Consider the following 72,089-nt stretch of genomic DNA (forward strand, 5'->3'; position numbering starts at 1 on the left):
AGAGTCTGAAAGGATTGGTTTAAATGTTTTTTTAAGAAGGCTTTGAGAAGGATTATTTAAATGTTTGGTAGAATTAACCAAATTAACTTTAATTTAATTAACTTTTATTTTAATAATGCTTTTGGAAAAATGGATATGTGTATTCCTTAACCCAGATCTTTCAGCAAAAAAAATTAAGTTTAGTCCATGGGCTGATAATTCTACACTCAAACATTAAATAACAGTTTTATGTGAATTTAGATCATTGATCAAAATTTAAACAAAAAAAATCTCCAAGTCTTTATAAGGATGTAATTCTGTGATAGAAAGTGACCAATAGCTTTTACAAAGGACAGAAATTTGGAAAGATGACATATGAGAGCAATAAAAGAAATGCCATTGTTTAAATATGGTTATGTTTGAAGTAGCACAATTATGTTATAAAGGGCGACACAAGTAATCTATTACAAAGAGTTTTGCTGCTTAAGTTGTTTATTTTTGAAGCCTAAAATATTGCATTTATGGCTCTGCTTGGTGTACTGTACTAATACAATATCTCTTATTTGCTAATGTTTATATATTATAAATACTCTAGATAAAGAAGTAAAGTTAAAATACCTATATTTTTCTATCTACACATTTCAAAATATATTTCCACAAACCTGTAAATAAAATTAAATTTGATTTATATATAGACAGGTCAGTAACTCAGAAACTCTCTCCAGAGTGGCAAATTATCTTGAAATAATTCCTTTGGCACATTTCCATTTCATAGGCAATGAGATCAGCTGCAATATAGCATATCTTCTATACTACCAGTAACCCAGAACTTTCAAATTTTTAAATAAAGCTCCCCTGTATGTTCAAAATACATGTTATAACTATGGTACTGAAACAACCAGCAACGCATTTGAGACAGAAATCTTTCAACACTGTCAAGAATGTTTTGGAAAAAAATTCTAGTTCTACGTATGATCATTTAAAAAAACTATAATTCATGCACAGTGAATAACTTTAGTAATAGAATGTATAGACTTATTTATAAGAAACAAACCTTATGAAAAAGCGTGCTTGGGAGTCAATGGTAGTTCTTCTCTTTTATAAATAAAGCATATAGGATGGGGTCAAGAGTGGGGCTGTTGTAGGCATTTATTTTTGTTCCATGATCCCACATGGTTCATCTACACAGATGTGTTAATCCAGTCTCTGTTTCTGCACTGGGAATCATTCACTCGAGTTTTGCCTCTCTCTTGCTAGTAGTAGAGGGGTTTCTTTCAAAATTCCTGCTAATCAATCACACAATTTCTGAATTAGTAAGGAGTGTTTGTACAAGTTAGAAACTGCAAAATAGCCTAATAAATACCCCAGAATCTAGCCTTAGACCTACCACATAATAGGTGCTCAATAAGATTCATATGGTTCATGTAAGGCGAGATCTGTTGGACTTTCTGTTGACTTGTAAAATGGTCAATGTGAAGGCACAGCTTTTGTGACTGCATGTACTTTGCTGCTCAAATATTAATGGAATGAATGTGGAATGATAAAATAATAGTTCACTGTATGTAAATATATATTTTTAAATGGGCTCCTTTGAAATGTATTCCCAATTGAAAAAAACTGAATGTTTAAGACTGTGCTTCACCATGTACATCTTCAGTTGTTTCATCTGTGATAAAAACTAAAATAATCATATTGGAATGAGGTTCTTAGCCTATTATTTACAATCCAATCACAAATGAAATGTTTAGAATGTACAGGTAAATTGAAGGGATAAGATGTATGACAAACTCAGGCTCCGGTGTTGATGCCTGAAAAGATTAATGGCATAATGAATAAATATTTTGCTCTTACGCAGAATATGTTTTTAGTTGGTAATAACTCTTCATCTTTCTCACAAATATGTAATTTTATCAATGAAATTAATTCTCTAGAATATTTGTTTAATGTATTCTCTAATGCAAGTTTCATTATTTAATGTGGACACATTTTTTTTTTCCTCCCCAAAGACCCAGTACATAGTTGTGTATTCTAGTTATAAATCCTTCTTTCTTCCATGTGAGCTGCTGCCACAGCATGGCTACTGACAGACCAGTGGTGTGGGTCCACGACTGGGAACCAAACCCAGGCCACCAAAGCTGTGAGACTGCCGAACTTTAACCACTAAGCCATCAGGGCTGGCCCTGCAGGCACTTCTTAAATTTAAAAAATTACATGTGTAAGAACAAGCAGCGACATACCCAAATAGAAACCTCTAAAGGATTCATGTTATCTGTTTTATTTCCTTCAGAACATCAAAATCTTGAAGTAATACTTACAATTGACCATGTAATTCAGAATCTATAAACATGTAAAACTCCTATTTAAGTAGGCCCTTAATAACAATAAAATGAATATATGAGAACCCACATTTTGTAATGAGTTCATCTTACATGAACTGTACTCACAGAAAATAAGCCAAAAGTATTTGATTCTTGTGCCACATCTCTAGCAAGTTCTTACCAAGTAGCTAATAGATGAATGTATTAGTTTTCTCAGGCAGCCTTGACAAAATACCACAGACAGGGTGGCTTAAACGACAGAATTTAATTTTTTCACAGTTCTGGAGGCTAGAAGCCCAAGATCAACGTGTTGGCAGGTTTAGTTTCATTTCAGGCCTCTCTCCTTGGCTTGCAGATAGCCATCTTCTTTCCCACTGTGTCTTCACATGGTCTTTTCTCTTGTTCACCTTAAACAAATAGATAGCCAGTTATTTCTCCAGCAAAAATGAGTTTATTCTGGATCAGCAAAGAATTGCAATTCTGGGTCCACAACCATGGCAGGCCATGTGCAAGTCTTCTGCAGCAAAGGGAGGAAAAACTCTTTTATAGAGAAGAGAAGGAAGTTGGGAGGGCTGTAGTAAACAAAGAGTCCATTGGAGGATACTAGGAGTTCAACTGTAGTGCTTTTTCATTGGCTAAGTTGCGACAGTCACTCATTAGCTGAGCTTCTTGCTGGGCAAGAAGAGGAAGTCTTTCTTCTTCCTCTTGGGCTCTACCATTGACCTAGGGCATGTGAGCCCCTGATTTGGGCCTCTCTACTCCAATGTAATGAGGTTTCTGTTTATTAATTTGACATTTTCCCCTTTGGATCTTTCTCTGAAAGCATCGCTGATCAAGAGTCAGGTTTTCCTAGTTTCAGCAGCCTTTGGCCCTCGATGCCAGGAAGGACCTTTCCTTGGTGTTGTGTCCCACATTGTACGGAATGTACACAGATTGGAAATTTATTGTGTCCACATTTGAGTAACAAGAAGGGGTAGAAGAGAGAACTCTCAGGCATTTTTCTTTTATAAAGTCCGTATGTTACCAAGATCATAGGCATTGAAGATCATTTGAAGCATTATGTCATCATCAAAGCTTTAGCAGACAAAATTCCAACAGCTCTGGTCTGCATATGTTGGAAAAGCTGTCTCATCAGATGTTGTCTGCTTTAATTCTGGGATATCTTTGTTTTCAGGTCACCAGGTGATAAGCAGGTCCAGTCAGGGTTTGGTGCTTTCTTTAGGTGTGCTACGTGAATCCTAGAGTCTATTCCCTGGAGTTTTGCAGCACAAGGGGCATTTCCAGTGAGGCTGCAAAGAATCCTTCTAGAGATGTCTTTTCCAGTAGATGAAATCTCTAGGTTGCAAGGTGCGGTGCTTAAGGTGCTTAAGGTCTTTGTCTTCCTAGAGTGTACTGTGAAAAGTTTGTTCTATCAAAACTTGGTTATTTCTTTTTTTTTTTTTTTTTTTAATTTTTTGTTTATTGCAGTAACATTGGTTTATAACATTGTAAAAATTTCAGGTGTACATCATTGTACTTCTATTTCTGCATAGAGTACATCATGTTCACCACCAAAATACTAATTACAACCCATCACCACACACATGTACCCAATTATCCCTTTCACCCTCCTCCCTCCCCCCTTCCCCTCTGGTAACCACCAATCCAATCTCTGTCCCTATGTGTTTGTTTATTGTTGTTATTATCTACTACTTAATGAAGGAAATCATACGGTATTTGACCTTCTCCCTCTGACTTATTTCACTTCGCATCATGCCCTCAATGTCCATCCATGTTGTCACAAATGGCTGGATTTCATCGTTTCTTATGGCTGAGTAGTATTCCATTGTGTATATATACCACAGCTTTTTTATCCATTCGTCCCTTGATGGGCACTTAGGTTGCTTCCAAGTCTTGGCTATCGTGAATAAGGCTGCAATGAACACAGGGTGCATGTACCTTTGCAAATTGGTGTTTTCAAGTTCTTTGGATAAATACCCAACTGTGGAATAGCTGGATCATATGGTAGTTCTATCGTTGATTTTTTGAGGAATCTCCATACTGTTTTCCATAGTGGCTGCACCAGTTTGCACTCCCACCAGCAGTGTATGAGAGTTCCCTTCTCTCCACAACCTCTCCAACACATGTTGTTTCCTGTCTTGTTAATTATAGCCATTCTGACGGGCGTGAGGTGATATCTCATTGTAGTTTTGATTTGCATTTCCCTGATAGTTAGTGATTTTGAACATCTTTTCATGTGTCTGTTGGCCATCTGTATATCTTCTTTGGAGAAATGTCTGTTCAGGTCTTTTGCCCATTTTTTAATTGGGTTGGTAGATTTTGTTGTTGAGATGCATGAGTTCTTTATATATTTTGGAGATTAAGCCCTTATCAGATGTATGGTTTGCAAATATCTTCTCCCAATTGTTAGGTTGTCTTTTCGTTTTGTTGATGGTTTCCTTTGCTGTGCAGAAGCTTTTAGTTTGATGTAGTCCCATTTGTTTATTTTTTCTATTGTTTCTCTTGCCCGGTCAGATGTGGTGTTTGAAAAGATGTTGCTAAGACTGATGTCGAAGAGCGTACTGCCTATGTTTTCTTCTAGAACTTTCACAGTTTCAGGTCTTACATTCAAGTCTTTAATCCATTTGGAGTTAATTTTTGTGTATGGTGTAAGGTAAGAGTCTACTTTCATTTTTTTGCATATGGCTATCCAGTTTTCCCAACACCATTTGTTGAAGAGACTTTCTTTTCCCCATTGTATGTTCTTGGCTCCTTTGTCAAAGATTAGCTGTCCATAGATGTGTGGGTTTATTTCTGGGCTTTCGATTCTATTCCATTGATCTGTGTGTCTGTTTTTGTGCCAGTACCATGCTGTTTTGGTTACTATAGCTTTGTAGTATATTTTGAAATCAGGGAGTGTGATACCTCCAGCTTTGTTCTTTTTTCTCAGGATTCCTTTAGCTATTCGGGGTCTTTTGTTGTTCCATATAAATTTTAGGATTCTTTGTTCTATTTCTGTGAAAAATGTTGTTGGAACTTTGATAGGGATTGCATTGAATCTATAGAAGGCTTTAGGAAGTATGGACATCTTAACTATGTTAATTGTTCCAATCCAAGAGCACGGAATATCTTTCCATTTCTTTGTGTCTTCTTCAATTTCTTTCAGAAATGTTTTATAGTTTTCGGTGTACAGATCTTTCACCTCTTTGGTTAAGTTTATTCCTAGGTATTTTATTCTTTTTGTTGCAATTGTAAATGGGATGGTATTCTTAATTTCTCTTTCTGCTACTTCGTTGTTAGTGTACAGAAATGCAACTGATTTTTATATGTTGATTTTGTATCCTGCAACTTTACCATATTCGTTTATTACTTCTAAAAGTTTTCTGGTGGATTCTTTAGGGTTTTCTATATATAAAATCATGTCATCTGCAAATAGTGACAGTTTCACTTCTTCCTTTCCAATTTGGATCCCTTTTATTTCTTTCTCTTGCCTGATTGCTCTGGCTAGGACTTCCAATACTATGTTAAATAGGAGTGGTGACAGTGGGCATCCTTGTCTGGTTCCTGTTCTTAGAGGGATAGCTTTCAGTTTTTCACCATTGAGGATGATATTAGCTGTGGGTTTCTCATATATGGTCTTTATTATGTTGAGGTACTTTCCTTCTATACCCATTTTATTCAGAGTTTTTATCATAAATGGATGCTGGATCTTGTCAAATGCTTTCTCTGCATCTATTGAGATGATCATGTGATTTTTGTTCTTCATTTTATTAATGTGGTGTATTACGTTGATTGATTTGCGAATGTTAAACCATCCCTGCATACCTGGAATAAATCCCACTTGATCATGGTGTATAATCTTTTTAACGTATTGTTGTATGCGATTTGCTAGTATTTTGTTGAGGATTTTTGCATCGATGTTCATCAGTGATATTGGCCTGTAATTTTCTTTTTTTGTGTTGTCCTTGTCTGGTTTTGGTATCAGGGTAATGTCAGCTTCGTAGAATGAGTTAGGGAGCTTCCCCCCCTCAATTTTTTGGAAGAGTTTGAGAAGGATAGGTATTAAGTCTTCTTTGAATGTTTGGTAGAATTCACCAGGGAAGCCGTCTGGTCCTGGACTTTTATTTTTGGGGAGGTTTTTGATTACTGTTTCGATCTCCTTACTGGTGATTGGTCTATTCAAATTCTCTACTTCTTCTTGATCCAGTTTTGGAAGGTTGTATGATTCTAAGAATTTATCCATTTCTTCCAGATTGTCGAATTGGTTGGCATATAGTTTTTCATAATATTCTCTTATAATCTTTTGTATTTCTGAGGTGTCTGTTGTAACCTCTCCTCTTTCATTTCTGATTTTACTTATTTGTGCCTTCTCTCTTTTTTTCTTGGTGAGTCTAGCTAAAGGTTTGTCTATTTTGTTGATCTTTTCAAAGAACCAGCTCTTGGTTTTATTAATTTTTTCTATTGTTTTTTTGGTCTCTATTTCATTTATTTCTGCTCTGGTTTTTATTATTTCCCTTCTTCTACTGATTTTGGGCTTTGTTTGTTCTTCTTTTTCCAGTTCCTTTAGGTGCATTGTTAGATTGTTTATTTGAGATTTTTCTTGTTTGTTGAGATAGGCCTGTATTGCTATAAACTTCCCTCTTAGAACCGCTTTTGCTGTATCCCATAAATTCTGGCATGTCGTATTTTCATTTTCATTTGTCTCCAGGTATTTTTTGATTTCTTCTTTGATTTCTTCATTAACCCAGTCGTTGTTCAGTAGCATTTTGTTTAATCTCCATGTATTTGTGGCTTTTCTGATTTTCTTCCTATAGTTGATTTCTAGTTTCATACCTTTGTGGTCAGAAAAGATGCTTGGTATTATTTCAATCTTCTTAAATTTATGGAGACTTGTTTTGTGGCCTAATATGTGATCAATCCTGGAGAACGTTCCATGTGCATTTGAAAAGAACGTGTATTCTTCGGTTTTTGGATGGAATGCTCTGTATATATCTACTAGGTCCATCTGTTCTAGTGTGTCGTTTAAGGCCAATGTTTCCTTATTGTTCTTCTGTTTGGATGATCTATCCGTTGGTGTAAGTGGAGTGTTAAAGTCCCCTACTATTATTGTGTTACTGTCTATTTCTGTTTTTATGTCTGTTAATAATTGCTTTATATATTTAGGTGCACCTACATTGGGTGCGTAGATATTTACAAGTGTTATATCCTCTTGTTGGATTGTTCCCTTGATCATTATGTAATGCCCTTCTTTGTCTCGTTTTACAGTTTTTGTTTTAAAGTCTATTTTGTCTGATATGAGTACTGCTACCCCAGCTTTCTTTTCATTGCCATTTGCGTGGAGTATCTTTTTCCATCCCTTCACTTTCAGTTTGTGAGTGTCTTTAGGTCTGAAGTGTGTCTCTTGTATGCAGCATATATATGGGTCTTGTTTTTATCCAGTCAGCCACCCTATGCCTTTTAATTGGAGCATTTAGTCCATTGACGTTTAAAGTAGCTATTGATAAGTATGTACTTACTGCTATTTTTAACTTTTTTTTTTCCTCAGTGTTTTAGTAGTCCTTCTCTGTTCCTTACTTCTTCTATACAGAATTGATGGTCACTTTAGTTTGACCTCTGTCTGAAAGCTGTACTCTTTAACTACCCTCCTCCCTCCTTTTATGTTTTTGGTATCATATCCAACCTCTTTTTGTGCATTTGTATCCATTACGTTCTAATCGTGGAAATAGATAATTTTTCCTATTTGTGGTCTTCTCTTTTCCCCTTAAATCAGTCCCTTTAACATTTCTTGTAACACTGGTTTCTTGGTGACAAACTCCTTTAATTTTTGCTTATCTGGGAAAATTTTGATCTCTCCTTCCATTTTGAACGATAACCTTGCTGGGTAGAGTATTCTTGGCTGTAACTTTTTCTCTTTTAGCACTTTAAATATATCATGCCATTCTCTTCTAGCCTGTAAGGTTTCTGCTGAGAAGTCAGCTGATAGCCTTATGGGGTTTCCTTTGTATGTAACTTGACATTCTCTTGTGGCTTTTAGGATTCTCTCTTTATCTTTAATTCTGGACATTTTGATTATGATGTGTCTTGGTGTGGGCCTCTTTGGGTTTATCTTGTTTGGGGCTCTCTGTGCCTCCTGTACCTGGATGTCTGTTTCCTTCCTTAGGTTAGGAAGTTTTCATCAATTATTTGTTGAAATAGATCCTCTGCCCCCTTCTCTCGCTCTTCTCCTTCCGGGACACCTATAACACGGATGTTAGTGCGCTTGATGTTGTCCCAGAGGTCCCTTAGACTGTCCTCACTCTTTTAATTCTTTTCTCTTTTACCTGTTCGCCTTGGGTAATTTCTTCTAGTCTTTCTTCCAGCTCACAGATCCGTTCTTCTGTATCCTCTACTCTGCTTTTGAGTCCCTCTAATGAGTTTTTCATTTCCAGTATTGTATTCTTCATTTCTGATTGGTTCTTTTTATATCTTCCATTTCTTTGTTGCCATTCTCACTGAGTCCATCTATTCTTCTCCCCAGATCAGTGAGCATCCTTAACACTCTTAGTTTGAACTCTCTGTAGGGTAGGTTGCTCATTTCTGTTTCACTAAGTTCCTTTTCTGGGGTTTTGTCCTGTTCCCTTACTTGGAATGTATTCTTTTGCCTCTTCATTTTGCCTCTTTCCCTGTGCTTGTGTCTACGTATTAGGTAGGTCAGCCTCGTCTCCTGCTCTTGGATAGGTGACCTTATGTAAGTGATGGCTTAGGAGGCTTCCAGTGTGCTTCCCTCAGTTCTCAATGGTCCAGGGGTGACCCCTATGGGGGCTACGTGNNTCCTTNTGCTGTGGCCTGTTTGCTCTCCTGTAGGCACCCAGGGAGGCTGAGTTATGCTCCTGGCCAGCTGTTGTAATGCTCAGCTGCTTGTAGTTGTTGTGGGCCCTTCAGTCTCTTTATCAGCTGTGGGGAGCCCCAGCACAGTTGGCTGCAAGTTCTAATACCACATTTGTGTTGCAGTATTTCTTTTAAGTGAGTAGGCCCCCACCGTGGCAGGTTGTTAGGCTCAGGGCCTTACAATTGCTGTAAGCCTCTAGCCTATTAGGTCTCTTGTCAGCTCTCTGAGGATTGCAGCTGGGTGGGGATGGCCTCAGGCACAGGAGCACCCAATTGTTTCAGGTTTTGGAAGGTGGAGCAAACCTCCTATGTGGGTCTTTGAGAAGTACAAGTCTTCTGTGGCTGAGAAGCCCTGCTGCCCACAGGTCCACACACACAGTCAACACAGTCCTGCCCCGTGTGTGTGCCCTGACCTCCCCAAGTGGACCCAGTCTCTCCACAGCGGGAGCCCCACACACTCTGCCACCGCCCCACACTCTCCACCCGCTCCTTGTGCACACCCTGCCCCGCTCAAGTCAGCTCAGTTGCCAGGCTGCAGAGAATCCAGTCACCAATCTATGCAGGCCCACACGTTGCCTGAGGGCTTGTTGTTGGGTGGGGCTAGTCTCTAGCGTGGGCTGCCTGCCCTGGCTGAGCTGGATTAAATCGGTGCTCTAGCGGGTGGAGCAGACCCTGGGCTAGCAGGTCTCAGGGAGAACTCCAATGGCGTCTGTGTCAGCAGGCTCACACCAGGCCACAACAATGGCCGCCGCCAATGTCCCAGTCCCTGGAGAGGTCTCACCCCTCACCGAGATGCACTCAGGGCCTATTAGGTGAGTCTCTTGTCACCGAAGCACTGTGCACCTTTCTTTCTGGTGATTTTAGGATGCTTTCTGGAACGGGTGAGTTTGTGCACGGGCCCTTTAAGAGCCAGTTTTAGTTTCTTTGTGAACCGGGTTTTCTGGGGGTGCTCCCCAATGCTTTAGTAGCAGGCAAAGTCAGATATTATGCTGCTGATCTCAATTGTGCTGGGTCCACAAAATGCCCACAGCGGGGGTGCTCCCCGGCTCAGGGCCCCGCGCCTCCAGGGAGGGTGCATACTTGTGAGCTGCTCCCGGCGGCCGTGAAGCTGGCGGCTTGTGAAGGTGGCGTTTTTCCTCTCCAGAAGGGAGTCTCTGCCTCTTCTACTCCAGTTAGGATTGTCCGTTGTTGCAGGAGTTCCTCTTATCCAGTTTTCAGTTCTGTCTCAGGGGTAATTTTTCCACGAATAGTTGTAAATTGGCTGTGTCCACGGGAGGAGGTGAGTTCAGAGTCTGCCTACGCCGCCATCTTGACTCCGCCCCTCAACAGTTTCATTTCAGGTCATTTCTTGAACAGTTTCCAGTCTCCTCACAACAGGCAGGGCCCTGAGTGGAGTTGGAGCTGGAGGCAAAGACAGAAGGATTTTGAAGAATGGTCATCCCAGATAGTGCATTATATGTTATCACCATGTTCAAATAATTCTAGACAAACTTATAGACAATATCATATTATAAAATGGCTGTCCCTTGTGGCTCGTTTGCCTAAACCTATTCATAAATGCTTTATGTGATCACCAGACAAGTATTTCCTGAAGGAGTGGAAATTGGGTTCAGTTGAGAGTAAGTACCACTTCCATATTTTGGCTGGATCCGAGACACCTGCAGAGATGCATAGACTAGAACAGATTCTATCTTCTTCAGGCAACATGCCTACACCTAATACATATGTGCCTTTCCCATTAATATTATAAATTCAATTCTTAGATTAGGATAAAGATCAAGCATAAGCTGAAAATATTCATTCCTGGTCCTACTCTGGAATTGTGTATACTGGACCCTGCCTTCATTTCTTCCCAAATAAATGTTTGAGAGCTTTCATTTTTGTAATGCAAAGAGAAATTGAGAAGAAGCTCTAAGCCAAGAATAACCTTTATTTCCTCCATGAAAGGGATGTGGCCTAAATTTAGAATATGTGCCACAAGATAATAATCTTGATGAGGAATGATGCCTCACATTTTTTTGAGAAGTCAAATGCGATTGCATGGTTTGAAGTCATGAACTTATTTATAAGAACATATTAAATATTTGATGATTACTGAGGTAATCTCTGAATGTTATAGCTCTGTGTCCCACCCCCATGCCCATGGTAGTTTTTAATAAATTAGACAAAATGAAAGTATGTAATGGAATGACTACACGAAAATAGATTTGGATAGATACACTGATTTGGATTGTCCTGGGCAACATACTCAGGAACCAGTGATGTTTAGTATTTCTGTGAGGAAGGGGAGTTATGAAAAACTTGTCACTGCTTTAACCTATTCTAAGCAGATCTTTCTTTTGGAAAGTATATCTCAAGCTATTTACAGGCCCTTGCTATGTTTTAGCATTTATCACACAAATCTATTTGGAGACATAAATTATCAAGATCTGTTTGTTTATTTAAAATACATAAACGTGCTGGGAAGGACTGGAAGAACATGGGCAAAGAACATGGTGGAATAGTACTGGGTCAAGCAGGGCTGACACTACTATTTGATGTGATACTCTAGGTATATAACATTTTCACACAAGGTAAGACCTAGAACTGAAAAAAAATCAGCTTAATTAATTGATGTTACCATGGCAATTACAGAGAATTACAAAATTTCTTGGGGTTGGTGGTTTCCACAGGATATTTGCAAAGGAATATTCTCTATTGGAGAAACTATTAAAACACCTTCCTTGAAGACATTAAATTTTTACTGGGTCACTCTAAGAAAAATGTAGAAATAACAGAGTGTTACAGGAACTCATGCTGGCCTGAGACTCACAACCTTTGGGGAAATATTAGAAAGCAGACCTAGGAGAATGAGTAGTACCCCTGACTGGCCTTCTTCCTCTCTAATGAACTCTTTCGTACCCATACAGTTTTAATGGCCTAGAGGTTGTACTAACTATATCATGACGAGGAGTCTATAACAGAGGCCAATAGTTGTTACCAGCCGGTATCTATCAATAGTGAGTCTAAAACATACCCTAATCTCAAATTAGAATTCCCAGGAACTGTTGACATGATGTAGGGAAAGATGTTTAGAGGAAAGGTGTTTAAAGATCTTTTGGAGACAAGTCTAAGAGTAATCCAATGACAAAGGTGTTATAAATCAATTTAACGCCTCTCTGCTATTAGACAAGTGTTTCAGGTTTAATATAGAGTAGGTCTCAGCAATAATGATATTGATTCTTTTCTTTTTAAATGGACCCATTTACATGCCATTCAAATGAGTTCTTATAAGGCTAACAGAATAATTTGTTACCAGAAAGGGGAGAAGTAAAATATGATGCTTAGAGAGGTATAGCTAAAACATTGACCGTTTCTCCTCACCTCAGGATAGCAGTAAAGTCAATTATCTCAGTTGAAATTGGGGGGCGAAAAGTGGATAGAGGCATAAAGCACAGATTTTTAGATGGGGAGAGAATTATAGGGAAAAAAAATTAAAAAAACAGAGTATTCTGAGCGAAAGATTTGGGACATTCTCCAAAGACAATTAAATTTTTCCAAATGACAAAGCAAACAGAACTCACTTATGGGATATTATATTAATTAGTAACCTGAAGAAGTTCATCTCACTAATGGAGTGCTATTTTAATTTGTAACTGCAAAAACAGAGGAAATGATGTTTTCCAACAAATAGTGATGCCTGGTTTTGAGAGCATAGCATAATCAATTTAATCTTATTAGAAAAGAAATGGCTCTAAAACTAATCTGGATCCAATTTCTCTGGTCGCAGATGGCATAAGAAGTCAAACTTAAATTTGAGACTCTTTTCTGCAGTATTGGTTTACCTATATGCTATTTAGAAGTTCTTGGAATTAGCGTATGTGGACAACTTGTCCTTAGAATCCTATAGTCAGAATACAGGAAATATTGTGGTATAATTCAATCCTTTCCCCTTATACTCAGGCTTAACTAACCAGGAACAAAGTGTAACAGCAGTTGCTCATTTGCTTGGGGAGAACAGAGAATGCACGTCACATATTTACACACCTCTAATGCCATCAGAAATAATCTCTCTGACATTTCAACTTGTTCTTTGGAATTTGAAAAGGAAAGAAAAGAAAAAGAAGGAAAAGAAATGAAAAACATAATCTTATCTGTCCATTGATCTCTTGCAGATGAATGTGTCCAGGATGTGAGGTGAGGCACTGAGGAAACTGTGGGGGAAAATTCTAGGAATTCAACCAGTGGAGGGTGCTGAATTGAGCAAGTTCTAGAGCCTTTAGCTAGGAGAATGCTATGTGGCACCTTACTATTTAGAAGTTAGAAATTTTGCTAAATGTTTTAAAGTAATTTTAGGGACCTGATTGCATAATAGAAAGCACTATCCATGGATGTGCTAGTTATTACTTAACATTTTCATCATCTTTATTCAAAGATTTATCAGGAACTTTCTCATGTAGCTATTGATGCATTATTTTTTCAGTATTTAATGAATTTCCCTATGTAAAAGAAATTGCAGAGAAAGGAAACTATATGTGTGTGTTTGTGTGTGTGAATAGTTATAAATATATACATATATACTAAATTCTATCTATCTAGCTCTAAAAACCATAGTACTCTAACTTTTTATAAAAGGATGTACTTGTGGATCCTCTATACATAACTTTTTTTCAAGAGCATGTTATTGTATGCATGCTTTACTATTTAATGTGATAATTGAAAATATACAACAGAGCAAAGTACTTTCTTTACACAATGACACCACAGAACAATGTTTCAAAGTACTAAGGAAATGGTAACTTTGTATGAGTAAATAGTTTAAAGTAGAAGTCTCAGTGTTTTATACTTAACGTGATTGTGGCAGAATTTTTGTTTTCAAATCTCCCCTTACAAAATTATCCTGTTTCATATTAAAGCTTTTGATAACTGGCACAGCAAAGCAGGTAAAATCTGGCAAATTCAAAGCCTCTGAACTATATTACTAATAGTTAGATCCTAAAATAAAGGAAATGGCAGAGAAAATAACAAATTAAGAATAATCCAAGTATCCACTATCTTTAAATACAATGTGAACTACTGTCTTCAAGAATTACTGTTCTGGCAGAAAAGAACACACATTGGTGTGTGCTGCCCTAGAACTGTGCCTACCCTGTGAGCCTGCTCATAATTGTGTAAGAATCAGATCCTGATTTTCTGAGTCTAGAAATACATGTTCAACAAAGCTGACTATACAGAGACACTGCCTTATGTAAGCAAATTTGAAAATTCTTTTTTTTTCTTGTAAATTGAGATGACTTTTTTTTGAAATATTTGATTACCAATTCATGGTTAATTTTCTCCAGAAAACAGGGTGATGCTTTAGGATAGCTACCAATATCTAAAAGTGTGCTACAAAGTAGTGACAAAATAAGCCTGCAGGACCCATAGCAACTGACTATTCTATAACCGAGTTATATTTTTTTATGAAATAGGGGGAAAAAAAGCAATTTTAACTTCTTAAATCATTTTAGGAAGACAAGTTGATTTAAAGAGATTGTATGCTGCTTTCCTTAAATTACTAAAATACACCAGGGGCACTGACACTAAAGATCATATTGGCAGTAGTAATAAGCAATATTTGATAATGAACACATTCTATGTTATATCTGCTTTTAGACTAGATGCTATTAAGTGGGATGTCTCTGTTTTGTTTAGTTTTCTTTAATATTTTTCAACAATGTTTTATCATTTTCTTCATAAAATTCATCCAAATCTTGGGGCGGCCCTGTGGCGTAAGCAATTAAGCGCACATGCTCCTCTGCTGGCAGCCCAGGTTCGGATCCGATACACCGCTTGTTGGGCCTTGCTGTGGCGGCGTCCCATATAAAGTGGAGGAAGATGGGGATATGTGTTAGCCCAGGGCCAGTCTTCCTCAGTAAAAAGAGGAGGATTGGCATGGATGTTAGCTCAGGGCTGATCCTCCTCATCAAAAAAAAAAAAAAAAATTCATCCAAATCTTTCATTATATTTAAGCCTAGAGAATTTTTTAACTCTATTTTATTTTTTATTTATTTTTTTTAAATTTTTTGTTTATTGCAGTAACATTGGTTTATAATAGTGTATAAATTTCAGGTGTACATCATTATACTTCTATTTCTGCATAGATTACATCATGTTCACCACCCAAATACTAATTACAACCCATCACCACACACATGTGCCGAATTACCCCTTTCGCCCTCCTCGCTCCCCCCTTCCCCTCTGGTAACCACCAATCCTATCTCTGTCTCTATGTGTTTGTTTATTGTTGTTATTATCTACTACTTAATGAAGGAAACCATACGGTATTTGACCTTCTCCCTCTGACTTATTTCACTTTGCATAATATTTATATACTATTGGCAGATGTTGTATAAACATGGAATTGTTTTATATATAATTTTTTTAAAAAAATCAAACAACCTTGCTATACTTATTAATTAGATCCTTTGGGATTTTCCATGTTGACAAGCATCACCTGCATATAAAACTTTTTGTGTCTCACTTTCTAATTTATATGTCTTTGACTTCACTATTTCGCCTTACTCAGCTGCCTTGGCTGGAAGGAGTATAGGAGCCTATGTCTTGTACTTGACTTTAAGGGATTGTTTTCAAATTTTACCCATTAATAATATTTGCTGTATATTTTTTTGTAGATACAACTTATAAGTTTAAAGAACTTACCTTCTATTTCCATTATGCTGAGATTTTTTAAAAATCTTAATGAATAAAGTTATTTCATCAAATGCTTTTTCTAATTGAAATTATTAAATGTCATTTTTCTAATTAATCATTTAATATGTTGAATTATATTAATTGATTTTCTAATATAAAATCAAATTTTCATTTTCTGAATAAATATGATTTTCTGAAAATAAAACAGCACCATTTACAATAGTCCAAAAAATGAAATAGTTAAGTATAAATTTAACAAAATATGTGCAGACTCTATATGCTGAAAACACTGTTGAAAGAAATCAAAAGGTTCATGAATTGGAAGACTCAGTACAGTTCAGATGTTAATTCTCCCCTAATTGATCTACAAATTGAAAACAAATCCAGTCAAAATACAAGGAGTAATCTTTGTTGATATCAACAAGCTGATTCTAAAATTTATATGGAGAGGTAAAAGAATCAAAGTACCAAAGAGTTTTGAAAAAGAAAAACAAAATTGAAAGAATCAGACTAACAAATTTTGAGACTTGCTATGAAGATACATTAATCAAGACAATGTGGTATTAGTGAAAGGATGGACACAGAAATCAATGGAACATAATCGAGAGTCCAGGAATATGGTCCACAAATATGGTCAATTGATTTCTAAAAGTTGTAAGTACAATGCAGGAAAAAAGCAGTCTTTTCTACAAACAATGCTAGAACAATTAGATATACACATGTAAAAAAAAAAAAAAGAAAAGAATCTTGACCTATATCTTACACTGTTATATCAAAATTAATTCAAAATGGATCAATGGGATAAATATGAAATGTAAAACTATAAAACTCTTAGAAGATAACCTAAGAGAGAATCTTCATGACCTTGGGTTAGGCAAAGAGTTTTTGATATGATATCAAATCCATGATTCATAAAAGAAAAAAAAATAGTAAGTTGGAATTGATCAAAATTAAACACTGTTACTCTGTGAATGAAAAGACAAGCCACAGACTGGGCAAAGATAGTTTCAATTTGAATGTCAAAATAAAGATCTTGTTTCTAGATATATAAAGAACTATCTAAACTCATTGATAAGAAAATACAAAACACATTTAAGAATGGGCAAAATATTTGCATTTCACCAAAGAATATATACACATGAAATGATACTAAACAAACAATAATGTTAATCAACCAATAACATTCCCCTTCTTTCTTCCTTCCTCCCTTTCTCATTCTCTTTTCTCTTTCTTCATTTCTTCTTTCTTTATAACTGTGTAATTTTCATTTCTGCCTTCATCATTCTTGAGAGAAAAATAATTTAATACATTTTGAATTAATTGAAATCCTTTCAATAGAAATATCTGTGCAAGGAATGAATTTTTAATAGTGATACTTATGCAAATAAAAGAACTACAACTCTTTCAAAACCAAGGCCATGTTTATCTAAAAACTGACAAGAGACTAACATATGTTACTGATTTTTCCTTCTCCTTCGAGGCTTTGCTCTAAATATTCCTTGTCTCTCATTTCATCTCATATTACGACGAGTGATCTAATTTATCTTGGCCTAACTTTCATCTCTCCTCCACAAGCTCCTTTTACTTGATGTGCTCTGTCCCAAATGTACTAGAAGTTGTTCTTTCTTTATGTAAAAATAAAAAATACAAAACAAGGTAAATTCCATTCTGATTCTTCTTATACTATAATATTATCTCACTCCTTATCCCTAATTTTCTCACAGAAATTTTTATCATTTTAATCACCGTATAATCACCCCTTTTTATTTTTTTTGTGAGGAAGATCGGCCCTGAGCTAACAGCTGCCAATCCTCGTCTTTTTCCTGAGGAAGACTGGCCCTGGGCTAACATCCGTGCCCATCTTCCTCCACTTTATATGGGAGGCCACCACAGTGTGGCTTGACAAAGTGGTGCGTCGGTGCGCGCCCAGGATCCGAACCAGCAAACCCCGGGCCGCTGCAGCGGAGCGCACGCACTTAACCGCTTGCGCCACCGGGCTGGCCCTGTAATCACCCTTTTAATCCTCAATTCTCTTGCTTTCTACCTCCTCCCTCCCCTACTTCCACCCTCCAATAGAGGCAGTTTTACAATCACACAGACCTGGTTTTTTCATACAGGCTTCTCTTCCTTCCTGGCTGTTTGGCCTTCAAAAAGATACTTAAATGTTTAAGCCTTGATTTTCTTATCTATAAATGATCATAATAACACTTTCTTAAAATTGAATTTATTGAGCTAAGGCATATACATATTTAGTTACACAGTACAAGTTTGACAAGGATTAAGAGGTCAATCCAAGTTACTATTTTAATAATGATATATATTAATGTTATTATACACACTTTTATGTAACATTCAGTTAGATAAAATTCAAAGTGATTCTGAATACACAAGTCTCTTTGCACCTGTTTCTCTTAATTCTCCAGGGCTGCCACTAGACTCTACCCTCAGGCAAAAATATCTTTTCCTTCTAAGTTCATTTCATTTACTTATACCCCTTGGATTTGTTAGTGTGGCCTACTAATGTTTAGATTTCTCCTCTTCATTTATCAAGGCCTTTTCTACAAGAAATTCTTTTTTTTTGTTTTGTTTTAATTTTTATTTTTTTTCCCCCAAAGCCCCAGTAGATAGTTGTACATCATAGTTGCACATCCTTCTAGTTGCTGTATGTGGGACACGGCCTCAGCGTGGCCGGAGAAATGGCACGTCGGTGTGCGCCGGGGATCTGAACCCGGGCCACCAGCAGCGGAGCGCGCGCTCTTAACCGCTAAGCCACGGGGCCAGCCCTACAAGACATTCTTTCTCTTCTCCAAACTGTTTCCAGAATTCCTGACATCTGCAGAATGCACAACGCTAAGCCAGCCTCAACCCTAGATTCCTTTTTAAAACAGTGTGGCAAATGATCAACCCCAATTAACCTCAGCAACTCATCAGCAAGGGCTTAACACTGTACTTGAGCATTAAGTTACATTATCCCACACTATAACCGCGTTCGCCATTAGCCAACTCTCTGATCAAAGTTTTTATCCTTCTCTTCACCAAGTCTGACCATGTCTGGATCTCTCTTTTTTCTCTTGTTTTTATGTCCTCCACTACTCCTTTCTCTACATGCGTTAATCCCCTTGCCTCATGACTCTAACCATTTTTGTAGCAGCACGCTCAATTTACTCATCTTTTTTTCCATTTATTTCCTCTATATGTATCTTATTCCCAATCCATAAACCTTATTATATCAAGTCCTTTCCAGTTTAAAAAAAAAAAAATCTTGTTTGAATTTCTTTAAAGCAGCATTTCTTAAATGTTTCTCAAACATTTTAACAATTCTCAACCAACTTTAACATGGATTTTTGGCTTTGCTTGACTTGTTTACTTTTAAACAACACTTTTAATATTTTCAGATTGAGTTTTGAACACAGTTTGAAAACGTATCCCCAGCCAGCTTTCATTTTTTATTCATTACAGAAGTCAATTAAGCTTTACACTACACTTCTCCCCCTTTCAAACATTCTTTGACCAGATAACCTTGCCTCCTACTTTGGAGAAGTAATTGAGGCTATCTGTCATGAATTCCCTTAAGTACTTGCTTTCTCCACCAATAAATTTCCTCCTTTCTCTTTCCCTTCAGTGTAAGTGGAATTGATGTCTCTTTTCTAATCCACACTTAGCTGTTTCCCTTCTGCTTATGGCTTCATCCTCTCCTGTGATTTCTGAGTGAGCCTAGCTCCATCAGCTCTCTCTCTTTAGTGGAATCTTCTTTTCTCCTGAATCTTTGTCATAAGTATGTAATAATACGTAAGGATCTCTATCACAAAGACTAAACAAACTAACAAAATCATCAAACTCTCCATTGAGAGTTAAATTCTAGACAATGACATATCTCTCTTCTAACTTTATAAGTAAAGTTTCTAGAAACAATGTTTTATGTTCACCAACCTTGTTTACTCACCCTTTGCATATTCATCTGTCTGGCTTCTACATTTATTTCATTCTGAAACTGCTCTTACATAGACCAATAGGCCAGAGGGTCCTGAAAACATATACTATGAGCTGGTAATGCTGAGAGAAATCTGAGATTTTTTACATTTTTAAGAGAGGCTTGAGGACTATCAGAATCAGAAGCACTATATAAGATCACTTTCTATTTCACAGGTAAGACTCTGGCAAAATTCAGACTCTCTAGTGTGTGTCAATCTGTCAATTTCATGTACCTAATGGCCATTCTATACTGTTTTTTGTTTTGTTTTGTTTTTTTACATTTCGCTACATGGTTGAAAACTTGCTTGCTTTATCTTATTTTGGTGAAAGACAGGTAGAGACCGAACTAAAATGTAGAATCAGTTAAAATACTTACCGAAGTTATAGAATGGCCATAATTTCCTGATGTAAAGTTTTAAGAGTTTTATAATAAATACTTGTAATACAAGGAGATATGGTGATTCTAGGAAAGCCATGCTGATATCACTCCAAAGAGCATTAAATTGATACAGTTTAGATTTTGATCATGGCGTATAGATGTATGTTTGTATCTAAGTCATTTTTCATGTAAATTTGAAAAAATATTTTGAGGCTAATTATGAGTATGTAGAAATAGGACATTCATAAATTTTTAAAGGCAGAATAATTTGGTGCTACATTTATTAAAGAAAATTTGTCAATAAATATCAAACATCTTACATGTGGCTTTAGTTTTAATAGAACAATACTATTTTTGAAAAATATTTAATTGTTTATAGTAGTGAACATTGAAAACAATCTAAACATCAGTAGGTATGCTAAGTAAATGACTGCAGAAATTAATTTAATAAATGGGTGGATTCTACGTACAGCCATGTCTTAGAAGAAAATTGATCAAACTATCTATTATATTTCACAGATGGAGATACATAAATGATGCTAGAGGCCATAACAAATTTCCAGTCCAGATAGGATTCAAACATTGTGATTGGCCCTGTAACTTTAAAGTCATTGGCTCAAAAATTTCAGCAATTAGGGCTGAGATCTGTGTCTATTGCTCCCAGAGTTACCCAAGGAATGAAGATAACCAAATGGGGGCCTTTCCAAGATCTTAAAACTGCTCTGTATATGTACTCTCTTTTCGTATATATATATAAAACTTCTATCTTTAGTTTAAACAAAAGGAACGCTGTTGAATCCTATGTCCTGAACTCTTGACTTTTACCCACTCATACTTTACTCAAGTTCGGAATAAATCACTGGCTATTTTGTACCTTCATCTCTGGTAGCAAAGTTTATAACCACAGAGTGCACATGAAATTGCATTTACGTGGTTAATAAATGTCTTACTGTACTTGAATCATGATGAAAGCCAATATTTTAGTTTTTCACTTGAATAATTAATGATAGAACATTTTGATTAGAGAAATATTTACTGAATTTTTATCTAACTTTCTTACTTTTAAACCTTAATTCATAATGAATTACATTTCAGTACACACATCCATTTAAAGTAATTCAGACATTTGAACTATTTATTCTTATAATCTGGGCATATTTTCTGTTCCTTATGTAAGGGTTTGATGTATTCATTACTACTGTTGACACATTATATACATTCTCATAAGTTTTATCTTTTAGATATAATTTAAGCAATATATAATTGTCATATTAGAATAGTATCTCTATTTCCAGGCTTCATGTAAGATCATCCAATTCCATGATACCAGAATTAAATGAAACTCCTTGGAGATAGGTATTAGTTTTAGGAGAAATAAAAGGACATTATCATGTGCAGAATTCATTACTCAAGCAACATTTTATAGTCTTCAAAATACGCATGGCTTGTTTGGAAAAAATTGCAGTGGGAATGCATTGTATTTTGTTTTCCTGTAGACAGTTTTCACAATTTCCCATAAACTTCCTCCATTACCTAATAGAGCCAGAATACCATTTTAAACAGGACAGATCCAAAAATACATTTCTTTTAGTTTTTCAACTAAAATGAAATAAATTGCATTTATTTTTAGTTCTCTTCAGAAATTTCCATCTATTTTGTCTTTATATTAGGCCTACAGAAGTAGCTTCTTTTTACATACTTGCTTCTTTTTGCATTTACATCCTATAACATTCATTGCTTTAATTTTGTCATGATGAAAACAAAGGAAAGAAAGCCTACATTTAAATGAGTAATTCACCTAAAATAAGCAGAGTCTCTTAAGCTCTATTAATTTGTGATCGGTATAAACACAATTTCTTGCATATTTATTTCCAATGCATTGCATAATTTAACTCAATGAAGCTACTTCTGGTGTTTATCTTTACAATATAAATATCTGCCTAATACAGAATTGGAAAGGTATGCTTTAGATAGATTCAGAGTAAAGAAAATTCGATTAAGGCTATATCTTCCTCTCTATACACCTTATACTATAATTTGGTCAATTTAGTCAATTTCATAAAAATAGACTCTGTCATATTTTGAAAATATGTCCCTATATGCAGTTGTTTTGTACTTAACTGTTTTAACTCGTTAACTGTGTTGATACTTAACTTGATGTAGCAGTAGTTAACTGTAAATGCTGGGGACAGCATTCAAAATCATTCTCAAATTTGAACCAATATTTTGATGCTGATATTTATGATCTGGGTAGAGTAAAGAAGTATCAGAAATGTAACGGAAGTGTATATAATTTTGATGTTTCCAAAACTTTGCTGTGGCTATGGTTCTGATAGATACATTGCATCTATTGTGTTCATCCTTTGTCATGGAGTTCCTTGGGTAAGCACCTACAAAATACCATGTTATTACAGATTTAGCCAATCTAATTTTGTTTTAAGAAGTCAGGCGTACAGATTAAAATTGAGTGCATTGAATTAAAGTCAGAGAAGGTTGGATAACATGTTTTACGTCACATTTTCTTTGGGATGAGTGTTATAAGAAGGAAAATTTAGTTCCATAGAATTACACACTTTTAAATGTTAAAGAAACATTAACTTATTCAAGTTAAATAGATTTTTTAAAATTTAGACTCTATAGACCTGAATGGTACAATCAATATTAAGTTTATTTTGTCATTTTAATAAATTCTTTACTATAATAGTAACAGTGTATCTACGACATTGGCAGAAATTTGAATTCTGGGCATATGAAGAAATTATCAATCTTTAAGCAGGAAAATAGATCTAAGAGTTAGGAGAAACCAATATTTTTTTAGCTACAATACTCAGCCTACTCAAGATTCCAACGACCAAGCATTAAAAGAAAGTGAGCAATACAATGCTGTCTAGTCTGCCAAACAATTTGAGATGCTCGTTACTTTTACATTTGACCCTCCAGTTTAAACTCCAGGATGACACTCAATTTTGAAAGATCAAGCAAATGGATTCATGGAACAGAGCAAGTACACATTTAAATACTCTGCTAATTTAGAATTGAAAGAAAATAAATTGAAATGATCCAACACCTTACAATAACATTCAGTGTCTTCAATGGGAAGACTTGCAAACTGTTCTGTGTTAACAACTTGTCTTGTTTCTAAAATTAATTGCCTTCAGCTGTATTAACAATAGAGCATGATCAAGTAGCACAAAAGCTTTGGACAGATCAATAATAAAGTCATACTAATTTATCGTTTGTTCACCACCAGCACCACAAGATTAATAAGTTTGTAAAGGGGTATTGAACGAAGACTTTAGCCTAAAATTGCTGCTAAAACATCACCCAAATACAAAGCACAACCCAGCTCCTCAGAGTTACTAAACCAGTTGGGCAAAACTAACACAGAAATCAGCGGTAGGGGGAGGGGGCAGTGGAAAATACTGACACATTTCTTACGAATCTGCTATAAAATGCTATAATCCGTAAGAGGTAGAACTATCTTTTACGTATGCAAGAATCAAGAGAGAAAAAATAGAGAAATGAATGCCTTGATGGCCAAAAGGTTTTGTTGCATAAAGAGCCATACTGGTTGAACTTCATTTTTGTCTCTTATGTAGTCTGTGCTAATAAGGACCAGCACTATATAAAAAGTTGTATGATGCAAATACTACATTAGGAAAACAATTCAATTAAATATGTATTAAGCCCTACTCTACCAAGCTCTTGATATACACAGACAAATATATACATAAGTTCATGAAAAGCTGTGTAAATAAAACACTTCTGATAAATTATGGCTTAGGCCATGTGATTGAGCCCTCACTAGTGGTGTACAAAAGGAAATGATGGTTCCCCTCCTAGGCTTGGCCTCTAATGCGTCTCTGAACTCTTTCAAGCTCTCTCTCTTTCTTTATCTGAATGCAAACGATTAAGTGAAGGATTCCAAGATCCTAAACATGGCAGAGCTATGAGATGGAAGGGGCCCGGGTCCATGATTAACAGCTTAGAACAGTGGCTATTGCTTGCCTGCATTGTAATATGACATGAAAGAGGCATAACCTTTTACTATGTTAAGCCATGAGGATTTGTGGGATATTTGTAAGAGAAGTTAGATTATCCTGATTAGTACGACTGCACTACGTGGAAATTCTTATTTATGACAACTGCTATAGTGTTGGATAACCAATTTTTTTCCTAATAATTCCTGTTTTTATTTATCACAAATTAATGGATGAGTATCTTAAAAGGTTTTTTCAAGGTCTCTTGGAAATATTCTCCTCTATTTATCTTGTTTCTAAATCTTCAAATCAAGGAATGGGATTTTGATGTGTTGATATGACATTTGTTAAATTAAAATAAAAGAGATCTATGTGTATTATTAATAAATTGACCATATAATTCATTGTCCAAACTAGGGTACTTTTGAAAGTAAAAGATTTCACTGAAAATAATTGAAATTACATAATTTTTGAAATATTTTGGCTAACAAGTTAGTTTATTAAATTGATATTTGTAAAGTCCTCTCAAAATAAATTTGTTAAAAATTTTTAAATAATATTATTTACAGAAACTACCAAGTAATGTGTATGTTACAGCAAAATTTAAAAAATAACTGATTGTGAGGCCGGCCTGGTGGCATAGCAGTTAAGTGTGTGTGCTCTGCTCCGGCGGCCTCGGGTTTGGATCCAGGGCACGCACCGATGCACAGCTTGTCAAGCCATGCTGTGACAGCGTCCCATATAAAGTGGAGGAGGATGGGCACAGATGTTAGCCCAGGGCCAGTCTTCCTCAGCAAAAAGAGGAGGATTGGCGACAGATGTTAGCTCAGGGCTAATCTTCCTCATAAAAAAAATAACTGATTGATCAATCAGTTCATTAATTTTTTAATTAAAAAATACTATTGTCTAAACAAAAAATAAGCAAATCAGAATACTTATTCTTGTTACACATTTACATACTATTTTAATCACTTTGCCAGCCATATGTGTCTGTAATACCAAGTAATTTGTACATTTCTGATGAATATATCTTTTCAATATTCAAAGGATTATTATCTAAAATATTTTTTTCATAAATTTGATTGTGATCATCATCACAGTTGAATTGTATGCTTAATTAATTAGAAATATTTGACACAGTCAATGGACTCTTAACCTTAGACCAGAATACTTTTAGTTTGAAAAAAGCCCAGAAAAAATCCTGGAAAAAAAAAAATTGTATCAATTCTTTTTTGTTTTTCTATTTCAATGTGAAAATATTACAGCCCAAATGTGCAGCTACTGTTTTTGTCTGTAAATTCAATAGTGTCTTTCTTTGATAAATATTTATATGAGAAAAAAGCCTTCTTATTAGCTCTTTCTTATTTCAAGCTTTGTTTTAAATAACTGCAATACATGAAAAGCTTAAAAGGATTAGATTTGAGTTCTCCATTCACTGATATTTTGATTAAAATTTCTAACTGATTTCAAATAAATTTCAACTAAAATGTAAAGTGTTGTTTTAAAAATGTCTAATACCATGCTGGGTTCTTTAGAGTGATTTATAAAATTGTCTTTCCAATGGTCAGATGTTTCTAAAATTCAACTAATAATGGGCATTAGAAGAAAAAGACATAATATCATGCAGAAATTATTTTTGTTTTGTTCAAGAGTTACGTAACTAAAATTTTGTAATTTACTTACATTCAGTACGTGTGACTATGTGTGCGTGTATACATATGTGTGTATATATATATATTTGTGTGTATATATATCTTTGTAAATTTTGATAACTATAGTTTCTATTTCGGTTGTTGGAACATGGCAATTTATTCTAATGTAATTGTAAATTATGTCCATTTCTTGAAACCAGTTTCAAGTATACTTTTTTCTCCATATATTTTTAAATTTAAGAACTTTTTTTATCATAATACCATGCTCCACCAAAATTGATTTTTAATATTGACTTTATAGTAGCATTCAGAGTGATGTTCATTGTTTAACATTTGACAGAATGAAATTCTAGTGGCTTCACTCTGATTTTATAGATCAGATGAAAAAAATGTAACGTATATTATGATGAAAATAATAACGTTTTCAATATTGAGGTATATGGAGATGCCATTCTGATTTAATCCTGTTTTGGCCTAAAATTTGTTTTTCCCAGAGCAGCCTGACTTATGGCCCACCAAACATACACTGTACATCTGCTTCAAACATTTTCAAAAAGCAAAGAATGCACTCTTTAAAGGTAGGCATGAATATCTCCTTTTCTCTGACTCTGATACCAGATACCTTTACTTCTTTGAGGATTTTCTTTCCAGAAAACCAAAGTCAAGTTGACTTGCTGTGTAGGTGCTAAACTGCAGCAAAATGTCTCCTTGTGATTTGGAGAAAAATAAATTGTATTCCTATTATGCTTGATGTATGTTCTTTGTTCTGAAATGAGATATCACCATGTTCTAAACCATGCTTCTCCGGAGTGCTTTCTTCCCTGGTGGAGATTACACTTACTGGCTAGTCCTCAGCTTGGCTCAGATAAACATCATGTTATCTTTCTAATCTATAGATTGGTTATTGATTATTTGCAGTGACAATTAGGTGTTAACTAACTTCTTATTTGAAGTATCTGATGGCATTGATATAAAACTGGAATAATTTCATTATCTATGGAGGTCTTCTGAAACTTAGTGAGCACGTTAACTATTTTTCGTAGTGCATAAGAAAAATTGAAGATGAAAATAGAACAAAATAATTAAGAAAGCAATCTTTGACTGAGTGAAAATTTTAGCGATATATAAACACACTTCCCGCAGATTAACTTGCTAAATCCTTATCTTTTGGCACCTACTTCTTCACACATCTACTAACTCTTATTCAGTAGGTTTGATCTCTTACATTTCTTGTGCTCAATCATATCACTACATTGGACAGGAAATGTGGACCAACATTCTCTGTAATTACATCATCAACATCAACTTTTTTGAACAACAGAAATTCAGAACCTAATTTTCCATTAAATATATACTTTTTTTGACTTTGTTGCTATGAATGTTTTCTTACAATACAAAACAGCTACAACAAAAGCATGACTAAACAATGAATATAGAGTTGTAGCTTTGAACCATAAATGATAAAAATAATCACTATGACAAAAACATCCATACCAATGTGTCCTACTGCAGGGCTACTCAGTTTCTATATAATACATATATTTCAAATATAACTAACATACGATTTCCAGCATTTCCCATTACCCCTGGTGGCTTTTGATATCTTCTAAACTTTAGCAAAGGCTATGGCACAACTAGATATTTATCAAGTGGTCGGCAAGGACAGCCACGTGGAACAGTGTACTTCATTTTATTAGTTAGAAAGCCATCTTTAGGGGCCGGTCTGGTGGTATAGTGGTTAAGTTCACGTGTTCCACTGCGGCAGCCCAGGTTTCGCCTGTTTGGATCCTGGGTGCAGACCTACTCACCACTCATCAAGCCATGCTGAGGCAGCATCCTATATAGAAGAGCTAAAACTTTACAACTATGATATAGAACTATGTACTGGGGCCGTGGGGAGAAAAAAAGAAAAAAGAGGAGGATTGGCGATGGATGTTAGTGCAGGGCCAATCTTCCTCAAAACAAAAACACAAGCAAAATACAATACTTAGAAAAAAAAAGAAAGCTATCTTTACAGATGTCAGTTCCCTTGGTTCTGGGAAAGATCAGGAAATGAGAACTGGGTTTTTAGTTGTCTTTCAGATTTAAATATATGTTAGAACTCAGTTCACACCACCCATGAGTCTCTCACATACTACTCTAGGGACAATGGCAGAAGACAAAAGTATAAAGTGGGATATCCCAGTCCATCCTAGGTTAATGCAATTATTGATGATGATTTTTAAAAACAACCAAATCAGAAACAAACACTAAATAAACCAGATGGGTCTCGAAGACAATAAGTGTAATCTGGGTATCTCCCAGGGAAATCGACATTTGGTTACTCAGAATATTGAAACTTCATCATAGAATCAAATTTGAAATTGTCACCCAGTTAGAGTTCTGTTGTTTACACCTATTATTTGGGGCAAGTTCCATTATTATCTTTGTAAGCTTAAAGCTGATATGAAGATTGAAGTCCTAGAAAGGAGAAAAGCTCAGAGTCTGATAGCTACAAACATTAAGCATAAATATCCGGATGGATTGCCAATGACCATAAAAAGTCAATCTCATTTTTAATCCAGTTACATTTATGCATGTTGAGCCTATGTAATAAATTTAATTTGGAACTACAAAGATATACTATTCTTATCATACAACAACGGAAACATTAAAAAATTCTGAATATATTTTAAAAAGTGAAAACATATTGGATTACAGAGTACTTGATTATTCAATTGCTTGCTTAGTGAGGGAGGTATGAAAATGAAAAACTGTAAACAGTAACTCAAAGGTCCCTTTGCCATTAACATCTGTTACATTCATGGTTATTAATATTATAACCATTTTCCACAGCAGGAATGGTTTCAACTTCCATTTTATATTACAACAAATAATTTGGGAAATGATTAATGAGATTTTTAATTATAGATTGAGTTTATCTTAAAACAATCTGTGCCACTACAGCTGGAAAGGATCAAGTTTTAGTTACACCCAGGAAAACCTCCACAGTGAAGCAAAACACGTCCATTCTAGGTGCCCAGACCTTCTCCATGCCTGGTTCACCTTCACACTTGGCTTGTAGTTCCGTTTTTTAGCACACGGTGCGAATGAGGCCACGGTCATGGTTTCACTCCCCACATGTGCCAGTTAGCTTCACTCTGTCCCAGGACTACAGATTGTTTTCCTAAACTTGGGCTGCCAACTCAAAGATTTCTCCACTCATTCACCAGGGAGATCTGGCAAAAAAGCATGGAAGATTCATCATAAAATTAAAACTACTGCTGATTGCTTGGGGATGAGGGTAGGAAGGCTCACTTGGGAAAATCAGTGTCATCGTATTCTTCAAATTGTCACGTTAATTCACAGGCTTCTTCTGATTTGATTACTTTTAGTTTTACTTTAAAAAATAATTACTTAGGGGAGATAGCACAGAAAAAGGAACACTAGATTAGAATTTTGAAACCTAGATTTTATTTTGATCACTTTTCTGAAGTAGGTGCATGACCTTCAACTGTTATCTGGTTAACCTACGCTCATTATCCTTATCTGGAAAGTTTGAGTATTGACTCAGATAATGCCCACCAGGTGAGCTCTAATGGTTTATAATTCCATGATTGAAGACGTCAGGCACTGGAAGCTTTACTGGGCATGAGGCTAGAGGCAGGGAAGGGGATCTGAAGCATCTTAAAAACTCAAACTGTGTCTCAGGCGGATAGTTGGTTGTTGTCAGGATCTCTTGTTGAGCAAAAATGTGCTCCTGTTGACTTACAGGTGCTTCTGTTTTGTAGCACTGGTTTTACAGTTTTGTTGCTTGCTGGAAGAGTGCAACGTCAGCTATCAGGCCAAAGGGAAAAATACATGATATTGGTCATGATGAATTTGCTCACTATCTTTCTTCTGTTTATCTCTGCAGACTTCTGCCCTAGATTTGTAATAAATATATTCTTCCCTGTCAAGTCCTGGAATTATTTTTCACCATAAGCACAGAGCTCTTTTCAGCTATGCATCACCAAATAACTGTCAGCAGACAAGTGCCATGTGACAAGATATGTCCCTCCTTAAAGTAATGTATTTATTTCTATCCAAAGACATCTTGTTGAGGGGAGAGGTTGACAAGAAGTCTCTTTGCTTCATATAAAAAAAAAAAACAAGAAATGTTCTTGTTTACTAATTTAAAGAGGAATAAAACTATATTAAACATAAGTATCTATCATAAGGACTTATTCTCTGTTTTAGTAAATATAGGCTGAATAAGAATTATAACTAAAGCAACTTTTGTTGAGGAATATACTTTATTATACCTAATAAGAAATAATAGCCATTTTTACTTTATGCATAGTAACAATGATTGGTGGAGGAGGATAGATGGGGAATGTTTTTATTTATGAATGAATGAATTTCCATGGCTTGGTGTTTGTGGGACTTAACTTTGAGTGTTGTTCCATGCATACTTAACAGGGTATGTACATAATACAAATACTTCATTTGCTTTCATTCACTTACACACACACACACAAACACACACACGGCATTAGTGGTCATTTATTCCATCTTTTTATTCCATTCCATTTATTCTTGCTCCTGGTTATACACGAGAGAAGGAACAACAAGCAGCTTCATCCCTCAGATTCTGAAACTTCTGTTATTCTCTATATTTCAACCTGGTTCTGTGTGTGGAAGGGAAATAATCAGTGTTATAGTCTGTTGTCAGAATTTTACAAGGATCGAGCATATTCATTTTGTATAAATTTGTGGAGAAAGTGGTACCATAATTAAAGGGGAAACCCCCTTCTTGATGAAGGAGAGTGTTCATATCCAATTGGGGAAACATGTAGACCAGGCTACCCTAGTATATTTCCTGCCATTGAAATTCACTGTATATGACGTAGTGATAGGGAAATAATTTTATATTTATAGGAAACAGAAAAATGCATTAATTAATTTTATTCAAGGGTACTTTTTCTTTTACATTTTTATTTTGATATGGGGACTAGAGATCATTAAGTATCTGTTTATATCCTTTATGTAAAATTTAACTGAGTAGGAGAAGAGCTAAAACGTTTTGTAGTAGTATATACTGATGGTTAATTAAAAATATCACTACACTCGGATTTTAGAAGGAAATAGGTTTTGGAGAAAGTGTAAATTCTAAGTCTTCAGGACAATGGCTAAAAAGGAATGTTAAGATTTCCCCTCCCCCACTGTAACTCCTCCCCAGTTCTCTCTTCCTGGTGTCACATATTCAATAAGAGAATATATGAGAAATAAATCAGAATAAAAAGTTTAATATTAAAACACTGAAAGCACTCTATTTAAGATTAGGAGACAGACAAGAAGGCCAAAAACCACCTTTTATTATCATTGTTCTGGAACCAAGGGAAAATGCTATTAGAGCTAAGAAGATGTAAATATGAAAAAAGGCAGAGTGGAGTTTATTATTCTTAGCTGATCTGATTATGTGCATAGAAAATCTAAAACAATCAAATTTTTTTGAGTCAATAATCAAATTAAGTAAGGTGGCGGGTTAAATTAAGAATCAAGAGCTTTTAATATGCACACTTTTATAAGATAAATAATATTTTGGAAGAAAATATCCTATTTCAATAGCAAATAAAAACACTGTAAAGATAGCAGTTCTTCCTTAATCTATCTGTTCAAATCAATAACAGATAAATCACTGAGGCTATGTCTTTTGGAAATTGGCAAAATATGCTAACTTTCCTGTGGAAAATGAATTACTTTACCTTGAAAATCTGAAAAATAAGAGCGATAAAAGAATTAGAATCTTAAGTAACAAAATATATTTTGAAGCAATAATATACAAAATAAATTTTAAATACTTTATGGACTTTTATTCTTGTATTTCTTTTTTAAATAACAACCTAGTTGACAATAAGACGTGTTTAGTTTGTAAGACATTTTTATGTTTTGGGTATTAAACGTCTGAATATTAAACAAAAAATATTATTTTAAAATCTTCATGTTACCGGTATATCAAAATTATGGCATGAGGGGCATAAAGTTGCTTAAGATCATATTTAGGGACTATTTACATGCTTTTACTTTAGCCTGTAACCAATCATGAAATTAAGAACCATGTTTAAATAGACGACAAAAGACAATTCTAAAATTATGTCATTATGCTATATTTTGGAAATTGAGCTCATATTTCATTGCAAAGTTAGTAGAGATTTAATTTACTTGCCAAATTTTTTTTTTTTTTTTTGGTGAGGAAGATCAGCCCTGTGCTAACATCTGCCAATCCTCCTTTTTTTTTGCTGAGGAAGACTGGCCCTGGGCTAACATCCATGCCCATCTTCCTCCACTTTATATGGGACGCCACCACAGCATGGCTTGCCAAGCGGTGTGTCCGTGCGCGCCCTGGATCCGAACTGGCCAACCCCAGGCCGCTGCAGTGGAGCACGCACACTTAACCCATTGCGCCACCAGGCCGGCTCCGTCAAATTTCTTAAAGAAACCAGATGTTTGCTAACTGTTTCGGGTTGTGTTTTCTTCTGTAAAATAGTAATCGTGCAGAAGAATTGAGAGAACGTTTGAAAAGGCCTCTGTGCTGACATGAGTCACTCCTCTCCTTCCACCTGCCTTCTTAGTCATCAGAAGGCAGGTGGCATCAAAGGCAGAAGATAAATAAATACCAAGGACTGACCATCCTCACTAAGGCCCAACAGTTCACTTTGTCCTTGATCTTTGGAGAAATAACTCAAGTTTGATCTTAAACATCAGTGTAAACAATCATATGTGCTTCAAAACAAGTGTGCTAGAAGTAATGTATTTTAAAATTAATTCTGTTAACCTGCAGTTTGATGGGCTTAAAACCAAAATTAGAGAAATGGAAGAAAGGGTAAAACTAATGGAAAAACACAGTAGGGAGTGTAAGTAGAGTGTGAAAACTACTGTGGAACAGATTGCTGTTATAATTACAGACTACATTTCTCTCTCCTTTAAATACAAGTCCCTGGAAATTGCTCTGAGTGGAAGATGGGGAGGCACAGCTGTTTCAGTGTACAGCTGGTGGAAGTCACAAAGACCATAGTTAGACATAAACTGGTTAAAAAATAAACTAGCTAACTAAGTAAGAGTAACACCTGGCTTGAACCTTAGATGCAAATATATATTGTTCTTAAGAAAAAAAATATAATAAGCCCACCTGAGAGTTTTGATGAAGAATAAGAAAATGCCCACCGTTTTGTACACAAATTATATCACATACATATAATGATTTCTCCAAGTCTTCATTATATAAAGAAGTGAAAAGCCTAAATCTAAAAGACTGAGATATTGGAAGATTGTAAGATTAATAGGGTTAATTGTAGCTTTCATATCAAATTGCGTCCTTTGTTTTATATAAATCTTGAGGAGAAGTAATCAAATATTTGATGATTAATCAAGATACTCCTCCCTGTACAGTCAAAAGAATATTGAATGGATGTCCAGGAAGGACATTTCACACATCCAGTTACTGAGCTCATCAGACCTCTGTCTGTTCTCTGGAGAACTGCACAGCCTCAACCCCTCTTTTATTTTGTCTTGCTACAAAAAAAATAAATAAATAAAGCTAGACAGATAAAAAATAAAGAATACGTACTTTTTGGCTTAGAGTTGACCCAAATCTCAGAAATAGCACATCGCACATTTTGTTCTCTCATCTTTTAATGTTATCAAATATTGACATATATATCAGAATTTTCTTTTTATTTCCCACAACATAACATAGAACAGTTGCTACCAGTACATTAGTTGCACAATTGTACAAGCAGACCTATTCTCTAGATTTTCATAGAGAGCCTGTTATGATATTTGTCAAAGCAAATTATCTCGTGAGTGAAAGGATTGTTGGAGAGGAGACAAGTGACTCTCTGAACTGGCCTAGAAGTTTCCGCAGGCTGTATGTGTTTGTCGTTCTCCAGATCATATTCAAATGCAACCCAGGAAGCCTGATGGAACTTGCCTCTACAACAGTTTTCACTTTGCTAGTCTTTACTTCATTCCGCCAGAGAAGAAAGGGATGTAAAGAGGGGCAAACTCTCTGACGGGAATCCAAATACTCACGCAGCACGTCTCTTGCGTGTACCGCTACCTGTTTCATGGACTATTTGTACTTGAACATCATGAGGAAAGCAGCCAAACCTGTTCTTGTATTTTAGGGAAATTTTTAGCCACATTTTATACTATTTTTTACTGGATTTGGTCTAATCAGCAGTTGTGGATAAATTTATTGTAGACAAATAAGAGATGTAGTAATCCTAATCTCATCTCCCCTTTACTTGCATATAAAACAAATATTTTCCATATCTAAATTTCATGTTTTAACATTCATTTATAAATGTGTCTTGACTACCTCTCCCTTACAATAAAATGACTCCACTTTTATTTTGAAGAATATGGGGTACAAAAGAAAGAATGAAGCCAAGTTTATGACAGAAAAGATGTGGAATATAATGTGAAAATTATATTAGGTCAACAAACAAGGTGACTCAATTTTTGAAAATAAAAAGCTTTACTTAAGCTTCTTAGGAACTTTCACTCATCTGTCAGAATAAAATTTTAGCTCAATTCCTTAGTTGAACTTCTCTGAAATGAGATGATGTGATATTATACTCTCATAATCTCCCAAGCATTTCATATTTATTGATCACATTCTAGTAGCTATATTTCCCATTAGAAAGATTCCCACATGAAGGCAGAGAAAATGTCTACCTCTCTTGCTCTGAACAGGACCTGGCACATACTAAATATTGATTATTTACTAATTTATTAATTATTCATTCATTCACTCAACTCCACAGATACTTATTGAGCATCTGCCCTTGTGAAACTTACATTCTATAAGAAGGAGTCAGATGATAAAAACATGTAAGTAAATCATCCATTATGTTAGAAGGAGAGTAATGTTATGGGAAAATGGAAAAATAAAACAAAGTAAGAAGGATTAGGGGTAGAGAAAGATAGGCCTCATAAAAAGAATGTGATTAGAACACATCTGAAGGAGGTGAGCTAGATCTCCACTCGAATTTCTAATGGAAAACTGCTCCAGGCACAGAAAGGCAGGAAAGCATCCAGTATATTCAAGGAACAGAAATTACCTTTATTAAAATATTATCAAGAATCCAGTTGTGTTTTTAATTTATCTCCCCCTTCTAAAGACTCTTTGTATATTTTGGGGATGGCTCTGCAGATTGATTACCCATGAATTATTTTCACAGTTATGATGACGGGAATCCAAATACTGTCTTTTGACACCACAGATCTGTTTTCCAACAGAGACATTCATTTCTTCCATCTGAAACAACCATGGAGAAAATAGAGTTGCAGTGTAATAGAGCTTAAAATCAACTTTATTAAATTGAATTTCTCCAGAATTGAGAAGACATCTCACTTTTTCTATAGCCTTCAGGTAAACACTTCCAAAAAGGTATTTTAATAACCATTTAGGCACACAAGGACAGCTGTTCAGGTGGTCTCAGAGAGGATGAAAAATGGCATATGTCATTTACCACGGCAGATACTACATTACCTTGGCCTACAGAAACTTTATTTGCCTAGAAGGTATTTATTTTCCCACTTGAGCTGTTGGAAAAACAATGGCTTAAACTTCCTATGACAGAAAATATATCAGTGAAAACTCAGCATTACTTTCATCTTTTATTATATACTCTGTTACTAGTGGCCTTAACTTACGTTGACACAACAGCAATGAAAACTCAGTATCACTTTCGTCTTTTACTATCTCTTCCGTTACTATATTTCTGTGCTTATTAATAGTATATGCCAAGGATTTGATCATTTTCTTAGTATGCATTTCTTTAACATTTCACACAATAGAGTCAATCAAAAGAACACAGAGCTCACATAGATTTAAATGAAGTATTTTCTTTCTAAGTCTGCTTAATTTGTATATTACATGCTACCTTTCTAAGTACTTTCTTTTTGGAGACGTTTCAACATAATCAACCCATAGATCTTTGTTCATGTCCTAAAAAATATTTAATTAATTGAAAGTATTATTTCACTAACTACATCTAACATTGAATATCTATACACTTTTACCTTGGGAAATTTTTGGTAATTTATGCCAAAATAGAAAAAAGAATGAATACAACAATATAATTATTTTTATTAATTATGAAAATCTTTTTCACTGTTAATTCTTATATATAATTCTCTGTGTAAAGAAAATTTTTATTTTACGTAAAAATGTTAACTCATATAGTGACTTCTTGAGTTAAGAATGAGGACAAAACACCTCACAACGTTAGGATGACTACAAGTGTTGATGAGGATGTGGGGGAACTGGCACACTTGTGCACAGTTGGTGGGAATGTAAAATGGTACAGCCATTTACCATTCCATTCCGCTATTTGTGGAAAATAGTTTTCCTCAAAAAATTAAAAGTAAATAAATTTCCTCAAAAAATGAAAAATAAGATTACCATATGATCCAAAAACTCTACCTCTAGGTATGTACCTAGAATAATTGAAGGTAAGGTCTTAAAGAGATATTTGTCTACTCATGTTCATAACAGCATTATTCATAATACTTTAAATGTAGAAGAACCCAACTGTCCCTTGGTAGATGAATGGAAAAGCAAAATGTATGTATACAAAATATATATACATTCAATGGAATATTATTCAGCTTTAAAAAGGAAGGAAATTCTGACAAATGCAACAAATTGGATGAACTTTAAGGATATTATGTTAAGTGAATTAAGCCAGTCACAAAAAGATAAATACTGCATGATTTCACTTATATGAGGTACAAAGAGTAGTCAAAATCATAGAGACACAAAGTAGAATGGTGGTTGCCAGGGGCTGGGGGAAAGGGAGAATGGTGTTATTGTTTAATAGGTACAGAGTTTTAGTTTTACAAGATGAAAAGACTTCTGGAGATGGATGATGGTGATGATAGCACAACATTATGAATATATTTAATACCGCTAAACTCTACACTTAAAAATGGTTCAGATGGTAAATTTTATGTTATGTGTATTTTACCATAATAAAAACAGTTAGAAAAAAATGAATCAGTACAAAAGATTTAATACAATTCTAAGATATAAATTTTGATTGAATTGTAAATGCATTGAGCAATGTTTAGTATATCCATGTTGGGAACTGATAAGAAGAAGATATCATCTCTGCTCTCAAAAATCTTATCATCACTTGGATGAGTTAGGATCCATACATAACAAGAAAAATTAGAATATTTATAGTATGAATATGTGTGTGTGTGTGTGTGTGTGTGTGTCTACTTTGACCAAATTCATTGTGGAATTGTAAGTTATGATTAAATTTGATAAGCAATCTGATAACGAGAAAAATATTGTAGTCATAAGCACCAGGACAATTTCAAATATAATGCTGAATTTTTCATTTTTAAGAGTTAAAAAAGAGGTATTATAAAAAATGTACATTCTAAAATTGTGTCTAATAAACCAAAGTCCACTTAGGAGGAAAAAGCAGGTATGGCCAAGGTCTCATAGAGGATTTAAACATGTTCAGGATTATGGATTTTTTTCTTGTGATGACTTTCGTTTAATGAGCATGTTGGAAGAGGTCATTGAGAGGACATGACTGCAGGTTGACCTGTAAGCCAGACCTGGGCAATCAGAGGCTCCTCACTCCCTCCCAGTCTTTGGGACTGGGACTCCCACACTGGGAGTTATTGTAAAGGCACAGGCTTGAGAGGGCAATGTGTTTTTGAGAATCTGTAGACAGTATACATGACTGAAGCCAGTTGAGGTCTCTATAAACTTAAGATTCTGGTGAGCGGGTGTGGATATCTACTCGTCTTGCGGCCGCCCAAAGATAAGCCTCCTACGTAAGTTTTCTTGCTTATTAAACCTGCCACTTACCAGTCTGGAGTGGCCTGCCTCTTTCTCTGGTTTCTCTCTGCCCTCTGTGCTAGGGGCCAGTTTCAGATTTCACCCAGGGAACTCCCAGGCTTGTGAACCAACAAAGCATGAGCAAAATCCCTGTCTATATGGCTTGTATGTGTGATTTTTAACCAGGCGACCTGCAACAGTAGAACTATTTAAGCTGTTTTAAAATAGGTTATCATATTTGCCCATTTATTTTATAAAACCTAAGAACTGACAAGTTGTATAATTTAACGGTACAAATCCTGTTTGATTTCTTTCTTCAGCGTGTGACTGCTTTGTGTTTCTATCCTCTTATTGTGGCTACATTTCAAGAATTAGGGTAACTTTGTGCAGATCTGATCCAAACCTTATGCACAGATCCATGTATTCCACAATACTCATACATAAACTTCAAAATTTCCAGAGTTAATCAGGTGATATTTGTAGAACTAATGCTATCAAAAAAGTCCATATAAATATTTATTACACGAAATATATTTAATTCTTTTTTTTCCAAAATGGATGCATAAACAAACTGAATCATGAATAATAATCCAGGTGAGCTGCTTTAAGTTGAATATAGACTAAATGAACACAGAGGAGTAATTTTCCATAATCTAGATTCCTCAAGTGAGTGTAATTGCTTAACTTTATCTTGGAAAAAATATATTTATGTGTTCATATAATTCATATAATTAAAAAATCAATCAATTTTTGTTAATGTGCTTAAAAATATTTTATTAAGTAAAAAGTATTATTTTACTAATATATCTAACATATAAGTTTTTAATTTGGGAAATTTGTAGTAATTTGTGGCAACAGAGGAAAAAGTAGAATAAATATAAACTTACACTTCATTTGGCACATCTTTTTCTTCATCTCAACTTCTAACGTCTGGAATAAGTCAATAAATTCCTGCAGTTGCCATATCAGTTAGAATTGCATTAGGCTGTATGAACCAGTAACTTGACTTTATCAAATAGGGATTTATTTCTGTTGCATAAGTAGTATGAAGGAAGGCTATTAAGACAAGATATGGCAGCTCCATTATGTCCTCAGTGACCCCAATTCCTTTTAGTCTTCCATTCCATCTTCCTTAGCCGGTAGCATTCATCCTAACTCTTGCAAAATGGCTTCTGCATCTCCAGCCATCATACCTGTGTCACAAAGTCAAGGACAGAGGAAAGATAAAAGGCAGAAGTCAAAAAGGTGCAAGTGTATTCTATAGGTCTGCCAACTCTAACAAGCCAACAGCAAGAGATAAAGCAAATTTTATTATGTGAAAAAAATATATATGGTAACTATTTTTAGTTTATTTTCTGTAAGCATAAAGGATTGGAATTAGGAGTCAGATGAATCATGGACAGCAATCTGGAAAGTTAGATATCTTTTAATTATAAGTATGAACAGGGCTAAAACATAAAAGATAAAATAGTGGATATCTAGGATCAGAAACAAGGCAAAGAATTACAAGCAAAGATTAAACCAAGAAGAACTGATACCAGAGGTTAAAGTGCATAGGAATATAGACTTCGGTAAATCAAATACATCACGATGGTGGCTGGTTACAGTGATTGCAACTAAAGACAGCATGAAATAGGAAGGCATTCTTTACCTTCTATATACCTTTTAATCTCCTTTTTTGGTTAGAAACTGGAGACTAATTATGAGCGATTCACAGCTGTTAGAGGAAGTGATAGCAATTCGTTGCCAATAAAAGGATTGCTGAAAAAATTTATTTTCATCTTGGCTGGAATAATGTGGGCGTTTTATAATTATAGTAGCTATACCAGATACTACATAGCATTCCAGAGTGCTTTTCAAGAAAGTATAGACTTGCTAACAGAGTTCTATGATGAAGAGATTTCACTTGTGTAAATACAGTAGGGGGGTATTGTGCTGGTCCCACAAGTCTATCGAGCCTCCCACTATTTCAACCCAACCGTACCAAAGCTCTTATGGATTAGTGTAGACCAGGATGTTTGACTGTATGAAAATTAATTGTCAACAAAAAATATCCCAAGGTTCTAAACACATGAAACTGAATTTTGAAATGACTATATATATATATATATATATATATATATATATATATATGTATTTCTTATCTTTAAAAGGAGTAATTAAACTCTTGTTTAAATTAAATAGGTTACAGGGGCCGGCCCCATGGCGTAGCGGTTAAGTGCTGCTGGTGGCCCGGGGTTCAGATCCCGGGCGTGCACTGATGCACCTGCTTGGCGAGCCATGCTGTGGCGGCATCCTATATGAAGTGGAGGAAGATGGGCACAGATGTTAGCCCAGGGCCAGCCTTCTTCAGCGAAAAAAAAGAGAAGGATTGGCATGGATGTTAGCTCAGAGCTGATCTTCCTCACACACACACACAAACATTAAATAGGTTACAGAAAGTGCTAGCAAAGTATCTGTTCCATAGTAAGCACTTGATAAAAAATAGCTCACCTGAAAAAAATGGATCATTTTTCTTAAGCAACAAAATGTAATTAAACACAGAACTGTCTCTTAAGAGTTTCCTTAGAAGGTGCCATTTTTATACATCATTGATTTTCAAAATTTGGAGCCCCCAAAGTCTTTTGTAAAAATAATTTTATGGAGACCTCTAACATAGAAAGTGTAAAAGAACTGCTCTAATTAAAACAGAAGTCTCAGGAATCCTGCTCCCTCTGCCTCCCCATCCAACAACCCCTTTGAGACTCCTGAGGCAACTCCAAGTTGCCCTAGGAGTCCTCAAACGCATTAAATCTAGTAGAACATGCCATGCAGATAATTATACTTCCAGTTTGAAATAACGTTTCAAATTTGGAATGTTCTCATCTACCTATATTGTCGATTGTCCAATCATAATGAATTATGAACAATAGCCACTTCTTGTTCTTTTTAAATAAGTATTTTAATGAAGTCGCCCATTGTAATGCATTTCGGAAGACTTAAGCTGGTGAGAACCAAGCTATTGCATTAGGCTGTTGGTTTATACTCCTCTGTCTTCTAACTTACTATTATGTGCCACTCCCGGTACATTCTTCCTTTTGTACAGTTATCTCCATTCTCCTCAGATATGAGAGATTGAAATGTAATTCTTCAATTATTTTAATTTGGATTCTTGTTAAGCAATTTAAATCTAGAGCAAGTGACACACAAATAAAATTGGATTATTTGGAATCTATGAGAGTGGCAATGTCAGGTACCAAGTGCCAAAGTAGCAGTAGTAACCTCTTTAGATCATAATTCCTCTGGGATCTGACTTTAGCTCTTATATATTTTCCAATCTTGGCTTAATGTTTTTCCCATTGATTTTATAAGCCACATAATAAATTTGAATAGATTCCATTTTTGAAACAATAGCGAGTCAGAATTCCTTCACCTTTATGTGTGTATATACACTTATACAAATAAAATCACATAACTATAACCATTATTCAATTATTATAAAGAATACTTAGTGTGATACTATTCTCTCCATCTATTTTGTTTCACTGATTTTATCAGATGCTCAATACCTGATTTTGATTAATAATGCTAACTTAACTTTAATTGTAGATTACAAAAGTTTCTAATGTTGGTGGATGACATAAATTTCGATTTTGGTAATTCAATAATTGTGTTAAATATTGATGCTTCTAATATATACCTTTAGTTTCTATCTCACACTATTAAATGTACAAATGCTCCAAATTCTCAGCCTAAGCCAGCAAACATTTCGAAATAGTTTTGAAGAGTAATGCTTTTGAAGTACATTCCCATTAACCTTAAAATTGAAACTTGTTTATTTTAAAAATGTAGGCTTTATTTTTTAAGCATTTTTAGTTTCACAGCAAAATTGAGTGGAAAGCACACAGAGTTGCCATATACATCCTGCCGCCACACATTCACCAGGGTGGTGCATTTGCTACCATTGGTACAGGAGCATTGACACATCATTATCCCCCAAAGTCCACAGTTTACGTTAGGATTCACTCTTGGTGTTGCATGTTTCATGGTTTTTGACAAATGTATTATGACGTGTATTCTTTGTTATAGGATCATACAGGATAGTTTCACTGCCCTAAAAATACCCTATGCTCTACCTATTCATTCCTCCCTCCACACAAACTCCTGGTAACCACTAATATTTTTACTCTCTCCATAGTTTTGCCTTTCCCAGAATGTCATATTGTTGGAATTATACAGTATGTAGGCTTTTCTGATTGCCTTCTTTCACTTATAAGCATTTAAATTTCTTCCGTACCTTTTTATGGCTTGATAGCTCATATCTTTTTACTACTGAATAATATTCCACTGTATGAATTTATCACAATTGATTTATCCATTCACCTACTGAAGGACATCTTAGTTGCTTCAAAGTTTTCGAATCATGAATAAAACTGCTATATCCACACATGCAGGTTTTAGTGTGGACATAAGTTTTCAGCTCATCTGGTTAATAGCAAGGGCTGCAATTGCTGGATCCTGTGGTAGGAATTGTTTAGTTTTGTAAGCAACTGCGGAGCTGTCTTTCAAAGTGACTGTACTATTTAGCATTCTTACCAAACAACGAATGAGACGCTGCTGTTCCACATCTTCACCAGGATTCCATGCTGTCGGCATTCTGGATTTTAGCCATTCTAATACTGTTGTCTATTTTGAATTATGTTGTTTTTCAAATGTCTTGCTATTATTTTCCTATTATTTTGGTTAGTTCATCACCAAAAAAATCCTATAAATAATATGTGATCATAAAAATTTATGACAAAAAGCCCATTTTTCATATCATAAAGTTATGGTGATTTGCCCAAGAAATTTCACAGTGATTATTTCCTCTAGATGGTCTCAATCTCCTTATTGCTTTTTTCCACGAAGAGAGCAATAATTGTATTTTTCCTCCTTTACATTATGTTCCATTAGATAATCGTCTCTATTGAAAACACTCTCCCAATCTTTCCTGGGAGAATCAGACTCTATTTTTTTCTGAACAACTTAACAATTTGTTTTCTGATATATATCTGTTTCCTCACTGTGGAGGCACTGTTGGTCACTTTCTTGTCGTTCTCTCTTCTTCTTCACCGACAGATTCCTGATTTTGGTTGGATGTCGAAGCAACCAGCCCCACGGAAGGATCTAGGCAAGCCACAGCAGTCTGTTGCCATTTTGCCTCTGACTGAAACTCTGGAACTTATGCCACTCAGTTCTACTCAATCAGAGAGGTAAGATGAAGTCCTTGATGCTTTATGGAAAAATATTTTGTTTCTTGACAAAAATAGACAGAGGTGGAGAGAAATCTGTTTGGTGGTCTTCTTTCTTAAAGGTTCTGTGAAGATATGATCACTGGAGCCACGGCAGCTGTCTTGCTACCGTGAAGAAAGAAGTAACATGCTAAGCATACAAATGGAAAGAAGAAAAGAGCTCGGTTTCTTTATGATATTTTTGACCTATGGAACCACCCACAGTACTGTCTATCTCCAGACTTTTGGCATTGTGAGATAATTATCTTAGTATCAAAGGTACTATGATCCGGTATTCTGTTACTTACAGCTAAATAGATCCTAACTGATACTGTCCCATAAATGGAAGACTCAGTGTGACTGGCTATGCCCACATCCTTGAAACATTACCAATGTTATTTATACCACAAAAAGATATCATATGGCTTTATTTCAGTCCAATTTAGGGCTAAAATTCTCAGGTGCAGAGTATTAGTTAACTACACATTTTGCCTCCTTTTAAAATTCGTATTTGTAATATAAGCAATTTAAAGAAATTTTTGTTTATGTGTGTCTTTACCATATTTCAAGCCACTTCGAAATGAAAAAAACAAGATATTCATTGTATCGAATATGTCATGTATGTAATATCGTACCCCCAAATCTAGAAAATGTGAACACAAAAGTTCATAACAGCTCCAGGTAAAATTTCTGGTATTTATTGACTTTTCTTCTTTCTTTTCCATCTTACAAGAGTCATTTTATGTTGGTCTTCAAGTAGAGCCAAATGGGTTACACAGTTTTAGATTTGAAATCAGCAGCAGATGGATTAAGCCACTCTCTTGACTAAAACTCTCATTTTCTTCCATTAGCACTTGGAGGAAGTTTTCCAAAATATTTCCAAACACGGACCCCAGGGCTTTCCAAACACAGGACCTGGAGAGCTTCACTTCTCATTGTATATTTACTTTCATGGCAAATATGACCAACTCAGAGAGGCCTTTCCTGTTCACTGTACTGAAGGTTCCACTTTCCAGCAGCTCAACACAAGATGGGTTTTATTGATTATTTCATGTTGCTTTTCTTATCCTGAATACATATATATATATTTTTTTTTTTGGTGAGGAAGATTGTTGCTGAGCTGACATCTGTTCCAGTCTTCCTCTATTTTGTATGTGGGATGCCGCCACAGCATGGCTTGATGAGTGACGTGTAGGTCCAAGCCCAGGATCCAAACCCATGAACCCTGGGCCACCAAAGCAGAGCACACAAACTTAACCACTACATCACTGGGCTGGCCCCCTGAATACATATTTTAATCTATTTTTCTACTTCATTATTGTCAAATCTTTTCCCCCACAACAATACACAGTATGACCCATGAGAATATCTTTTAAATTTCACTCTCATTCATCACAATGCCCAGCAAACAAATTATTTGGAAAAAAATATATTTCTGAATAAATAGACAAATAAATGACTAAGGATTCACAATAATGATAAATAAATGAAAATGATTTTTAACTCCCTTTCCTTTCTCACTTTCAATAACTTAAGCTTCAGCTGACTCACCAAGTTGGTTCACTTTTTCAATTCGCTCAATATCACCCCTTCTCTAAATTTCTTTGTATTTCTTCTTGCTATTCTACTAAGACATTTAGCTATGACTTGAGTATCTTTTTCTACCCATGGCCTGGATGCTGAAGCTTTTGTCTTCCAAAAGGCCTATTTCATTATTTTCATGAACAAATACAATCCCCTCCTTAGAAGTGCTCCAGTATCAGTTGTTACATTAATGTTTTTCTGCCACACCAGATTAGATAACCAATGTCCTTCTGGTAACATTTACCCAGAGATGAAGAGCTTTTATTTTCACTCATCCTATTGAATTATGATTTAGTTATTTTTATAATATTCTAAAAATTTTTTAAAAGTTTAGATATTCTGGTTATTTATTATATTTCTTATATTCCTAATAAATATTTTATAATATGATTGGCTTTTTTCATGGAAAATCTATTAATTCCTCTTCAATAGCCATTAAATTAACAAACAAATTCAGTTTACCAGTTTCTATTTTTCAGAAAGTTTGTAAGCATTATTAAGCACAACTAAGTTCAGGAAATATGCCAAATGCAAAAATAACATTATAAAATTTGGAGTCATTCTTTATCATGTAGAAAAAAGTACAGACAGCATTTTTTCCTATTCACATATTTTCTTGTCTATATAAATTTATTATATACATGGATATACACAATCATAATATTATACATGCATTTAACATAATTCTGTTACTCTTTTTCCCTAATATTATGTTCCAAATATTCAAACTGATTTGGAAACTTATCTAAACTGACTGTACGATTAATTTCCCTGTACTGGTATTAGAATAATTTATATTCAAATATCATTTCTGTGAAATATTAAATGTGATTTTAGAAAAGTTACACATTTCTTTGAGCTACAAAGTCACCATTTATAAAACAGATAAAATGTCTAAATTTAGGGACATTATAAGATGAAGTCAGATAAAATATATGTTATATATACATATATGTGTTATATATAATGTGTTTATATGTAATTATGTATGTATGTAATATATATATCAGTACATCGTAGCTATCATTTTCAAAAGTCCGTTATATTGCTTGTCACACAGTAGCTACCCCATATATATTACTGACAGAATCTTATTCCTTACTATTATGAACTTTAACTTATTAAACTATTTACAAATTTTGGGACACATCGTTTTCTGATTATAATCTATAACAAATGTTTTAGAAACTAGTCCTATTAATACATACGTGTAATATTAAAATAGATTAACATATAAATTTAGGTTGAGATAGAAACCTTTGTCTTAGTTATACTCCAATATCAGCCCTATTTATATTAAGGCACATTTACATAATCTTCTCATTTCATAGACAGAGAATAGCTTTTGAATGGATGTACTTGAAAGCATTTCTTGGAGCCACTTACAATTTCTTGAGAATATAAGATATATGTTGTATATTAATAGAAAATTAATATTGTAAAGAGATATGCTTCTTCCAGATAGGTGCTTATCATCTTTCTTCCTGCCCCTGTCTCCCCATCCTACTCTACACTGGTGGTTTGGAAATATACAGGGCTTTCTCGAAAGTCCCAGTGATTGAGGTTGGGGTGAGCATTTAGTTTTGAGCAGGGAGAACTGGTAAACATCATGAGGTGCACATGACATTCTATACAAAAGGAGTTATCCTTTTTTCTAAGCTGTCAAAACCAACCCCATTTGAAACACTGGGAGGCGGATATATAATATCTATATGGGATTAAATTTAAGATTTCTTAATTTGGAATGTCAAATGATACCAAAACTTTATAAAACAATAAAATCGGAATCCTCTCCCTTTAGTTAAAAGAAAACTTCTTTAAAAATATATTAAATTCATTGTCTTGGGTTTTCTTACTATGTAATCTTGTCTATGTAACCACATATCATTCTCAAGACATGATAAATTTATTTAACCTTTCCAATATTTTTTACCTCTTTTTATTTCTTATATGTTTTTACTTTAGCCAGAAATTCCAAATAAAAATGCTTAATAAAAAAGTTTATAGTGGTCATTGTTTTTTTGTTACTTCTGGTAATAGTTGAAAGAATTGTAAATTCTTTCTAATACTTTCTGTTATTTTAATAAGATTTTTAATTTATCATTTTTGATTAATACTTTATTTTGCAGTTGCTTGAAAATTATCAGCAATGATTCTGACATCTTCTTTCATAGTTTTTAAATTCTTTTGCCTATAATAATCAAATAGTGTACCTCCAATGTTAAATTTCTCAGTTTTATAAAAATTCAAATGGTAGATATGACTACGGAGATATTACTATCCAGGCTTTTAAAAAGGAATCATGCTTTTCTTTAAGATTTGACAAAATATAAGCTCATTCCTTCAAATTATGACCAACTATCATGATATATGTTACCAGTTTATATTCTTTTATTTATCATTTTTTAAATCTTTAATTCAATCAAATTTTGGCTGGCAGATTCTTTAGTCATCTAATCCTTTAATAAGAGAAATCTGCTGTTCTTCATAGATCTTTCCCCCCTTTTATTTTGGTACAGTTGCTTTTATGTTCTCTGGTGATTTGTTGGTCTATGTACTCAAATCCATATCGCCTTCTTCCTCAAACTATTACAAGTTTGTCATCCAATTCCATCTGGTCATTCTAATCCAGTTGACCATTTACCATCTGCTTGATCTGCACATGCTCTGTTTAATACAATTGAAGGAAGACAGGACTCCCACTAGGGATCCCTAACCTCTGACCTCAGCTGCCCTTCAGACTGTAATAGACAGTCCAAATAACATATTCTGCAAGCACTTTCTTTCAGTGGCTTCAAGTTTGCTTTCAACTTCAAGGTAATGATCTTTCTTATAAACCTTGATTCTTTTTTTTTTTTTTTAACATTGTTCTCTTCATGGCAAAGGAGTACTGCTTTAATAAACATTGTTATTACATATGTTGATAAACACATCTCTAAGTGCATTACAGAAGAGTTATTACATCTATTCCTTGAAATAACACTCAAAGTATCCTGTGGGTAAAACTCCTTTTTTTAATTGAAAGATGTTTGACTTATAACATTGTATAAATTTATGGTGTACAACATGTTGATTTGCTACATTTATATGTTGTAATATGATTGACATTGTAGCAATAGATAGCACCTCTGCCATGTTACATAATTATCATCTCTTTTTTTGTGATGGGAATAATTGAGATCTGGTCTCTTAGCAAGTTTGGTAATTATAATGCACTGGTGTTGTCTACATTCACTATACTGTGCATAAATCTAGATTCTTCATCCTCATGTTTATCATTGTTGTCTAAACTTCGAAGATCCATTTCCAGCCGTTAAAGTTATATTACCTAACCTCTCTAAACAGCAGATCCGATGAGGAAAAACGCAGCTGTTTACTGATATGATTTGGGAGAATAGTAAATAAAGTAATTAAGTAAAGTCCTTAACACCGCCTGGTAAATCAAGAGTGCTTGGTAAATGTTAGCAATTATTATTATTTAATTATTATAATCACCAAACCTTCCTGAAATGATTTTTACTCTGATATCAATGACTACTAGTGGTAGTAGAAAATCCTTTTTTATCAAAATATTATTAAAACATTAATTTTAGAAATTACAAGCAAATTAATTATGAAGTACATTCTAGTCACTTAAAATTACACTGGTAAATGAAATATTCTATTTACTGTACAGTAAAATCAGAACCATAGAAATTAAGAGATGGAAAGGACTGAAGGTTTTTTCTCTTTTAAAATCTACATTTAATAGTGAAGCCAGAAAGACTGTGACCTCCCATCAAAGCCTCACTGGAACAATTAATGTTAGAGGAAAATAGATTTGGTACATGTTAAAAATCAATTTCAGTGTCTAATCATTTACTGTGAGATTCTCAGAAACTACAAGGTATGAAGAAATGCCTTATTTCAGTTATCATTTCTAATATTATTTTAGTGTACATTTTAAAACTGTAATTTCAACTCAGGATTCAACATCATTGGTTTATTAATTTTATTTATCTAAAAAACTGGAGTGCCTAATATGGGCTATCATTACGCTAAGTATTTTATAAATAATACCTAATTTAAGCCTCCTATAACCCTCCCAAATAGGTACTCCTATTATTACTGTGTTTTAGAGAGGGATTGATAGGATGGATTGGGTCCTTCAAACAAACATTGGTCCCACCTTCTTGCATGGTGAATTTGCTCATATCTTACAGTTTCCCAGTCAGACTGGGTTTATCTGGCTGATCAAGTCCTCTACTTACAAGAGTAATTTGGGATGAGATGAAATCACATACATGAGTTCATAGCCATTTTCCTACCATTTACCTTCTTCCAAAATGACTATGTAATTATACATATGTAAGGTGCTTGTCAAATGACTCTTTGCCTTGTTCCACATTTCTTTTATTATCAGGTTACATATTAAAGGAAACCACTATATACATATAATAATTGCACAAATAAATTCAAAAGAGTGGGCTACAGTGGATTAAACAGTGATTTTTGTGAATATTCTGATTTCTTGACATAAAACCATGTATTATAGTATCTATAAACATATCAATTCCTTCATCCAATTTCCTGCTAAACTTTTAGGTATTTAAAATTGCCTAATAGCACAGTTGAGGTATGACTCACATACGTCCCTTAATCAGACTCTGGTTTCTCTTTCTTAAATTTTTTAGTATCCTTTTCTATTGATTTCCTTTACCAAAAAGTGTTTGCTCAGCATTTGAAATATGCAAGAGATTAAGGTTGCTGATTCACTGATTACCATTTTATTGCAGGATTTATGAAACATATATCTCTTTGCTATATACATTGCAAATCATAGCTTCTGTGAAATACCTAAGCTTTAGATTTGCATTTCAAATAGAAAATTGTAAGCTTTCTGTAAGAGTAAAATTATCTATTTGATGCTTTCATGGAAAATAATGTTTAAATTCTATTTAATCTACAAGGTCAACTCTAGATCTAGCATTTTTAGTATACAAATTTAGGTTTCAGAGTATTTATATGTGGAGGCTATTATTTAGCTATTGATTTTGTGCTTATCTCCTTCTATCTTATGTAGACTGATAATGCAGAATAATAGGAGTAGATACAAAAAGAGCATTCTCTAAAATTTTTGGAAATAGGTGTAATGGAAAAGCACTGTTACCATATAGACACGTGAGTCACATTAGAGAAAATGCAGAACTAAGGCACTCAGGCAGGGACGAAAGCAGCCACAGGCCATTTCCTTCCTAGGAATGGCTTGTCATTTTCTTTATTAAATTTATATCATTTAGATCTCTTTGTGTCCTCAGTTCTCTAATAAAATCTGATTTTCCAGCTTATCTAACTTGTTCTAGTTTTTGGTATGGAACAATGGTCTTTCCAAATTCATTTTTCACTAATACAAACACCTACAAACTTCAAGTCCATATATTCCATGCTGGGAAGACAAATATGAAGAAGTGCTTCTTGTTCCTGTTTAAAGCCTTAGTAGCCTACAGAGATATTTGTACTCAATGTAAGGATCATAGCAGAGATTCCTCACATAACGGATATATAGCAAGTGAGAGGGAATCCAGTTGTATCTAGAAGAAGAAGAAATAGCTTTCAGAGAAACTAAGGAGCAAACTGAGGGATGAATAGGGGTTTTAGAGTCCTTCACTGAGGCTGGGGCTGGTAAACAGCACTTTCCATTTCATGAACATACCACAGTGTGTTTATCTCATCGATGGGTATTTGAGTTATTTCTAGTTTCTGGTAGTAACAAATAAAGCTCTTATGAACATTCACATACAAGTCATTGTATAAACACATGCTTTCACTTCTCTTGGGTAAGTACACAGGGTGCACCAACTGAATCATACAGTTCATGTATGTTTAACTTTTTAAGAAACTGTCAAACAATGGTCCAGAACGGTTGTACCATTTTATGTTTCCATGATTAGTGTATGAGCGTTCCAGTTGCTCTATATGCTCGTCCACACTTGGTATGGTCAGTCTTTTTGCTTTCAGCCATTCTAACAGATATACAGTAGCACAGTCATGTGCTACGTAATGACCTTTCAGTCACCAATGGACCACATATGCAATGGGTGGTCCCATAAGATTGGTACCATATAGCCTAGGTGTGTAGTAGGCTATACCATCTAGGCTTGTGTAAGTACACACTATGATGTTTGCACGACGGCAAAATCACCTAATGACGCATTTCTTAGAATGTGTCCTCATCGTTAAGTGATGCGTGACTATATCATGTTGTGGTTTTAATTTTCATTTCTCTAATGACTAACGGTTTTGAGCATCTTTTTGTATGCTTATTTAATGTCTTGTTTTTTATCTATATGTATTCTTTGATGAAGTATCTGTTCATATATTTCGTTCATTTTTTAAATTGGGTTGTTGATTTTTCTTATTGAGTCGAATTTTTTTATATTCTGCATACAAGTATTTTATCACATATATAATTTGGAAATATTTTTTATACAGTCCATATCTTATGTTTTTCCTCTTAGCAGTATATTTCACAGAGCAGAAGTTTTTAGTTTTGATGAAGCAAATTTATCATTCTTTTTGATAGATTGCAGTTTTGGTGTTGTATCTAAAAAATAGTTGCCTACCTGAGGTCACAAAGATTTTCTACTACCTTTTCTTCTAGAAATTTTATAGTTTCAGATACTGCATTTGTGTCTATGATCCATTCTGTGTTAACATTTTAATGTGGTGCGAAGTGTGGAAACAACATTCTTTAGAAAAATGTATATGGATATCCAATTTTTCCAACGCAATTTATAGAAAGTCTATACTTTCTCTCTTAAATTGTCTTTGCCTCTGTGTCAAAAATCAGTTCTGCACATAGGTTAGGGTGTTTTTCCCAAGTCCCTATTCTGTTCCATTGACCTATTTGTCTATCTTTAAACTGAAACTTGAAAACAGGTACTGTTAGTCTTCCAACTTTGTTCTTATCTTTTAAGATTGTTTTGGGGCCAGCCCCATGGCTTAGCGGTTAAGTGCGCGCGCTCTGCTACTGGTGGCCCAGGTTCGGATCCTGGGCGCACTGACTCACCGCTTCTCCGGCCATGCTGAGGCCCCGTCCCACATACAGCAACTAGAAGGATATGCAGCTATGACATACAACTATTTACTGGGGCTTTGGGGAAAAAAAAAAAGGAGGAGGATTGGCAATAGATGTTAGCTCAGAGCCGGTCTTCCTCAGCAAATAGAGGAGGATTAGCATGGGTGTTAGTTCAGGGCTGATCTTCCTCACAAAAAAAAAAAAAAAAATTGTTTTGGCTCTTCTATGTCCTTTGCATTTCCATATGAATTTTAAAATCAGCTTATTGATTTCTGAAAAATGATAACTAGAATATTGACAAGGATTGTGTTCCATTTGTAAATAAATTTGGGGAATATTGCCATTTTAACAATGTTAATTCTTCTGAACCATGGACATTATATGTTTTCTATTTATTTAGAGCTCCTTGAATTTCTTTCACCAATGTTTTGTGCTTTTCACACCTTTTGTCAAATTTATCCTTAAGTATTAAGTATTTTATATTTTGATGCTAGGGTAAATACTATTTTTGTCTCAGTTTTCAGTTGTTCATTGCTAGCATACAAAATCCAATTGATTTTTGTATATTACTCTTTTATTCTGCAACCTTGCTGAACTCATTTATTAGTTCTAATAGCTCTTTTTAAAGATCTCATTGGATTTTCCATATACAGTCATGTGTCACTTAAAGATGGGGATATGTTCTAAGAAATGCATCATTAGGCGATTTTGTGGTTGTGTGAACAACAGAGTGTACTTACACAAACATAGATAGTATAGCCTACTACACACCTGTGCTATATGGTACTAATCTTTTTTTTTTTTTTTTATGAGGAAGACTAGCCCTGAGCTAACATTCAATGCCAATCCTCCTCTTTTCTGCTGAGGAAGATTGGCCCCAGGCTAATATCCGTGCCCATCTTTCCCTACTTTATATGGGACACCGCCACAGCATGGCTTGACAAGCGGTGTGTCAGTGCACGCCCGGGATCTGAACCTGCAAACCCTGGGCCACCAAAGTGAAGGCCATGCACCTAATCGTTGTGCCACCAGGCCAGCCGCAACGTATGGTACTAATCTTAAAGGACCACCATCATATATGTGGTCCATCCTTGACTGAAGTTATTATGCCTCGCATGACTGTAGATGACTGCTATCTGCAAATAAAGACAATTATATTTCTTCCTTTCCATTCTGGATGCCTTTTATTTCCTATTTTTTAGTTTATTAATTTGGTGAATTGCATTGATTGCTTTTCAGATGTTTAACTAAACTTTCATTCGTGAGATAAACTACACTAAGTCATGGAGTATTTAGATAAATGGGTAGATAGATTCAACTTGCTAAAATTTTGTTTAGCAATTTTGCATCTGGGTTCACGAGGGATATTTGTCTGTACTGTTCTTTCTTGTAGTTTCTTTGTCTTGTTTTGATGTTAGGGTAATGCTAACCTAATAGAATGAGTTAAGAACTATTCACTCTGTTTCAATTTTTTTGAAGAGTTTTTTTTAAGTTAGTAGTATTTCTGTCTTAAATATTTTGTTCATTCTACCAATAAAGCTATCTGGATCAGGAGCATTCCTTGGGGTGTTTTTTTTAATATGTAATTCTTCAAGGTGAATTAGTTTGGTTGTTGTTCTTGTTGTTTTTTGAGAATACTGGCCCTGAGTTAACATCTGTTGCCAATCTTCCTCTTTTTCTTTTTTCTCCTCAAAGCCCCAGTGCACAGTGGTATATCCTAGTTGTAGGTCCTGCTAGTTCTTCTATGTGGGATGCTGCCTCAGTGTGGCTTGATGAGCGGTGAGTAGGTCTGTGCCCAGGATCTGAACCGGTGAACCAGAGGCTGCCGAAGAGATGTGTGCAAACCCAGCTGTGACGCAACCGCGCTGGCCCCCTGGGATAAGAGTTTTAATGAGTAATTAAATTTCTTTAGCATCCCCTCTCATTCCCGACCCATATATCTTTTGTCCTCTCTTTTTTTTCTCCTATTTGTCTCACTAAAGGTTTATCAATTTCATTGATCTTCACAAGGAACCAGCTCTTGGTTTCATTCATTTCTCTATGTTTCTATTTTCTAGCTTACTGATTTCTACTCAGATCTTTGTTCTTTCCCTTCTTCTCATTTGAATTTTGTTTTCCCTTCTTTTCTAGTTTCTTATGGTGGTTGCTGGGGTGAGTGATTTAACAAGATGTTTTTGCTTTACTAGTATAGGCGTTTAACACTATAAATTAATTATCTCTTAAGTAGCCCTACTGCTTCAGCAGCATCTTACATGTTGTAAAATATTGTGTTCTCATTTTCATTCCACTAAAATACTTTATAATTTTTCTTTATATGTATTCTTTGAATCATGGGTTATTTAGAAGTATGTTATTTGGCTGCATAATGTTTTGTGATTTTATATAGATCTGTTATTGATTTCTAACTCAATTCCATTATGATCAGAGAAGATGCTGTTAAATTAATTGACATTTGTTTTATGGCCTAGATTAAGATCTATGTCAATAAACATCCCACGTACACCTGAAAAAATATGTGAATTTCATTTTTTGTTAGGTAGAGGGTTCTGTATATATCACTGTAGTAAAGTTAGTCAATATATTCTTACTAATTTTACAGGTACTTCTTCAATCAATTATTATTAGAGTTGTATGGAAATCCCAAATTGTAATTGTTGTGTTGTTCATTTCTCATTGCAGTTCTATTAGTTGCAGCTTCATGTATTTTGGAGTTTGATTAATAGATGTGTAGACATTTAGCATTGTTAGGTCCTCTTGATAAATTGATCACTTTATCATTATAGTAATATACTTTTTTTGCTCTGAAATATACTTTGTCTGATATTAATACAGCTAACTTAGCTTTCTTTTGATTAGTTCTAGCATGAAATAGTTTTTTATTTATTGGCTTTTAATTAATTTGTGTCTTTATTCAAAGTACATTTCTTTTAGATAGCAAATAGTTGGGTCTTGGTTTTTTAAATTCAATCTGATAATCTTTGCCTTTTAATGGGGATTTCCATACTGGAAAACAACTTGGCAGTATTAGGTAACTTAAGCGTCCTTATAACTCATGGCTCAGAAATCCCAGAGGAATTCTCATGAATTTCCCAGACAAGCTAGGAGTTAGATTTTTATTGGAACATTTCCTGGTTGTAAGGAGTAGGGGGCAATCTAGGGCCAATTATTGAGGAATGGATGAGCATAGCAGGATGTAAACTATGAAATACTCTGAGGCATTCAAAAGCCAAAAACGCTACTTGTATGATGAGCAGTGTGACTTGATCTTTAACCAATGCTGAGTAAAAAGTGTGACATAGAAAAATATATCAAAATTCCATTTATGTAAATATGTATTCAAAATACACACCAAGCTACATGTTTTAAAAGAATTCATAAAACACAAGGGTATATATTAAACACTTAAGATAGAGGGGAATACAAGTGGGGAATATGCATAAGAGAAAATAAATAGATGCATAAATAATGTGCTACAAAAAAAGTGATTTTAAATGATCATTTACTCCCAGGATCCAAAAGTTAAAAAAATTAATTAAAATTAAAAATGAAAACTAAAATTACATGCCTTCAAGTATATGCCATATTTTACCACAATTTACTGCATACCATTCAGGAAACAAACCTTCTTTGAACCAGGTATTTGTAAGACAGGAGGTATACTTGTGAAGTTATAGATTGTTTATTGCCCTCTAGAGTATGCTCATGTTAATTAGCATTGAAATCATCTCAGTAACAATTAATAAAGAAGTATGGTTGAGTGCCGTATGTTTCTGTTAATTCATGCATGCCATTGCAATTATTAGGAAATGCTAAGCAGAGATCAAACAATTACTGACCCTAATCAGTATTACAAAGTCAGACTTTAAAATTAACTGGAGTTAGATTATGAGCTTGGATTTTAGTCATGTCTAGACAGTTTCTAAAATAACCTTTCTTAATCATCCACACCCAATACCTCTGAAAAGAAATAAAAGGATGGTGCTAAAACTAAGATTCAAATGCAACATATTCCCTGAATTTGATTCAATAATTCCACTTACCATGTGTTTGATGGATCTGAACTTTAAAAAACCAACCCTTTATACAATGTTATATGCCAAGTATATTTCAATTAATAACAACACAACAACAACAACCAAGGCCTTGTTTGAGAACAGCCTGGGCTGCTGCCTACAGTCATGTAGCTTGCACACTGCACGCTCTAGGGGGCACCATTCACATCACAGTCTCATAGACTTGTGTATTTATTATGACAATTTTTGGCAAATGGCAGTAAATTATCTAGAGAATGGGGTGACTTACTCTAATGATCCCATAGATGGCATTCAGGCCAACTGAGATCCTGAGAGCAGCATCACCAGTTTAAATGAGGTATTGAGGTGATTTCCCCCCACACCTGCTATCTTCCCCACTTCATCTTACCTTCCTCTATTATTTTTTTCTTGAAAAGCAGAAAGACCTTTTTACCATCTCTTCTGGGTAATCTAGTGCTTATGTCAGCAGGTGTATCTGTTTCTACTCTTTAAAAAACAGACTCTACCCCATCATGCTTGGTCTTTACTTCATATAGCAGAATGTCACCTGTGAGTGTCTCATGTATAACCAAATATAAATAAATTCATAAATTTCACCCATAATCCAAAATAAACAAACAGGTAAACAAATAAATAAATAACTTTAATTTTAGTACATTTAGTATGTAGTTTATATTGAATTTTATGAATTTGATATCTTGCTTGCCCCAATACTGCCAGCACAGTGTCCTGGTGTGTGTGAGTGTGTGTGTGTGTGTGTGTATGTGAGTGTGTGTGTGTGATACCTTGTCATATCTTGAGTCCTCCCACTGGTTTTTCCAAAAACACTCACCATCCATTTTTCTTTCACTCTAGGCTACCATCATTAGGCTTTATTTTAAAAGTAATTGCGTCAGGTATCCTGAAGACTACTGTCAGGCAGATGATTCAGAAGGGCTGCCTGAATTCAGAAGAGCTGTTACACTCATGGTTATGGTTTATTAGAGTGAAAGATACAGATTAAAATCAGGAAAAGAAAAGGATGCTTATGGTGGAGTCCCGGAGAGACTAGACACAAGTTTCCAGTTGTCCTCTCTCAGTGGAGTTGCAAGGTTGCACTTAGTTCTCCGAGGAACAATGGGTGACAACACACGTGAAATGTGTTTGGTTTCCAAGGTATTGGAGGTCAGTCACTTAGGCGTGTGGCTCCCACATGACTGATGTCAGCTATTCAGACCCAGTCCCCTCCGCCTCACAGGTCAAACTGATACAGGGTGATTCGAAGCCTCCGGAATACAAAAAGAAGGCATTCATCATAAATTACGTTGTTAGTATAAACCATCTGGCATGCTCCAAGATTTCAAATATATAAAGACACTTTTATCTGGCAAGATGTTCCAAGGGTTCAGAGATTATCTTCTAGGAGATGGTCAAGAACCAGTCCTGAAGACCTTTGGAATGCAAAGAGTTTTAGCAGCCTAGACCTGCTGAGTTAACTCTTGACCAGTAATACTGGAAATTATAGGAACACGGAATATGTGCTCTTTCTCACTTTTGCTCAATAGCATCTCTCTAAAAAGATGAAGCAGTGGCAACTGGTAAAGTGGGTTAAGAAGGAAACTTTCCTTAAAACTACTATTTTTACTTAAATTGAACACATAACTTAGGAGGATAAGAAGAGCTGCCACTAATCTCACCCCATCCAAACTGAATCTTGATACTTCCATTGCCCCAATAACTTCTGAAGAAAATTCCCAGCAGGAAACTTCCAGAAGACTGGACACTCTAAAGTGTGATTTTTGTTTTCTCATTGGCACACTTAGTCTTAAATCTTACACTACCCAGTGATCTACATAGCATCCTTTTCTCACTGAGTGCATACTCTGGGAACCAGAACTGTGTTTCTGGATCTACTCTCATACCCTGGCTCTCCTCCATTAGCAATTTGGATGTAATGGTGTAGTGTGCTTGACTCAATTTCATGACAAGCTTTCAAGTGAAGCTGTTGACTATTGCTCCACAGTTCAACAACGCCAGATGATAGTACACAAAAACATAACGTTTCCATCATGCCCATGGCATTTGGCAGGGCACATGGGTGCAGATAGGCCATTAACAAAAAGAACGCTTTATCATTCATAGTTGATCCTGAGTACCCAGAGTCCCGGATGTGGTACAAAGCATTGCTTTTCTCTTTGCTCCTGCCTGTTTTCAGTCTACACACAATCTCCTTTAAGCAGTTTCCTGGAATCTCCTTATTTCTTAGACTCCCCCTCTTTTCTCTGACCTCTCTGCGTTCTGCAGAGAATCCCAGCTTAATCCTGCTTTGGCTAGTTTAGTTGATGTCGTTGAACGAGGTTTGTCCCTTGTGTCTGAAACCAGGGATATCAGATGATCCCTCATGGCCTATATTAGAGGGACACATTTGACTTTTTTTCCTGTGAACACTATAAATGACTGTTACATTAAAGAAATTACGAGGAAAGAAACTTCTCTTCAGGTAATACTGTAGTTGCTCTCATGGCATAACATTGATGTATTTTATGTTAAAAATTCCAGAAACTATAAGAGGAAAGAATAAGAGTGAAAGAGAAAGAGAATACTGCTCTATTCTATATATTTTTTATTGTTGTGTTTCTGCTCTCTTATTTGTAAGCACACATCATGCCTGTGTTTAAATGCACATTTGCGTATGGTATATGTTGTACATATGAATGCATGTATATGGAAAGAAAGAATATATAGTATATATTGCACATTTTATTTCTCCATTTTTCACATTTCAAAATCTTCTTCATGCAATATATAACCTACTGGCTTAAACATATTGCTCTTTTTGAAATTAGAGGATATAACCATCTTCCTTATATCTTCTCAATATGGGTAGGGTAGTCTCAACATTCTATTTCTTTTTATCTATATAACCATTGGTATTAACTGGAAACTTATTAGAAATGCCAATTCTCAAGCCTGCACACAGATTTACTAAATCAGAAACTCTGGAGGTGGCTCTCAGCAATTTGGGTTTTAACAATTTCTTCAGGTACTTCTGAAGAACACTCAAGTTTGAGAAGCACTGCCTCAGAGAATGAGAAAGTAGAATGAAAGTATTAGTTCAGGAATTGGGAATTATAGATTAATGTTATTACAATATTTTATGCTTGAGAAGAAGAAACACAAGTCGTGAAGATAATTTGTGTTTCTGATAGTGTATATGTCTAGGAATAAGAATTGGCTATTGCCAATACAGACAATATTGTCTAATTATTTCATCTAATCAGAGAAACATTTATTGCTTTTACCAAAATTTGTTCCTTTGTTAAATAAAACTGTTGATCCACAAATAGTAATTTTTTATTTGGGATGGTTACCTTTGCCTTCAGTGGATATAACAATTGAGCAACTCTTTCCTTCCATTTTTCTGAAGGCAAATTATGTGTAAATACACATGGAAATATGTCCCTCTTCTGATGTAACAGATTAGACTGCCTAGAGGGGTGGGAACTAGTCAAGGTCAAGCTTGTTCCTGACATACAGGAGTTGTATAAAGATGCAGAGGGAGGATAAGTTGCATATATTATACAAGTTTATCTTGGAGGACCATCAAGATTGCTTATGATGCCTACCATAAAAGGAAACAAAGCAAATGGTGGTATGGACCAAGCAATAGCCAATTCTTATAGGAGGGTCATTGTCCATTCATTAGAGGTTTATTAATCTAGAAGACAGATACCTATATCATAAGATATCTTAATGTTGGCCCAGGAGACTAAGATTATGCAGATGAAGATCTACGTCTAAAAGAAATTTATTTGTTTGAAACTATCAAGTATGCTAAAAAAATTGAAAAAGATTGGAACTTACTCAGCTCAGTCGTACAGTTTTTCTAATATAAGTACATTCCTAGTCTTAAAAAGTATCAGATGACAAGCTAGAGTTGCTATTAGACATATTATACAAGATCTACACATGTCCAGCATATATCAACTTGGCTATCTCATTGTAACTTGAATGGGGTTGGCAGAAAAATATCCCCCCAAAAGATATCAGGTCTTAATTCCTGGAATTTGTGAATATGTTACTTTATGTGGAAAAGGGGACATTACAAATGTGATTAAGGTTATGGATCTTGAGGTACAGAGATTATTTTGAGTTATTTGCGTAAATCCAATCTAATCACATGAGTCCTTAAAAGGAGAGAAACTTGCCCGGTTACGGTCAGAGAGAGATGTGGCTATGGAATAAGATCAGAGAGATGTGACATGAGAACCAGGTGACTCTCTGTTGTTGGTTCTGAGATGTGGGGGCTATATCCGAGGACTGGAGAGAGTCCTCTAGGGGCTAAGAGTGGTCTCTAGTTGACAGCCAGCAGGGAAATGGGGGCCTCAGTCCTTCAACTGCAAGAAACTGAATTCTGCCAAAAGGTGAATAAGCATAGAAACAGATTCTCCCTAGAGCTTACAGAAAGGATCACAGCCCTGCTGACACTTTGATTTTAGTCCAGTGAGACGTATACCAGTCTTCCGACCTACAATAACTAAGACAATAAAATAGTGTTGTTTTAGGTTTGTGGTAATTTGTTATGGCAGCAATTGAAAACTTATACACTTCATACTCAATATTTCAAATATTTATCTCTAACATGCCACCCAAACCAGATCCTCCTCCACGTTTTCCTATCTGTATAAATGGAGTCATCATTCATCTATGTGCATGCCCTTCTGTCTGTTGTAGGCATATCCATTCAGAGGGCAAATGCCTCTGCCAGGGTTTTCTTTCTAAGAATGACTAGGGGAAATGGGTGTTGGGCAGACCACTGGCAGGGTTTGCCACAGGCAGAAGACACGAACCAGTCCCTTGTTGAAAGATGTGCAGCCCCAAACACAGGTATGAATGGAGGCCCATGTATCACTTGTCTCCATGTTTAATTGTTATAAATCAGTGTAACAATTCCTAATGTGCTTTATCTTCTGACTGGTCAAATTCATCTTCTTAAAGTCCAGGTAGTCCAGATTCAAATTTAGAATCCTCATACTCCTGGTGATTCTGTGCCTATCTGTAGCAATGCAAGGAGAGCCAGCACCCACCCAGCCCCTAAAGCATGGAGCTCAGGGAAGGGCCCCTCTATCCTGGGTCAAAGATAGGTGCGGAAAATGAACAAAAAAGTAAAAATGCTCAGTCTTCGTGATTTTTACATTCTAGTTGGCAGACAGAAAATAAGAAACGTAAGTAAAGTGTATAGTGGGTCTGTAAGGTATGCCTGTATCCAATTTCACTAGAAGTTGTCACTTTTTTGTAAAGTGGTTGTATTAGTTTTCTATTGCTGTGTAACAAGTCACCACAAACTTAGTGACTTGAAACAATGTACTTTTATTATCTCACAACTTTTGCACATCAGAAATTTGGACATGGCTTAACTGGATGTTCTGACTAGGGTCTTCCAAGGCTGCAATCAAGGTTTTGTCTGGACTGATTTCTCATCTGAAGGCTCAACTGAAAAAGAATCTGACTTCAAGCCTCCTGTTGACAGAATTCATTTTCTTGCAAATGTATGATGGCGGGTTTGGATTGGTTTTTTTTGTTTGTTTTGTCTTTTGTGGTTTTTTCTTTTTTTTTTGCTAGCTATTGGCTAGAAGTTCTCCAATTGTTCTAGAAATCACCTACATTTCCTAGAGGCTGCCGCCAGTCCCTTATCATGAAGGCATGTCCAACATGGCTGCTTACTTCAATAAGACTACATTGAGAGTCTGTCCTGCTTGGAATCTTTGACCTCAGAGAAGGCCAAGCCCTCCTTTGTTGTTGTTAGTGGCATCGAGTGGATTCTTACTCCTAGCAACGCTATGTACAGCAGACCAGAAACCTGCCCGGTCTTTTTCACCATCTTTTCATCTTCCATCACTGTATCAGAAAATGTTCCACTGCTATTCAGAGGGTTTTCATAGCCAATTGTTTTGAAAGTGGGTGGCCAGGTCCTTCTTCCTAGCCTATCTTATTCTGGGAGCTCCACTGAAGCCCGTCCACCATAGTTGACCCTGCTGGTATTTGAAATATTGGCAGCGTAACTTTCAGCATCACAGCAACATGCAGCTACCACAGTATGACAACTGGCAGACAAGTGGTGTGGTTCCCTGACGGGGAACAAACTCAGGCTATAGCCGTGAGAGCGAGGAATCTTAACCACTAGACCACCAGGGCTGGCTAGCCCTCTTTTAGGTGTGGTCTATTGGTTAAGTCAGGCCAATTCAGGATATTCTCACTTTTCTTTAACCCAAAATCAACCAATGAGGAACCTTAATTACATCTGCAATATTTTTTTACCTGTCCATATTCTATAGGTTAAAAGGAAGTTACAAGTCTTGCTCACACTGAAGGGATTATACAGAGCATGAATACCAAGGTACCGGGATCATGGGGGCAACCTTAGGGTCTCTATGACCACAGGGAATCAGCGATGTATTTTACATTGTTGAATATTCTTGACAACACCCGGTACTGTTGGTTTTTAAGTTTTATTCATCCATGTGGTATGAATTGCTCTATCTTAGTGGTTTGCTTTCTCTTTTCCCTAATTATTAGTCAGATTGACCTTTTAGTTTCTCAATTTTATATTCTTCATTAGGATTTCCTTTTCATTGCATTGCCTATTTATTTTTTTGCTTTTATTTTCTCAATTTTTTTTATTTTCTGAGATTTTTAATAGTTATTTACTTTTTGGGATGGAGAGAATGAACAATTAAAACATCTTTCTCCTCTCCTCCAATTCTTGTTTTGACTTTGTGTTTTTTAGCATTGATACAGTTAACCAATCTTTTTATTTGTTTTGTGATTTTTGCATCATTTTAAGGAAATTTCTCATATACAAATTCATAAAGGAATTTTTATATTCTTTAAATTTCAAATTTTTATGTTAACGTTTAGTTATTTAATACATTTGGAATTGTTTGTGTATGAATGGTGGGAATCTCTATTTATTTTTTCCCATATAGGTGCCAGTTATCAGATCAATTTACAGAAGAACCATTCTTTTCCAATTTTTATTTTTCCATTCTATCAGACATTAAGATTCTTAGTCTTGCCTGGAGTTTTCTTTTTGTCTTTGGACAACATGCACCAATACCACAATATATTATTTTATGATAACACTTAACACTTAGTATATAGAATTTCCATTTTTTCTTCTTCAAAATTGACATTTTTGTTCTTGGTCTTTTCTTTTGAATATAAACTAATATTAACTTATTTACTCACATCAAAAGGATTAAAAAATAAGATGGGGAATTTTGATTGGAAATGCATTGCTTTTATAGATTCATGTCAATATAACTGACTTTATCATATTGTATCTTCCTATAGGTAAACATAATGTATCTATTCATTTTTTTAGGTCTTTCTAATGTTTTTCAATCAATTGTATAATTTGGTTCATGTATTTCTTGCACATTATTTTTGTTTGATAATTAGCTTATTATTGTCCAGTTTGCCTCATAAAAAATAAGTATATGAGGTATAAATGTCTTGAATACCTTCAAGCTGCAGTATAGTGACAAATTTTGGTATGTGATAATTTCTATATTTTTATTTCAAAATTTTGTCTATTATGTCATTTATTATCTCTTGGACCTATGAATTCTTTAGAAGTATATTGTTCTTTTTCCATTTCCAAACATAGGTTTGTGTTTATTTAAGAATTATTGATCTCTAATTTACTTTCAAAGTAATTTACAGTTGAAATTGAGGAAAGAAAAGTTACTTGCCCTCAGTCAAAGCAAACCTGTGGTAGAGCTGAAAATCATACATTGGATCTCTGAATGAAGTGTCTGCACTTTTGCCGATTACCTGTGCTACTCCCCATGGTTGAGCATTATCAAAACATTTTTTTGAATTTTTAAAATACATTTTACATTAACTACATGAAATTTTCATTATATTTTTATATTTTCACTTCCTTTTTTCCTGTGTTTGAATTTTGAGTGCATCGAATCATTTAGTATATATAGCAATAAAGTATACTTACATGTTCAGTTATAAAATTACTTAAATAGCATAACTGGAAAAATATGCCAACATAACTTATAATTGACTTCTAAGAAACATGAGACATCTGAATTTAATAAAAAATGGCAAAGATATGTACAATTGCCTATTATAAGAGCAGTTAATGAATCCATATAGGTAATAACAGTGGCAAGATATGTGTATACTATTTTGGGTCTATTAGAAAGTTTCAGAGAGCTATTGGGAAAAAATTTGCAAATCCAATGTCAAATTTTTATTTCAAGTGCAAGGAAAGCTCCTAAAATGCTCCATAGAATTATTCTACTATAGTAAATCAGATGGTCTGAATTGATTGAAATGGAAAATTATTGACTGAAACTCTAAACCAGCTGTTGAAGTCAGCTGTTCTGATATAAATAAAACAAGTTAAACCATAACAGCAGAATCTTAGAAATTTGGAAACTTAATCACGCCATCTGGAAATAAACAGACTAATCAGAGAATGCAGATTTAGAAAAAATAAAATTATAAATAATTTGAAATACAATCACAAAAATGTATTATCTTTATCTTAAGTCCCATTTGCTTACCACTTATAGGTTACTGCATCTCTTTATGGTACTGTAGTTACAGTATTTCTATTAATACTAGTACTTAAAAAATTTTATTTTACAAATAGACAGATGGTAATTTTTAAGCTGTATTTTCTATGCATAAACTAAATTACATTTTATTATGTGACCAAGGTTTATTGGCTATAAACCATTTCACAGAAATAAAAGATGTTTAGAAATTTTCAATATGGAGATCAGAATGCTGGGATGTGTGTGTGTGTGGAAAGAGCGAAAGACAGAGACAGACAGACAGAGAGACAGAGAGAGAGAGGGAGAGAGCGCAATCTACATTCTTCTGAAAGATTTTTGAAAAGTTCCTTGATCTTTAGAATCAACATTGCTAAGTGAGAAACTGTCCAAGAAATGCTGAAGACAATTGTCCCTACTACAACAAACAAACATATCAAATAAAAAGACTGAGACTGAGCCTTTAAACTATTTATATCTCTCTGTGTGTATGTAATGTAAGCTGCTCAGAATTGATTGCCCTAATTGCCTTACCTATAGCAGCAGCTGCTGTGCTGTACATATGCCCCAGCCCGTATTACGTACTATAGCTGGGGCAGAATTGCATGTTGTGAAATAAATCATCATAGGATCATATTAGAAGCTGGACAGTTGTCTGTTTCATAAACTTAATTTTGTACACCATTCACATTTCAGTAAGCCATTCTTTTCCATTACACGATCAGAAGAACATTCCACTGGTAAAAACATAGGAGACATATGGGTGAGTCTACATTTCCTGTGTAAGGTCCATTTCTTTTCATCAATCATCAACATTTTCTTTATATTAATAATGACAAAATTAAACATAACATAGTACATATGTATGGCTAGAGTAAACATGACTTCAGTCAATCAAAGAGAATTAAAAATGCATGAATTTTTGAATATGAATTCAATTCTTATGAATATCGATTACATACCTATATGACTGGAAATGTACATGATTGACTGATCACATAAAAACTGAAATTTCAAATTACATTCTGTGTATACATGACGAACTTTGCCATTTGCAAGACAGAGAGAGCCAGACAAAGAAAGAAGAAACAGAAATAGAAACGAGAGATCGTTTGGTTCCAATCTCTAACTTATTGTTCAGAAATAGGATGCCCATAAACATTTAGACAGATTTGCTACTCTGAATTAAATGAATAATGACAGTTCTCTATAGTCATTTTGGCTTCCAATACATCCCTTTTCCGTGAATTCTTATAATTCAGCTTTGGTAATATTAAAATACAAAGCTAATATTTTATTAAAGAATATTACCATTATTTTCTTATAATATTTCAATGCAAGGGGGAAAAATACCATTATTTCCTTTTGAGGAATATGAAAAACTAGGCTTATTCAGGCGAGATCTTCCAGAGATACCTATCAGATCTCCTGACGCACAGTCTAGTATTATCAATATTGCTGCACATCTAACTATTTTAATCATCTCTGAAAGCAATAGGCATAAAATAATTTGTTCCCAGCAAGTATCTATATTTGAAAAATTTACCCATGTTGTAACATTGAAATTCTTTGCTAAATTTAATTCAAGTAAATATTGCTTTAGTTGGCACCAAACTGATTTATTTCTGCCTTCTAGCCTAGGTAGATGGTACACATTTAAGCAAAATCATCCAAAATAAATTGAGTAGGAAAAGTTCTTGATCAAGATTATCAAAGTACTGTTTGTTCTCTAGGAAAATTATTCAAAGTTAGCCCACGATTTTATAAGGTGTGAATCCTATTCTCTAACACTTTTTGTTGCTGTTATTATTCTGGGATGGTTTAGGTTCAACTATTTACCAGAAACCTGTTCTCTCAATGATTATGGTCTGATATCGTATGCACTATATTATCCAGTTTCTTTTTTATTATGCTGTTCAGGAAATACAAAAGATGATACTAAAAATAGCAAAGTAACAGAATAACCAATATAAGTACTTAAGTTACTCCATGCAGTTACTGTCATGAAGGTAAAAGCTGAGAAGATAAAAGAAGCCAGGTATGTGCAGGAGTTTGCTTAATTACTAGTGAAAAATGACAGATTTTTTTTTATAAAAGGTAGCTACACAGAAAACTTAAATTCTTGTTAATTATTCATTGAGCATTTACCTGGTGTCATGCATTGTATCAAGGGATTTGTGAGCTTACTTGAGTTTCATCCTCACAATGACCATCAAAGTGTGGGTGGAATGTCATAGAAGAGGAAACTGAAGGTTGACAGAGGCAGTCCCCTGGCTGGACTTGGGCTCCAGTGTTTCAGACACCAAACCCAAGATGTCAACCACAACCCTAGAATCTATGCTAAGAAGGCAGCTTGGCATCACTCTGAATTGTTGATATTTCTTTTTCTTTTTAAGAAAACAGATTTCAGTTTTAGGAGAGTTAGCCGGTCCTTTATATCAACAACAAACGCTAGTGGAATAACCGTCCACTACTTTCCAAGAAGCACATGGAGAATTTACCTTTAGTACAGTGGTGTTCAGATCAAAGGAATGCCTTGGGCCACAACAGCATTTCCACCTCAGAGGTCACAGTCAGCTCCTCTCCCCTGCAGGAAGGCTTTGAGGAAGGAGGATCCTTACTCTGGTACTTTTGGTACAGTGACTACTTGAGATTTTACTTCTGATTCTACAGAACTTCTTATGAAATACTTATCCAAAGACAGATGCTTCATGATAAATAAAGCCTATAACTATCACTTCAAACATTGTAAGGGAAACTAACAAAGTCATCATTATATTTTGAGGAGAGTGCCCAGGCATGATGATTCAGTATTGTGTCTTAGATTAACACCAATAAAATGTTTTAATTTAAAAAGATTTACAAAATGAACACTCAGTTCAGAAGTCTAAACTATTTGTCCATCAAAAGGTGGTATTTAAAATTGGAGTTTAATTTTTGGGTTATTTTATTCTATACATTCAAGGACATGGAATGGACAGGAAAATTATGCCAGGAAGCAATTTTCTAATAAATTAGAACATAGTGATGACTTCCATGGTTGTGTAAATTTTGTTACATGCAATCCCACGTAGCTGAAGCTACAGACTGAAATGAACATTTTTTAATAATGCACGCTTTCTTCAAAGAACTTTCAAAACAATGTAGCAAAAAAGCATGAAATTAAAGTTGCTTTCTAAAATAACAGCATGTAGTTTGCATCTCTTTCAGATTCTTTTAGCATTTTAATGTTGAAGCTATACATATACAGTAGTTAACTACATATGGAAAAACTCAATCAGCCAGCTGTTTTGATTGTATTGTCTCAGGTAGTTGCCTTCGTTGATTTGGGTCTCACTTAATTTAAAAGACTTACATCAACAAATAGAAATGTGATTTTTGTGAATACTTTTATTCCAGGTGAGTGAAAGTATTATCACAGTCTAAGACTAAACAATTTGTTTCAAAAATGAAAAATTCAGACATATTTTTTAAGTTGTATGTTTAAAAATAACCACTCTGATTGACTTCTTATGATTCTCCTAGTATTATTAAGTAGTTGACAATTATTGTTTGGTAATTTTGTTCAACACAGTTCAGGTGACTGATTGGCTTTGGAGTTGTGTTGGTTATACAATTTAAGAAAAGGAAGAGCACAATTTATTTATTTATATCCCCACTTTATTTCACAAAGTGAAAAATGTGAAAAATTTACTATACATGAAACATACATTAACTGAGGCAGCAAAATATAACTATATATATAAATAATATATATTTATATGTAAATACAAAATATATGAAACAAATTTTATAAAACAGACTAAACAAAGTAATGAATCAAAGCAAAAAACAGATAAAGGCAATCGTAGAGTTGCAAGAGGGGGTGAAAATGTAATCATATCACATTGGCTTCTAAACATTATTGCAGGCAAAGCTTTTCACCATTTTATGGTTCTGTTTAAAAGTATGGCTATGTTATTATGTGCATCTTAGAAAAAACAATTTTTTTAGCTTTACATTCTGAAAGAAATTTCTCATATAGGGCTTTATACAGAGAGGTGTGAGCAATTGATCTCATGGGACTCTTTTTAGATGCATTACCTGACAAAACCTGATTTGAGAATGTTGGAATTGATGAGTTTAATTTTTCTGGTATTCTTCAAAATAAAAACAAAACAGCAAACATTTCAGAGAAGAAGCTGAGGGCTATACCTGTTCAGTGGTTTTCTTGAAAATGTCACACTATCTAAGGGCTGAGTAACAAATAGAACCCAGATTATGAAACCCCATATTCTGTACTTTTCTCCTATTCTATATGTGAGATAGTTTAAAATCTCAAAATAAATACAGACTCTGAATAGACAGGCTAGGGATGAAACCACAGTCTGACCACTTGACTGTATGTGATGTTGGCCTATTTTTTTGAGTCTCAGGTTCCTCTTAAAAATGATTTAGTAACTTCTATCCCTTAGGGGTTTTTGTAATGATTAAATGAGATAGTTTGCACTAAATGCCTAGTATGCACCTGACAAGAGGAGCTGTTATTATCAAACAAAGATTTCAAATATTTACTAGATTGAGAGCAATAGATAAAATTAGGTGGATTAAGATATAAAAGGATTATCTAATATTTAATACGTGTTTGAAACTTAGTGTTGTATATGAATGTTGAAGCTGGTTTTCGTTCTAGCAACATGCTTCTTTCATTTTTATTACTTCAGGCACATGCTTGACTTTTGTTTCCATTCAATCATAAGTGTCCTATTTTTGTCACAGAGATAAAATGGAAGTCTGCTATTCAAGATGATATAGGGGTCACTTTCATTATGGGGAAGGCCCACTACCTTCCAGAAAGAAAGAAACAAAGGAAGAAAAGAAGCAAAGAAGGAAGGAAGATTCCCCACTCTGTGACCTCAGTTTGCATCTGTCTTCCCAGACAGATAGTTTAGTGGGCCAGACTAGGTTCAAGAAGGTTTATTAATACAATTAAAATTGTTTTACCCTCATGTGGGTCATTAAGGATTCTTGTATATCTATGCCAAAGATCATGTGAGGTAACCAATAAAAAAACAACTTGGAATGATGTATCCGAATTGATATTGATAGCAAATGTGTAAAATCATATCTTCAAACGTGTTTGGAAGTTATATTTTCCCTTTTGCTTTTGATAACTAAACATTTCTTTTTAACTCTGGTTGCCTAATTAAATTCACACAAAGGAAAAAAAAAATAAAAAAAAAAACTAAAGCAAACTATTCACCTTACCTGGCTCCAAACCCGTGATTTCACTCCTGCTTAAAATTTGATTAGCCATCAGTGTCCAGCAAATTAAAACAGCCCTTTAAAGTCCAATAGTTTCTCTAAATTCCCTAGACTGAAATCAGGTGAATAGTTTCCTGGCTTAATATGAAAATGAAGAATACTTGATTGTTGTCTTTGGTTATGTTCCCTCTTCCTTCACATGGATATGGTGTGTGGAAATTATATAAATATGCATATCTGTTCAGTATTAGTTTCAACCTAATTGCATTTTGATATGTTACCTTTTCCTGCATAACAATTTACCTCAAATAGGTGACTTAAAATAGTGAATGTTTATTATCTCAGTTTTCATGAATCAGGAATCCAAGAGCAGCTTAGCTAGGAATTTATTGCTCATAGTCTCTCATGGGCTTGCAATCAAGCTGTTGACCACAGCTGCAATATTTTCATGGCTTGACGGGGAAAGGACCTGCTTCCAGTGTCGTTTGAATCCTGACAAGCCCCAGTTCCTTGCCATGTGGGCCTCTCCATGAGCTTCTAGAGTATCCTTATACTGTGTTAGCAAGCTTCCCCCAAAGGAAGTAATTCAAGAGAAAGAGCGAGGGAGAGATGGGGGGAGAGAGAGAGAAAGAATTCAAAATGGGAAGCTACAGTCTTTTTAGAATCCAATTCAGAAGTGGCATCCTATCACTTCTGTCATATTTTGTTCTCTAGAAACGAGTCATTAAAACCAGCCTACACTAGGGCCGGCCCCGTGGCTTAGCGGTTAAGTGCATGTGCTCCGCTACTGGCGGCCCGGGTTCGGATCCCGGCCGCGCACAAACGCACCGCTTCTCTGGCCATGCTGAGGCCGCGTCCCACATACAGCAACTAGAAGGACGTGCAACTATGACATACAACTATCTACTGGGGCTTTGGGGCAGGGGGGAAGGAGGAGGATTGGCAATAGATGTTAGCTCAGAGCCAGTCTTCCTCAGCAAAAAGAGGGGGATTAGCATGGATGTTAGCTCAGGGCTGATCTTCCTCACAAAAAAAAAAGAAAGGAAAAAAAAAAAAACAAAAAACCAGCCTACACCCAAGTGGAGAGGAATTAAGTTCTTCTCTTGAGGGGAGGAGTATCCAAGAGTTTATGGATATAGCTTTAAAACTATCACAGTGCATTTATCTAAAAAATATTCACCTGTATATTCTAGGTATTTATAAAAAGCAAATAAAAATTATGTAACCGCTGTTACTAAAACCTGCAAAATTTTTAAAGAACATTGCTTTCACATGTAGCACTGCAAGGAATGAAACTAACCTGAATTCAACAACGTCCTGATTATGTAATGGTCTTTGTGCCAACCCATTTGTTTGTACTCTTTGTCCAGAGAACTAAGATTAGGCAGTCTGAGTTATATAGATAATTCAGATGTTATGCTTGCTGTCTTCACATATGCAGTGTGTTCAAAAGCGTCCGACGAACTAGTTCTCCCTTCTCACCTCAATTTCTGAGAACATTGTTCTTTAAAGCAGTAGATCATTGCCCCTAGTTTTGTGATACCAAAACTTCCATTAATTATCTGCATAACCGGACAACTCTAACATCCATTCCTGCCTTACGGACCTATAATACTCTCAATTTAGATAGGCAAATAGTGGAGGTGCGGGAGACCACTTCTCTTTTTCTTCCCATTTTGGAGAAAATGTTCAGCGCTAATAGGGATGCAGACACTCACAGAAACCAAATGTACCCTAAGGACCTTCTGCCTTTTGTTCATACCTGTTTTTTTTCATTCTTGGTGAAGCAGCCTCACGTTTACACTTCTGTGCTACGTTCAGATGCTTATGACAAAGAGGACGCTTTAATATTCTTGGATCTGTTCTATTCGCAACTTCTTAGACTTTCTTTCTGTGAGTAGTTGTATTCTGTTTGACACAAAAGCCGGGCTAATGCTCTTTTTAATGGTTGAGTAAGGCTGAAAGTATTCACATCAATTTCCTCTTGCCACAAAATGATCTGGGTCATGACAATTCACACGCCAAGTTACTAGACCATTACTAAACTACCATCACATAAGGATAAGTTAGCAAGTTTGACCTTTTAAGCCAAACTGCAAAATATTCTTTTGATTAAAGTCTGCAATAGTCTCCTGAGATCTCCAGTGCTGAATGTTAGGGATTTAACACAACACTGAGATCTTGGCAGATAAATGTACCTTTACTCATAAGCTTTTCAACTCACACACAGTTTTAAATCCCCTTGTTCTATGGAATTACCATTCTGTGCTTAGCTTTATTTTGAAGGCAGTGCATTCATTTCCAAGATGAGGACTCGTGACCAGGAAGCTAATTTAACCCAAGCAAGTGAAAGCTTTATTCTTTCTGAGAAAATTAGCTATTTAAGGATTACTACTCTAATTTGTCCTTTCAACCTAGGTTTATGGGTAATTTCTGGCCACTTTTGAATACTTTTCTGATTTTTCCCTTAAATATTCCTCTTGCCTTTTCAGTATTTTTTTTCCATTCTTAATTCCTAATTCACCTACACAGAATAATAACTCAGTAAACCTTTTATCACTCTAATTTTTTCATACTGCTGTACCTAACATTTATTTCTAATCTGGCCTATATATTTTTGTTCGCTTTTTCTACAATACTGGCTTTAACACAAATCTAAATCATATATTGTAAATAGCAACTTGATTGTTCATGCACATGAATTTTTTTCAGGTTTTTATGTTTCCTGGCCTTGAAAATAA

The 72,089-nt window shown here is 34.9% G+C and overlaps 1 long non-coding RNA gene across 1 annotated transcript; it reads left to right on the top strand.

The window, feature by feature from the left end:
• The first annotated feature begins 9,752 nt into the window (after window positions 1-9,752).
• LOC147916070 (uncharacterized) lies at window positions 9,753-44,794 on the top strand. The gene is made up of 3 exons (XR_015553327.1): window positions 9,753-9,955; window positions 42,723-42,856; window positions 42,958-44,794. It is a non-coding gene; the product is annotated as an uncharacterized LOC147916070 (long non-coding RNA).
• Window positions 44,795-72,089: the final 27,295 nt, after the last annotated feature.

This window comes from Ceratotherium simum, chromosome 10, assembly GCF_057802395.1.
Source record: "Ceratotherium simum simum isolate JZ-2026a chromosome 10, ASM5780239v1, whole genome shotgun sequence".
Lineage (NCBI taxonomy): Eukaryota > Metazoa > Chordata > Mammalia > Perissodactyla > Rhinocerotidae > Ceratotherium > Ceratotherium simum.